At 43.0% G+C, this 72,089-nt stretch overlaps 1 protein-coding gene and 1 long non-coding RNA gene across 3 annotated transcripts; one reads left to right on the forward strand and one right to left on the reverse strand.

Moving 5' to 3' along the window:
• Positions 1–33,736: 33,736 nt before the first annotated feature.
• LOC141980787 (uncharacterized) lies at positions 33,737–43,303 on the reverse strand. 2 transcript variants are annotated; one of them, XR_012637609.1, is made up of 3 exons: positions 41,934–43,303; positions 35,006–35,978; positions 33,737–34,340 (listed from the first exon to the last, which is right to left on the reverse strand). It is a non-coding gene; the product is annotated as an uncharacterized LOC141980787 (long non-coding RNA). The 2 variants fall into 2 exon arrangements; XR_012637608.1 differs by lacking the exon at positions 41,934–43,303 and adding an exon at positions 40,858–41,426.
• On the forward strand, positions 41,942–46,694 carry PIM3 (Pim-3 proto-oncogene, serine/threonine kinase). Its single transcript, XM_074942383.1, has 6 exons — positions 41,942–42,725; positions 43,162–43,271; positions 43,452–43,502; positions 43,909–44,272; positions 45,553–45,729; positions 45,845–46,694. The coding sequence occupies exons 1-6, from the start codon at positions 42,641–42,643 to the stop codon at positions 46,027–46,029; spliced, it is 972 nt and encodes a 323-aa protein (XP_074798484.1). The 5' UTR covers positions 41,942–42,640; the 3' UTR covers positions 46,030–46,694.
• Positions 46,695–72,089: the final 25,395 nt, after the last annotated feature.

A 72,089-nucleotide genomic window follows, 5' to 3' on the forward strand; every position in this document is an offset into this window, starting at 1 on the left:
CTCATGGGGTAAATCACTTGGTTGCCACCCCTTACCACCATCAAACAAATGGCATGGTGGAGAAGTTTAATGGGACTTTGGGGGCCATGATACGTAAATTTGTAAATGAGCACTCCAATGATTGGGACCTAGTGTTGCAGCAGTTGCTCTTTGCCTACAGAGCTGTACCCCATCCCAGTTTAGGGTTTTCACCATTTGAACTTGTATATGACCGCGAAGTTATGGGGTCATTACAGTTGGTGAAGCAGCAATGGAAGGGGTTTACACCTTCTCCAGGAACTAATATTCTGGACTTTGTAACCAACCTACAAACCATCCTCCGAACCTCTTTAGCCCTTGCTAAAGAAAACCTAAAAGATGCTCAAAAATAGCAAAAAGCTTGGTATGATAAAGATGCCAGAGAGCAGTCCTTCAAAGAAGGGGGCCATGTCATGGTCTTAAAGGCACTCCAGGCCCATAAAATGGAAGCGTCGTGGGAAGGGCCATTCACGGTCCAAGAGCTCCTGGGAGCTGTTAATTATCTCATAGCATTCCCCACCTCCAACCATATTAATTCTCTAAAGCCCTTTTATTCCAGAGAATTAAAGGTTTGTCAGTTTACAGCCCAGGGAGGAAATGACGCTGAGTGGCCTGAAGGTGTCTACTACGAAGGGAAAAGTGCTGGTGGCGTGGAAGAGGTGAACCTCTCCATGACCCTTGGGCGTATGCAGCGACAGCAGATCCAGGAGCTGTGCACTAGCTATGCGCCAATGTTCTCAGCCACCCCAGGATTGACTGAACGGGCATACCACTCCCTTGACACAGGTAATGCTCACCCAATTAGAGCCCAACCTTACCGGGTGTCTCCTCAAGCTAAAATTGCTATAGAACAGGAGATCCAGGATATGTTACAGATGGGTGTAATCCACCCCTCTGGCAGTGCATGGGCATCTCCAGTGGTTCTAGTTCCCAAACCAGATGGGGAGATATGTTTTTGCGTGGACTACAGTAAGCTAAATGCTGTAACTCGCCCAGACAACTATCCAATGCCACACACAGATGAACTATTGGAGAAACTGGGACAGGCCCAGTTCATCTCTACCTTGGACTTAACCAAGGGGTACTGGCAGGTACCGCTAGATGAATCTGCCAAGGAAAGGTCAGCCTTCATCACACATGTCGGGCTGTATGAATTTAATGTACTCCCTTTCGGGCTGCGGAATGCACCTGCCACCTTCCAAAGACTTGTAGATGGTCTCCTAGAGGGATTAGGAGAATATGCAGTCACCTACCTTGACGATGTGGCCATATTTTCGGATTCCTAGGCAGAACATCTACAAAAAGTCTTCAAGCGCATAAAGGAGGCAGGACAAACTGTTAAGGCAAAGAAGTGTCAAATAGGCCTAAACAGAGTGACTTACCTTGGACACCAGATGGGTCAAGGAACTATCAGCCCCCTACAGGCCAAAGTGGATGCTATCCAAAAGTGGCCTGTCCCAAAGTCAAAGAAACAGGTCCAATCCTTCTTAGACTTGGCCGGATATTACAGGCGATTTGTACCGCAATACAGACAAATCGCCGCCCCACTGACAGACCTAACCAAAAAGAAACAGCCAAATGCAGTTTAGTGGACTGAAGAGTGGCAGAAGGCCTTTAACCAGCTTAAAGCGACACTCATGTCTGACCCTGTGCTAAGGGCCCCAGACTTTGACAAACCGTTCCTAGTAATCACAGATGCGTCCGAGCGTGGTGTGGGAGCAGTCTTAATGCAGGAAGGACCGAATCAAGAGTTCCATCCTGTCGTGTTTCTCAGCAAGAAGCTGTCTGAGAGGGAAAGCCACTGGCCAATCAGTGAAAAGGAATGTTACACCATTGTCTATGCTCTGGAAAAGCTACGCCCATATGTTTGGGCATGGGGCTTCCACTTGCAACCCGACCATTCTGCACTACAGTGGCTTCATACCGCCAAGGGAAATAACAAAAAACTTATTCGGTGGAGTTTAGCTCTCCAAGATTTTGATTTCGACATACAACACATTTCAGGAGCTTCTAACAAAATGGCTGATGCACTCTCCCGTGAAAGTTTCCCAGAATCAACTGGTCCAAACCTTAAGATGTGGGAAATATTATTAGTCTTTATACAGTTAGTAGTATATTTAGAGATGCATGTGTCTTATTCACTCTGTTTTATCCTAGAGCTCCAGGAAGAAATCCCAGCCAGTGTTTCACCCTATCTGTGGTTTGAGGGGCGTGTCATAAATATAAAGGGAAGGGTAACGACCTTTCTGTATACAGTGCTATAAAATCCCTCCTGGCCAGAGGCAACATCCTGTTACCTGTAAAGGGTTAAGAAGCTCAGCTAACCTGTCTGGCACCTGACCCAAAGGACTAATAAGGGAACAAGATACTTTCAAATCTTGGAGGGGTGAAGGCTTTTGTTTGTGCTCTTTGTTTACGTTCTTGTTCTCTCTTGGGACTGAGAGAGGCCAGACAGAAATCCATCTTCTCCGACCCATCCTAATCCAAGTCTCCAATATTGCAACCAGTATAGGTAAGCCAGGCAAGGCGGATTAGTTTATCTTTTGTTTGATGTGAATTTTCCCTGTGTTAAGAGGGAGGTTTACTCCTATTTTCTGTAACTTTTAAGGTTTTGCCCAGAGGGGGATCTTCTGTGTTTTGAATCTGAATACCCTGTAAAGTATTTTCCATCCTGATTTTACAGTGGTGATTCTTTTACCTTTTCTTTAATTAAAATTCTTCTTTTAAGAACCTGATTGATTTTTCATTGTTCTTAAGATCCAAGGGTTTGGGTCTGTGTTCACCTGTACAAATTGGTGAGGATTATTATCAAGCCTTCTCCAGGAAAGGGGGTGTAGGGCTTGGGGGATATTTTGGGGGAAGACTTCTCCAAGTGGTCTGTTTCCCTGTTCTTTGTTTAAAATGCTTGGTGGTGGCAGTATACTGTTCAAGGACAAGGCAAAGTTTGTACCTTGTGGAAGTTTTTAACCTAAACTGGTAAGAATAAGCTTAGGGGGTCTTTCACGCAGGTCCCCACATCTGTACCCTAGAGTTCAGAGTTGGGAAGGAATCTTGACACACCTATATTTAGGGTTGACCAGATGTCCCATTTTTAAAGGGACAGTCCCGTTTTTTGGGACTTTTTCTTATACAGGCGCATATGACCTGCCCCCTCCCGTCCCATTTTTTCACAGTTGCTATCTGGTCACTCTACCTATATTGGCATTTTGGTATTGCAAGGGTTAAAATGATCTAATTAGAAAAGTTGTAATACCTAGTGCATTTTACTTCTTTTGCCTCAAAATTTTTTTAAAATTTGCTTTGGTTTGAGTCTTTTTATTCAGTTTTTCAAGACTGTGGTTCTGCTTCATACTGAGGTGTTTTCTACAGAGTCAATGGGGTATAATTTTTAAGCAGAGCACATATGCAGCTATTTATCAGTTCCGAAAAATTTTGTAGCCAAGAGCTTATTGTGTGTCACTGGAACTTTGTGCAATTCTCAGAAGGTAGCTCTGACTAGGTTTCAGACCTGCGGCTGAAATGAAGGATTCTTATTAAGATAATGCTAAACCTCTGAATTTACTACAGGTATTTTTGTTTGCTTTAAAATCATCCTCTTACATTATACATTTAACTAATACAACACAATAGTTAATCAAATGGGGAAGTTTTAATTTTGGGATTAACTAGAAAATTCTGTTCCAAGAGTTCAGAATGCTGGTCATTTTGAAACCTAAGCAACATCCATTCAAATCTATGGAAAGACTCCCGTATTAAGTTCAATGGGTTTCAGATCAGTCTCTTTATGTTTTCAGTCAACGCTAATTTTGAAACAACTATTGGAAAATGTTGGCAACGTATTCTGCAAAGTTAGGTGTCTCAAAATAGGCATCTAAATAAGTGTCCTGTGCATCACAACTCACACTAAATCTATACGATGATATTAAAAAGAATTGCTTTACCAAGATGAGCATATGACTTTGATAAACAACCATGTAATCTGGCTGCAAACAAACCCTGTCCTTCCTGTTCCCTCACCCCCTGCAATGTTTTGTGGCTTCCCCACCCCTTTTGTTGTGTCATATTTGAGACTGGATTGTCAGATCATCAGGACATGAATCTTGTTATCATATCTGCACTGGAAGACTTCCATCAAGCATTTTGAGCATTACGAAATAAAATAAATACTAATAGTTGAAAAATCAGGCCTCTAATTTCTGTGCCCAGATTCAGGCACCAAGCCTGAAAATGTTCTCTATGTTTTTAATCTGTTTTTAAAATTGAAGAGTAGAATCAATTTACGGCATATCTGTCACATAACTCGAATTATGACATAGTGTAAGAAATAGACAAGACAGGCTGACTTCTTCCCCAGTTATACCTGGGCAACCTCACAGAGTGCAAGAGCTAAAAGGAATTTGTTGCACATTGCTTCTGTGAACTCCATGGGCTGACTTCAGCTTCAGCTAGTTTAGACTGACAAAAGCCCATGGCAGCACAAGGTCCACCAGATGGAAGTTTTGATGGTGCAAAGAGGCCATAGCTTCCTACCACCCCCAGGAAGCCAGTGCAACCCAAGAAGTGGGCAGCAAAGGGTGGGGAGCGGTCACATAACAGGTTACCCTGAGCAGTTTTTAAAACTGCCTTCCCTTTGTGGAACCTTGCAATACCACCTGGCCTGTCTCCTGGTGAACTGCAGCCCCAGAGCACAGGAGGACCACGGAACTGCAGTTTATCTCACTCTACCAGGAAGAGTGAGTCTGTGCTTTTATATAAGAAACCCTGACTGAAGTTGAGGTAACTACTGAAAAACCTTTGTCCTGTGGGTTGACAGTAGGACAGATTCTCAGAATTAATTCATATTTTGACAGTCACTTTTCAGCCTAGCAAACAGTAGATTTTTTCCTTTTAATTCTAAGGCTGAAGTCTAAAGCAATAATAGAAATTAACTATTTCTATTATTGCAAAGTCAGCAGGAAATAATGGTCATTATTTTGGAGCAATAACAATATACCTCCATGAACAATACTGTTATAATTCCACAGTAACCCAAGCTAATGTGACTGGGTTCTATCCTGACAGCTGTGCCATGAATCTGTCACCTCTGTATATTGACTGGGTCAGATTCTGCCCTTATTTACATATGTGCAAACCCACTGATTTCAGAGATGTAAATGAAGGCATGATTTGGCCCAGTATTTTTATTATATTCACTTCCTTGCATATCAAGATGCCATCTCTATTTGCCATTTCTTCTATTGTGCTCTGAATTCCTGTTAGAAGTGACCAGTGATTCTGAGTGCCTCCAATTTTGAGTGTCCAAACTGAAATGTCTTAAAGTGGCCTGATTTTCAGAGAGCAGGTGCTTAGCACTTTCACAAACTAGGACCTTTAAAAGGTGACTCAGATTGCACATCCAAAAACTGAGGCATTCCGAAATCACTAGATACTTTTGAAAATGTTGGTCTCAGAGTTTAAAACAGCTAGTGCTGTAGGTGCAATTCAAATCAAGATGGAAGAGAAACATTCCATAGCATCAATCGATTCAAATGAAAGTCACCAGTTGCACTGCTGTTATCCCGTCTAACCCTCCAATCTCATGTCAAATATAGAAAAGTCTGAACAGTGTGTCCTCCAAAAGAGAAAAACGTGACAAATGGGAGGATTTAAAGTTTACAGTGTGGCCAAAATTCCAGACTAATAGCACGTCTCGTCATGAAACCCTTGAGATTTAGCAGGCAAACATCAAAAGGTTACAGTGTTTTCTTCTGAATCTGTAGCACTTCACCCTGTTTAGTTTGTGTAACAAAAAGTGGAAGTTAAAAGTGGCCAGGGCTGGCTAGCAATTAATAAACACAGTTATCAACTATAGCTAAGTCACTCTGGTGTGCCTTGACATTGCAGCCTGCTATTGTGTATGATCTTCGAGCAGGAGACTTAAAATAATGATTAATCCTGTGCCTGTGAAAAGCTGAAAGAATAATTTGTAAGGAAAAATCTACTCAATTATTTCAGCCACAGTTTTCTGCTTCCAAGAAAAACCACAAGTAGATCATAACTTCATTAAATGTATTCTCTATTCAAATTTATTCTAAAAATACCTTTTAAAATATCTTGTGTGACAGGGTCAGCCCAGATGGCTACAGAAGAGTGATCCTATTGGGATCCAGGAAGTGGACAGGCAGAAGCCCGCCCACTGTTAAAGGACCCCCCCTCAGCCTAAGGGGAGGGTCCACAGGACCTGGAAGCCAAGTGATTTTGTGGGACAACTAATGAAATAACAGGGACAGGACTGCAGTCAAAGGGTCAGACGAAGGGAACCTGACGGGGACACCGAGCAGAGAACCCCGGACAGCACCCACTGCTCCTCGAAGGTGTCAAAGGAGCCAGTGGACACCGCCCAGAGGAATTCTGCCCGGATGCATGAACGGACGGAGGATCGGAAATAGGCCCCACAGTCACAGAAGACCCCGTCTGCCAACCTCCTCTCCCTGGTTTTATAGATGACCTCTTTAGCCAGGGCCAGGAGGGCATTGACCAGGAGATCCCGTGACTTTGTGGGGCCACGGATAGGGAGTGCATAAATAAAAAGGTGAGGGGGAAAGTGCAACCAAAATCTTAATAAGATGTCTAAGTATGAATACAAGCTGTGATACAATGGTACCTGTGGATGAAAACCATTTTCAAACATGCTGCTCAGGTCTAGTACAGAAAGGGCCTCTGATCAGCAGTACCCAAACCTGTCCCAAGCTTACTGACATAAATGTGCTTTGAATTGGACCATTTATGAACCACAGAGCTTGTTACGGACAAACTAACAGTGTTCTCTGAAAGTCCTTGCACTTGTGGCTTTATGTCAGACCTTTACATTTAACTGATAGGGTTTTGGTATATAACTGTGTGTCTTTCAGTGTCCAAATACATGTTCTTTTCCATTTGAGAACAATACAGCAATCTTTCCATTTAATTATAGGTTAAAGTCTAACATATTGCACCAAATTCTGCCTTGAGCTACATCATGATTTCAAACTACTGCCTGGTCTCAGAACTCCTTTTACTAACCAAAATCATTTGGAAAAAATGCTGTCACTCAAACTTCAACATCACCCCCTCCACTAGTACACAGGATCCTTCACAATTAGTAGGGCCCTACCAAATTCACAGTCCATTTTGGTCAATTTTATGGTCACAGGATTTTTAAAATTGTAAAAATGTATTCCATGAGTTCAGCTATTTAAATCTGAAATTTCATGGTGTTGTAATTGTAGGGGGTCCTGACCCAAAAAAGAATTGGAGGAGAGTCACAAGATTATTGTAGGGGGGGCTGTCGTACAGCTACCCTTACTTCTGGGCCCTCAGTCAGCAGCTGCCACAATCCGACCACCCAGCTCTGAAGGCAGCAGTGCAGAAATAAGGGTGTCAATACCATTCCATGCCATCCTTACTTCTGCACTGCTGCTCCCAGCTGGGCTCCCAGCCCGCAGCCACCGCTCTCTGGATGCCCAACTCTGAAGTCAGAGCAGAAGTAAGGGTGGCAATACCACAACCTCCCTAAAATAACCTTGTGACCCTCCTTCAACTCCCTTTTGGGTGAGGACCCCCAATTTGAGAAATGCTGGTCTCCACCGTGAAATCTCTATAGTATATGGTAAAAGCACACAAAAGATTAAATAGGGGGACAATATTTCACAGTCCATGATGTGTTTTTCATGGCCATGAATTTGGTAGGGCCCTCACAGTTAGGCTTCAGGACAATAGCACAGCAAGAAGGTCTGACCTGATTGTTCAAACATGAGGAATCCTCTGCTTGATTTTAATGTCAAAATGTTAAAAGGGATATGTGACAGGTTGGATCACAGAAACCCCCTGGGAGCTGCCACTTGATGTGCCCAGACTACTTCTGCTCCTACTTTCCTGCCCAGTCAGCTTAGGACTTCAGTGCCTTGCCTGGTTTGAGCCAGACCCGCTAGCCTGCTGCAAACCCAGACCCAGGTCTGAACCACGTCCCCTAACAGCTGTAGGCTTAACTGAAAGCAGCTTACAGAAATGTGCCTGTCTTTGGATGCCCAATTCCCAATGGAGTCCAAACCCTACATAAATCCATTTTACCCTGTGTAAAGCTTATACAGGGTAAACTCATAAATTGTTCGCCCTCTATAACACAGATAGATATGCACAGCTGTTTGCCCCCCTACCCCCCTCAAGTATTAATACATACTCTGGGTTAATTAATAAGTAAACAGTGATTTTATTAAATACAGAAAGTAGGATTTAAGTGGTTCCAAGTAGTAGCAGACAGAACAAAGTGAATTACCAAACAAAATAAAATAAAACCCCCAAGTCTATGTCTAATAAAACTGAATACGGACAAAACCTCACCAGTTCCCATAAGTGTCCTTTTATGGACAAATCTCCTTCTAATCCAGGTCCAGCAATCACTCACCCCCCCTGTAGTTATTGTCTTTTGTTCCAGTTTCTTTCAGGTATCCTTGGGGGTGGAAAGGCCATCTCCTAGGCCAGCTGAAGACAAAATGGAGGGGTCTCCCACGGGCTTAAATAGACTTTCTTTTGTGGGTGGAGATCCCCTCCTTTCTCCTATGCAAAGTCCAGCTCCAAGATGGAGTTCTGGAGTCACCTGGGCAAGTCACATGTCCATGCATGACTCACAGTTTTTACAGGCGGAAGCCGTTGCCCACATGGTATCTTGACTGTCTCCAGGAAGACTTCTTATGTGGATTGGAGCATTCCAAGATACATTGTTCCTTAAGCGCTTCTTGATTGGGCACTTAACTTTGCGAATTCCTTTTTCCAGGAACCGACCAAATGCTCTACTAAGGTTATTTAGAAATCAAGCCAGTATACGGCCAATATTCATAACTTCAAATACAAAAATTATACATGCATACAAATAGGATTAATAGATTCAGTAGATCATAACCTTTGCATAAATATGTTACATGGCATATGTAGCATAGAACATATTCCAGTTATGTCATATATATTCATAAGCATATTTCCATAAAGCCTTATGGGGGGCACCATCACAGGATATTTGCAGGGTTAGACGACACAGTGGTAAAGACACCTGTGCTTGATATACACCAGAGTTTATATAATTGACAGTATGGGTGCAGTTGATAGCTCTATTTCCTAGTGTAGATAAAGCCTCAGTATCTTGGCCTCTTGTTTGTTTTCACCATCAAGCCACAAAACATTCACTCTTTAGATCCCTCACGCATAGAATCGTAAAATAATTCTGAGGGTTTTCCAATAGTTTTCAGTGTTTTTATCATACAATTAAGCTACTGAAATACAGCCTCAGTATCTTAGATTTTAATAGCACATATATTAATGACTTTGCTCATCTCTGGAATAAAAAAGCAGTTCAACATTGCACATTGTAGGATAAGAAAAGCAGTATAATGTTCATTTAAATTACGGGACAAATTTAAACAGAATATACTTATTTTAGCTGGAATATGGCTAAAACACTGGGATTAGCCCCACTATGCTTTCAAAAACAGACATCTGTTTAACAAGTGTTCAGGACCACTCATTTTACATCAGTAGTGCCACAACACCATAATGGGATACTGATTCACTCCTGAAATAACTAATTACACTGTTTGTGAATTGTAGTTCTTGACTAGGCAGTAGTAAGATGCCTCTGAAGTCTTCTCTCCACTACATATTTTTCTGCGCGGATGCAACTCCAACATAGATGGGGCACAGGGGTTTTGGGGGGGGGGGGGGTTAAAAAAGTGTTGTTTTCTTGCACCTTGCTAATGTAACCCACACACCTCCTGGGTGTGGTGTTCTGTCCCATCTAGTGGCACTGAGATCACTTAGAAAGAGAGAGTTAAAATCAGTCTGCTCTACAGTCTTAGCTAACAGCTAGTTGGCTTTTAGCTCATGCAGTCGCGGCTTATGCACTAAGCTCCAGAGGTCCCCGGTTCAATCCGGCCAGCTGTCAGCGTTACACTAACGCTGCAACTTCCACCATTAATAGCACTAGTGGAGCTTGCATCCAAGCAGAAAAGTATTTACAAGCCTTCCCAGCACAGATGAGCTCTACATTTATATAGTCTTCTGTAATTTAGTAGGGATGGTCTTTGATACAAACCAAGGCTATAAAGGCAGCATGAGGTGTCTTTACAAGTAGAATAATTAATCATTTCTTCTAGCTGCACCAAAGAGGCATGCACTTTTCCTTTCCAGCTAGCATTGTCTTCTCTTTATCACCAGTTTCCATACTGGATAGGAAACTGCACCAGATTCTGATCGAAATAACACTGTTGTCAATTAGGAATAATTTTGGTAGAATCAACGGAGATGCACAAGAATAAATCCAGAATAACTCAGATCATAATCTGGCTCCAGTTGTTGAGTAACTCCCATATTTTCAAGATGAAATCATTTGCAAACCACTGAAACTGCGAGCCAAAACTTGCCATACTGGCTCATCCGCAGAAGAGCTGTTGTGGGAAACTGCTTGGGGAACTGAAAACTGTCAATCCATCCTTTTACCTGTAGTAAACGACATTTCTGTCAGTAGCCCTAATATTAAATGTTGTTGCAATAATGCAAATTAAAAGGGTATTATTGCATAAAAGGGCTGAATTCATGTAAAAATGAATGTCCTCCCAAACGACATATTCAGAGGCACATGTTTCTATTACAAATCTCAATGTCTTGTAAAAGTCATTCATTCCATTGAGAAATCCTTTCATGGCAGAATAGTAAACAGAGCAGAAATTCCATATAGCATATTTTACATAATTTATTATAATTGCACCAACGGTTTTTAGAAAATTCTTCTACATCTTGGCAGTGTACAGATTGTGCTCTATTGCTTTAACATTCTAGTTTACTAAAATTCCACTTTGATTAGTTTTATACCCCAGAGTCAGCTTAAAACTGTAAAGAAGCTTTCATCAAAGTTGGCTTCAATGGTGTTTTAAGTTCTATTTTTTAAAAAAGCTTCACTCTCACCCATATTATTTTAATATTTTACACACACACACACACATACCTATACCTATGCCTGAGGTGATTCTTTGTAAGAACTGATGTTAATGATTAATTTGAGTAATTAAAAATATGCCTTCATCTTTGATAATTTTCCTAGTTACCCACTACTCCTGCTCCTTTAAAAGATTAACTGTTTTGAAATTGAATTGTAGTATTAATTAGGGCAATTAAACTGCATATGGAAATCCCAATTAGTGTATTTTAAAATAAAAAATAGCTTTTATTTTCTTACTGGTTGCCCACCTACATTTATTTAACACTACTGACATAAGCTAAAGGCAAAATTCAGGACACAGTAATGATCTGTTTAAGCATTATCTAAAAACCCAAACAAAACTTTTTGGTTCCATTTATAAGATAAAGATATTCAGACGATGGTTCATTAAACAATGTTCCTTAATTATAGATTATTGCCCTGAAGGTAATCACCATACAATGTGTGAAGATTTCCGTGTGCCTACAATTCAACATTACATTTTAAATATAAATGCAATAGAGTAGTATCATGTAGGATAAATTAACCCGTGATAAATATGGAACAGTCATGCATGGTACAAAAGTATTTTATAATGTGTTGTTATATAACATAAAATAGCTTTTTTTAAAAACAGTTTCATGCAACCCTTAGGACTTTTAATCATACACACACTACAACATTATTAGTAGTGATTGAGGGGAACATTTTGCCTAATTTCAAACCTGCTTGAATGCTATGGGTTCCAAAGCACACTGCTAAGCACAATGGGACCCTGATTCTGATTTGCACCTTTATCTACCTAGAGATTTTGAAAAAAGAAGAAGAATGGGAAAAAACCCAAAATACCATAGCTATGTCGAACACTGAAAAGGACATAAGTCAAATATGGACATACTGAGAACAAAAAAGTTAACAGGGAGAGAAGTTGTATTACAGGCAACTAACTTGTGCCAGCCTAACTTTTGGAGTTTGTTCTTTTAACCTTAATACATACAGAAGCAGAGACTTCTCTTTAGGTGGAAAAAGAATAATCTATGAAAATAATATTATAGGGGGAAAAAAAACATTTGCTGATGCAAACTAGTTTTGCAAACCCTGCGAACCTGAAACTACAGTTCACAAGGTTCACAAAACCTCCAACAGCACAAGGTTTGCCCATCCCTACCTATATTAGTCATCTAAAAGAAATGTTCCTCCCTGACCTTTCTGGGAAATCCTCTCCCCTTTGTAATTGTACCTTTTGCTTTCAGATTATATTGTGCTCAGCACAAAGGTGCTGCACAAACTTATTTTGAGGGATCTTGGTTCTGTGGTCTATTAAGTGAAACTGGGAATAATAGTTTGTTGAAGGGACCCTGAAAAACTGTCATCAGAAAACAGAAAGATGGCTGGAGCTATCAACCAGCTGACAAAGGATGATGGTTATATTTAGAGGAACTGAAAATTCCTAATACAGCTCACAAACAGTAGCTTAAGTTTATCAAGGTACGGTATCACAGCCAGTCTCCTTCCTGGACTCCAGCTATGATAGCTCCATGGAACAAATCCTGACCTCTGTTACTCTCAAGCAGCCCTGCTGAAATAGGAATTAGCCAAGTATTTTAAAAACTCTTTTCCATTGAGTTTTGATGTCTATAAAAGTGAGAAACAAATTACTGTTGGCTTGAGACAGACATTTGAGCAGATGCTGTGGAAGAAACCGGGTTCTGCCAATTTACCTCAGTCCTACTCAGCAACACCCCTGCTATTCTATTGCTAAGCCCCTTGAGAAGAGCCTGCCAAAAAGTGCCTCCCAGGGACCTGAATGACACCATCTAATTCATTGGAACTTGTGGCCCAGAAATTTCATATGAAAGCATTTGAACAGATTTGTTTTTAATGTAAAGCTACTCAACAGGAATGACGTTAATTTTTCACATGCAATATAAGAAATTTGCTAAGGGCTACACCATGGCTTTTAGCCACAGCCCTGCAATAGAGGCAGCATAGAGCTGCACCACCCCTGGGGAGCGCGCCAAAGGATTCTGCCTCAAGGAAGAGCAATGCCTCCTGGAGCGTCTCATTTGTGCAGGGGGTGGGTTCAGTTCATAACACCCCTTTATAGGATGCAATGTCCTCCCTCCCATGTGGTCAGCAAGCTCTGCTAGCTAGTACATGAAGGAGGCAGAGCCACTGTTGTGCATACTCCCCCCTTTCCATGAAATAATCCCGAGACACCATCTGGGTAGCAAAACCCTGAGCTCTGTCAAACACAGGGACTGCAGTTCTGGGCTCCCCAAATTCAGACCACACAAAAAGGTGGGGTAAGCTCCTTATTCCCTCTTTCATGATGCGGGGCACTATCTAGCCCCAAATAAATAATGGGCACTTCAGTGTCCAGATTTCTTTAAGCTTTGTGGACTTTTTTTTTTGCAACCTCAGATATATCTACATTCTAACACTTCTCTACAAAGCTTTGGTCGTAAAAGCATTGTGAAATGATCTGATACCTGGCTTCATTAGCCCTACCATAGAAACTCTTTTAAACAGCCTTATGCCCTTTCTTAGTAATAAATGAAAGAGGGTGGAGTCGTACATTATTTGAACAACAAAGCAAACTGTACACCATGATAAATAGATGCCTGGAAGAAAACACCCTGACTCCACCTTTACCTGGTTCAAGTGAAAAAATGCCAGTTTCAACCAAACTATGAGAGAGTTTACACCCACACACACACGGGTTTTACTTAACTCAGCAAAGAGCAACATAAAGCATTTATACACCATATGACTTGATGAGTGGAGCATCTTAAACAGGAAAATTAAATGCATTAACAAAAACTGTCCATGCCTAAGAAAAAATTCCAGGTTGTACTTTTTCAGCCATTCATTCACTAATACGGTGACCATATTTCTAGACCTTAAAATCAGGACACCCTGCAGTTTCCTCCTGTCATTTAGTCATTCCACCTTTTATTTAGTGTTTGTCTCTTTCAGCCATTATAATTTCCCTGCCATCTAGACTATTTTGTGTATTTTTACCATACCCCTATATTCCTCTGCTTGATGTACACAATATTCCTCAACCCACTTAGCAACATGTCCTTCCTTAGTTATGGCTCCTTTTCTCCTCCGATGTTTTCGTTCTTACATTTTCTCTTTCACCATCAAGATCTACTCCTTCTCCACCCTACTTCCTGGCATACTCTGCCTTTGTTCCCCCTTGCCTCCGCTATTTTGTAGTGCAGAGTTCCCTATACATATTTTTATTCATGCTTACTTATGCTTGTTTCACTATTCACATTTGAATTTATTGTATTTGTATTAAAATAATTAGTTATAAGGCATTTTGGACAATGGAATCCATCATTTAAAATGGAGTCCAATTTTGGTTGTTTACAACTCACTTTTGCATCTTTTCATTTAGCGGGAAACAGGGTTTGCCCCAGAAACTGCCTCTGAGGAGACTGGATCAAACGTGTCTGGACTAGAACTTGCGCGACATAGAAGGCATAAAAGGGCTGCACACCCTGTCAGTGGGACTGTCCGTCTGAGAGGCAGCCAGTGACTGTCATGTTTGGGCATCGAGGACTTCCTTCACCATCTTACCTGATCTATCCCACCAATCCGGGTATCTTCCACCTGAATCTACTTACTTTGTTCCTGGTTCCAGTGATTACCAACAGCAGCAGTCTCCTGGTTGCTGGTTCCAAAGCAGTGAAGGTCCTGAGCTCCTCCTGTTCCTGGTAACCACTGCAGATCCAGGTCCCTGCGAACCCAAGCAATGAAGAGACTGTCACTTAACACCCGCAGCTGATCCCACTTAAGATCCATCATTCGAGATACAGTACAGTTCTGGGGTACCTTGGTTTAGTTAGTTTGGTTAGAAGTATAAATTGACAAGGGTTGTACTGGGGACCGGGCTTCATCTTTGGGCCACATTGCTGTTTTATGGTTTTAAACTGTTTTATTCCCCCCTCCCCCTCCACCACACACACACACTTCTCCCTGTCATTGTTAGTAACTCTTTTAATACATTTTCTGTTTGTTTTCGAAGAATTTCCCTCTCTAGTCTTTTGTTACCTACCTGGTGGGCCATGGGAAGATTTTAGTTAACTTACTTCCCAGGTGATTAGATACTGGTATTGCCAGTCAAAGAACCTGGCCCTGTTACCTAAGACCATGTAACAATTTTGCAGGTCTTCTCTGTCCTGTCCTCTTCATTTTTCCACACTTCCATGTCTCTGTTGTTCTCCCTCCCGCAATACAAATAAAAAGTGACCTGTTCACCCCTCTCAATCCCCTTGAAAGTTCCCTGTCCTCTTCTTTTCTCCTCTCACCGGGGCATGGGCAGAAGTTTGAAAAGCCTGCTTAGTGAACCTTGGCCTGGAAACCACTGCAGCATGTCAAATCCTTCCTGGGGATAGCAGCATATTATCTATGTAATTAATACCTTACCTTTTGCGCAGTAAAACACCCTGGAAGGTACATACATTGGTTCTCCACTTGTGCAGAAGCTTTTTGGAAGAGCATATGGCTCCTCTGCAGAGACCCAGTGCTGCACGAAGAAATTCGTCTTGCAGACAGATGCCATTCTCTAGCAGGATCTAAAGGATGGGTAGCACACAACATTAGGTGATATAGACAAGTATTAATGTCATTGTGCAAGGCATGGGTAAGACCACATTTGGAATGCTGTGTATAATTCTCATCACCCATGCTCAAGAAAGATTAAACTGGAACAGGTGCAGAGAAGAGCTACTGCGATGATCAGGAGAATGGAGGGACTATCTCATGAGAGGACTCTGTAAGAGCTTGTCTTGTTTAGCCTCACAAAAAGAAGGCTGAGAACAGCTATGATTGCTCGTTATGTATACCAGGGAGAGTAAAGAGCTACTTAAGCAAAAGGGCAATGTTGGCACAAGAGCAAATAGATATAAACTGGCCGTGAACAAATTCAGGCTGAAAATTAGAAGGTTTCTAACCATCAGGAGGTGAGATTCTGGAACAACCTCCTAACAGGAGTTGTGGGGGCAAACAACTTATTAGTTTTAAGAAAACACTTGACAAATTTCTCAGTACAAGTGTTTGATGGGGTTGCTTTTAATGGAGAGGAAGGCTCAACAGCCTTGGGGCTCATTTCCAGTTTATGTCTTATGTTTCTAAAAGCTCATGCTTCAGGGTTTCAGCTTGCCACCCACAGGGGTCAGGAAAGCATTTTCCCCCACCAATGTATTCTGGGACCATGTCTTTTTTTAATCTCTTTCCTGAAACATCAAGGATGGCCACAACTGGAGATAGGACATTGGATGGGGTGGGCTGGTGCCCTGATGTAGCACTGAGTATTCTCTCTCTCAGTGGCGTGGTTGGCTGGTTCTTGCTCACATGCTCAGGGTCTAACTGATCACCATATATAGGGTTGGAAAGGAATTTTACCCTAGCTCAGATTGGCAGTGACCTGGAGGTTTTCCATCTTCCTCTGCAGCATGTGTGGGGGTCACTTTCCAAGATTATCTGGGTATATTGCACTTCATTGCCATTGTGGGAGCCTTGGCCTCTGGTGCACCGTGGTCCCTCCTATTCTCTGCCTGTGGCACATAAAGGTTTACTTTGTAATACTTTGGTCTAAGTTTGGTTGTAGGGTTTAGCGAGTGAATGTTGGGTGGTGTTGGTTGCCTGGAATATACAGGAGTTCAAACTAGATGATCTGGTGGTTCATTCTGGCCTTAACTCTCCACCTCAGTAGAGAACTCCTTCCTAGAGAGAGAAGCAGATTAGTAGTCAAGGAGAGCTTAGTGATAAAATGGGCCACCAAGGCCTAGAGACACTACCTGCTTGGGGCCATCTTTTACTCTGGCTGATGACCATAATCGTCTGACATGGCTGCAATCTATGGAGACCAACCCCTGACTGACATGCTGGAATATGGTTCTGCAGTCCTACACTTTCATTGTACACCACAAACCTGGTGTGACGGAGGTGAATGCAAATTTATTTTCCCAGGAAAGGGGACAGGCTTGTTGGACAAAGAGTGTTCTTGACCCCATTCTTGGTGGGTGAAGGGATGTGAGAGGGTCAGAGAGACAGGAAAGGGTTAAAGGCTGTCACATGATTCAGCAGAAATTTTAAGGAAGAGATGTGTCCTCTTTCCGGGGTGGAGGACTGTGATAGGCAAGGGAAAAGGCCTCTGAGAAATGCAGCCTGGTTTGTTCAGAGGAATCACTTTTTGTATTACCTCATGAGTTGCGTGCTTTGAATAACAAAACTTGTGCCCTCAGACAAGGGCCTGAAATAGAGTCAGATGTGCGCTGATTCTTTCCTGGGCTGTTAAGAGAGCTCGCCATCTTACTGGAGGTTATACGAAAAAACAGACAAAAAAACAGCCAGCTGTGACACTACCGGATCATTCCTCAAAACTGAAAATCTTTCGTTAAATTAAGACATTAAGTCAGCCTCTTTGCTAATAACCTGTATTTAAGACTTTGATCATTTGGATGGAACTGCAGTTGAGACGATTTACAAACTAGTGTGTAAGCAGGCTCTGAATGAGCTCTCCCCTGATAGCTAGCTGGGGAGAGGAAAAGTCTTCAGGATCAGACTGTATTTACATGAACGCACCCACTCTGCCTAGGTATCCAGCAGACAGAGCTGTGTGGCTAAAGTGATCAACTTTGGCTGGTGTTGGGTTACAAATCACTGAATGCAAGGCTAATGAAATGTTATCCTTATTGTATGAGTAAAGGGCAGCAGAACTATGCTTTTAGCCTTTCCTGACTGAGGGGGTCACCCTCAATTGAAATGAAGTCACTAAGCAGGAGTATTGAATGCCAGACCAGACCCCTGTGAAGGCTAAGAGGGGATGGGGATAAGTGTCACTGCTAGGAGGTGTGGACTCCAGCTGAGAGTCCTAGGCATGGTTTAACCTGCCCCGCCCCACTGTTCAAAGAAAGAAATAATGAAGGCTCCATTGGGAGTCTTTTGTTTTATTAAGAGATCACTAGAGCTGAAATCACTTGTTGTGGGACAGCATTTCCGTCCAGCCTGCTTCAGCAATGAAGTTCCCCCACTAGGAGCTAACAATTACTGAGAGCTGGGTGGAACCTCAAGAGACTGACCTGCAGAGGTCACAACAGAAAAGCAGGTAGCAGCAGAAGGTGACGGTGTGCAGCACAGTGGCTGGCAGGGTGGCCAGCAGAGCGGAGCAGTAGCTGGCCGGCAGGGTGGTGACACCAGAGCAAGAGTTTGGATGAGAGAGCAAGCAAGGTGCCTTCTCCCCCGCCCCCTGTGTGGGAGGTGAACTCACACAGATGCACAGCTGAACTCTGGGTCTTCACTGACCAAGGACAACCACTGTTAGTGAGGTATGGTGAAAGAGCAGAGAGGGGCATGTTAACGGAACTTCTGGTTGTAAAACTCAAATACTTGCATCAAAAGACACTGCCCAACGTACTCTGGGGTGAGTGTTTTGCTCATGGTTGAATCCTGCTTGCAGCATTTTCTCTCATTAATGTTGGGTGACTTCCCTCCTTTCATGAAAAATCTCTTTTTTACACTCAAACTCTGTTCTTGCGAGTGGGAAAGCATCGCCTGTTAGAGGCGCATGGGGTGGTGTGTAACTTTCCCAGGTTACTGGGTGGGGGCTCGAGCCGGTGCTGTGCTATATTGTTAAAAAGGAACCCCTAGATATTGAACCCGGTCCTGGTTGCGGCCGACTTCACTTGGCAGAAGGGTTACAAGTGTAATACTAAAAAAAAAAAAAAAAATTTTTTTAAAGGAACAGTGAACAACCAAAGACGTAGAGTCTGATTTTTAGAGATGCTGAATATCTGCAACTCCCATTTATTTCAAGTAGTTGTGGGTTCTGAAAAGCAGGTCCCTATTTATTTTGTGTGTTTTTCAGCCCCAGAAGGAATAACAGGGGCTCTCAGCTGGCTAGCCCTTTTCTCAATTGTGTTACAACTTCTGATGTTTCATCTGAATGCAGAATAGTATAGTATATGTATCACCTGTGCTGGTACATCACTGAAAAGAGTCAAAACCTAAAATGCAGGATTAGTGGATAGATTGCTGTCCTTGAGGTGCGTGCGTCATTTCTGTTTGTGTTAACAGAACATGCATGTTGAGAGGAGAATATATCCCTTCAGTCTTTGTGTGAAACACAGAACAATATGTACTTTGCTTTCAAAGGGACACTGACAAGGCTGGCAAACCTAAAATTAGATCTACCAGCTGTGTTTTGGTTTGCAGGCACACAAATGGATTCTTGTACATTTTAGTAATTTGCCTGCTTCAAAGAACAGAACTGAGTAGACAGGAAGTGTAGGTGAAAGTATGTGGCACATTAAGTTTAGGTGCTTATACAGGTCCTACATGTGCAAGGCGCTGTGGATCTACTGTGATCTAGTCAGTGTCCGCAACTCCCAATGAAATCAATGAGAAATTCATATTTCCTAACTATCATAGAGCGTCCATTTCACAAATCTCCCAGCTCTGCCTCTTACAGACTAGGACCCCATTCTGTCTAGGCCTGAGCAGAGTTCCCCATTCATGGCGGGTCTAAACAGCAGCTGGGAGATGTAATTTCTAACACAGGTAGATACACTAGCTCTGCTTGAGCTATTGCCTAAAAACTGCAGTGTGGCCATGGTGGCATGGACAGTGGCTCAGGCTAGCCTCCCAAGAATGGGATCAGGAAGGATTATACTCAGGCTCAAGGCATTCAGGCTGTATAGACTTCCAAGCTTGGGCTGGAGCCTTAGCTCTGGGACCCTCCCACACAGCAGGGTCCTATAGCCTGGGCTCCAGCCTGAACCCAGAAGTCTACACAGCAATGAAACAGCCCTTTAGGCTGAGCCCCGTGAGCCTGAGACAGCTGGCATAGGCCAGCCAGGGGTTTTTCTTTGATGTGTAGACATACCCGGTGTAGCCACATTGCTATTTTTTTGGCACTAGCCTGAGCAGAGCTGTTGTGCATATATCTACCCAAGCTAGGATTTACATCTCCTAGCCTCTGTGTACGTGCGCCCTTGGTTAGGTAAACTAGGGAGTGCTAAGTAAATAGGTCTGCTGGTGTGGAAGATGCTGAGTGCATGAAAGAGAATATACCCAAGTGAGTCTTAACCCTATCACTGCCAACGGAAGGGAGAAAGGGAGAGAGAAAGCCAGGAATACATTTCCTCCCCATCTCACTCACCATTTTAGAGAAAAAACATGTTATCGTTTTCTTCTCTAAGAAAAAATGAAAGAGAAATTTGGGAAGAAAAACAAATTAAAAAACTCTAATCCCACCCTCTTAGCTTCCAAATCCTTGGGTTCTCTGTCTAGCTGTGTATATGATCCTCATAGAATCATAGAAGTGTAGGACTGAAAGGGACCCCGAGAGATCATCTAGTCGAGTCCCCTGCAGTCAAGGCAGGACTATGGCATAACTAGACCATTCCTGACAGTGTTTGTCTAACCTATTCTTAAAAACCTCATCATAGGTTCTGAGTAGCTCTCATTCACACCCAAAGTTCTTCACCCAGGTGAGGTGCTTGCTGTCAAAAATTGAATTGTCATATGAATTTAAATGAATACAGTTCATGAAAAGAGAAACTGTGTTCTGCCCACAGCAAAAAAAGGTGTCCCATGTTTTCGATATTTTCTTATGCCTAGCAAAGATTTGTGACCTGAGTCTGATCTTGCATGCACTGGTATAAATACACTGAATTCAAATCAACTTATTCCTGATCTACACCATTGTAAGGGGAATTAAAGTCAGGCCATTTGAGACTTAGGTATGCTAGATCCATGTGCACCCCTTCATCCATTATCATTGAAAGAATCAGTGCCTATGAACTGGCATTATAAAACTGCTCTACAGAGTAAGTGTAATTAAGTTCCACAAAACTAGAATAGAATGTAATAGAAATATGCTGAAATGTAAATAGGAAACATATTTTTGGGCCTAAATTTAGGCTTGACAATAATGAAGTCTGGTACACTGTGGATGAAATAAAATGAGACAGCTCAGAGGCAAGTTAAAGATAAGTGAGGACATAACCCCAGGTCATGTTGTAAACATGTTTGGTTCTACCTGATTTTAACAAGAGTTTTTGGATGTAATGTGAATGTTTTGGAAGAATGCTACCTATGCTGATAGTTACTGGAATGGCATTTACACAGATATTAATTAAAGGTGATGTTTTATATTAAATAGCCAATGAGGGAGTAGAAAGTATTTTAATTATGGTAGTGGAAATATAGATATGGTAAAAGGCAGGCTTAATGCTGATTAATTAAGGGGTGGTATTGTAAATTATTATAAAAATAATTTACAATATTAAACTAAATCTATAAAAATTTTAGATTAGCACACTCACCCACCATCAAGGCAGCATTAGAGGAAGGATTATATACCCACTCTGTTCATCCAGGGACTGATTGCCCCTGGATGCAACTTTCATAGATTCATAGATGCTGAGGTCAGAAGGGACAACTATTATGATCACCAAGTCTGACTTCCTGTATAACACAGCCCATAATATGTCCCCAAAATAATTTCTAGGGCATATCTTTTAGAAAAACAGCCAATCATAATTTTAAATTGTCAATGATGGAGAATCCACTATGATGCTTTGTAAGTTGTTTGAATAATTAATTACCCTCACCGTTAAAAATGTAGGCCTTATTCCCAGTCTGAATTTAAAATACAGCATATGGTTATATTGTAATGCCTGTTTGCTTTAACTAATTATTTCATTTTAAATAAAGACTAAATCTATCACTTGTATCATTACAATCCTCCACCAAATAAAATTTATCTGTAACCAGCCTGGTGACTCAAACCTAGAGGCTTTAAGTTGATCACTAGTATTATTATTTATATTTAAAATTCCAAGTGAAAATATTTAAATCAAAGGTTACAGACAACACAACAACTTCTTAGTATCTGGTAGATGTCTCCCTCCTGTGAAATACATGCTTTGTTTAATTTTTAATTGCATTCTTTGAATTATATTGAACTTCTCATGCATACTTTTTTATACTGGTTCATGATTATTCACATTTCTACATTTTGAAAGGACATAATGGACTACTGAAAGAGTTAATTTAGGAATAAAATTTTGGATGAATGAACTTTGGTTGTCTGTTCTGATTTTAGAATTACATGTTATAGACAACAGTGTATCAACACATTGTGGTCTGCTGCAGATCATTACATATACAGGCATAATATGATTTAAGAGTGAGATATGCACTGAATGCACTGGAAGTGAATGGGAAAGCTTTTTTCTTAGATTAGTTGTCAATTTAATGAACAAGTGTCCAATTTTAATTTCAACCTACTAAATGTCATAACAGTAATTTCACTAACGATGGATACAGACTCAGGTGCAAGAGCAAAACAGCTTTGATCACAGACACCATGAGGGAGGACAAATGGAATCCTCACTGGAAAAGAAATGTCTCCAGTGAACTTGTGTAGCGAATACTGAGTGGGGGAAACAGGAAGTAAAACGTGCCTGGCCGCTGCCCTTCTACGCAGCTTTGTCTCCATGTGGATCTGTTCTGCACCAATGTTCACATTCCCCCACATCACAAACACTGAGCTACCATGAACAGTAGTATTCTCTGATATACATAGGTTTGCAGAGTCCTCCTGCATATAGAATTCAATACTATTAGCCCCTTGTGCAGAACCCAAGCAGCTCTCAAACAACGTTTGATCCCTATGTATCAGAATAAGGATGAGATAGGAGTGTTCTGCACCTCTGTCCTGCACCTCTAAAAACTCATAGCACAGGGGGAGAGGGACTAAGGTGACTTTAAACCACCTGCTTTCCCAATTCTGGCCTGCTCCAGGGCCAGAGCAGCATCCAGCATACCTTAAACAGCTCCCCGGAGTATGCCTACCTTATGGAAGCCTGTCCCTATGGCCATCCAGCATTGCCTAGAACAGGGATCGGCAACCTTTGACACGCAGCCCATCAGGGAAATCCGCTGGCGGGCTGGGATGGTCCTATAGAGGGTCCTGGCAGGGCAGGAGGGACATGTCGAGGGTGGGTCAACATGTGCTGCTGCAGATATTCTAGGCCAGGGATCGGCAACCTTTGGCATGTGGCCCATCAGGGAAATCTGCTGACAGGCCAGGCCAGTTTGTTTACCTGCAGCGTCCGCAGGTTCAGCCGATTGCTGCTCCCACTGGCTGCGGTTCACCGTTACAGGCCAATGGGGGCTGCGGGAAGCAGTGGCCGGCACATCCCTCGGCCCACGCTGCAGGTAAACAAACCGGCCCAGCCCGCCAGCAGATTTCCATGACTGGCCACGTGCCAAAGGTTGCCGATCCCTGGCCTAGAATATCTGCAGCAGCACATGTTGACCCACCCTTGACATGTCCCTCCTGCCCCGCCAGGACCCTCTATGCCAGGATTTGCAAGGAAGCCCTCTGAAGACAACCCTGTGGATGTCTTCCTCAGTTTCTGCAACAAGGAAGTTCTCCCTGGCCAGATTTGGGGCTTTTAGAGCCTCTTTACGGTGCTTTGACTCTTTAACCCATACAGGAGCCAAAGCAACAGTTAGAATTTCATTCAAAGCACTGGAGAATTGTGTCCAAATATCTGGATAATGACCATGAGATTTATTCTTCTATGAACATAGATTCAGGGTCAGACTTTTAAAATGGGCATTTTAAAGAAACATACAGATTCCAGAGTTAAACATTCAAATACTTAAAACTGGCATTTTGGTACCTAAATGTCGATTTGAGCATCCACATGCAGGATCTAGATATCCTATTTACATGCTCACACTTAAAAATTTTGTTCACAAATGTATTTAATATAGCATTGAACCTCCCTCTACAGTTTTGACTCCAGGTCAGATTAAATCCAATTCCTTGCCATTTCTAAAGTACAAGATAGAGATGAGAATTCCATCTTTACCTCATCTATTCCCCACATTTCTAAAATGTAGGAATTTGCTACTAAGGTTCACATTCATTTTTCTGAAATACTAATAACATTAATTATGAATATGTTCAACTTCCCTTTAGGTAGATGGAAAGGAGGTAAATTGAATTAAGGAATATAAATTAGGTGATAAATGCAGAGAATTAATAAGACACACTAAATGTATCAATGAAAAAATTATGGTATGCTGGGCTAAGGCAATAAATATGTTTTATAATATATCAAAAACAAAAAAATCCTAAGACTGTTATACATGTTACTGGATGGAGATGGTAAAATTGTCAATTATGCAGAAAAGACAGAAGTATTCAATAAGTATTTATGTTCAGTATTTGGAACAAAGCTAGATGATGTAGCCACACCTTGATAATGAAATACTTTTTCCAACGATAAGGATGATAAACAACATCAGTTAAAGTTAAACATTTTTAAATCAGCAGGTTTGAATAACTTGCACCCAAAGGTTTATAAAGAGTTGCCAAAGAGATACCTAGCCCACTGATGTTAGTTTTAATATAATCTTGCTAACCAAGGAAGATCCAAAGAACTGGAAGAAAAGCCAATGCTGTGCTAATGTTTAATCTAGTCTGGCAGCAATCCAAGTACCAAGGAAGGTATCACATGAGAGGTGTATGCCTAGGACTGTTCCCTATGGAGCCAGAAACAGTGACTAGACTCTATCCAAATCCAGTTAACTTGGAAGCACACAGGACCAAGCGACTGGATCCACTCATAACAAACTGGTGAATGTGCAGAGTGGTACTGGACCAGGCTATAAGACCTATCGACACTGGTTTGCTTATAGAGTCAGTGAGAGTTGAGAGTGCTTAGTACATCTCCAAAAGTGCTCAGCTCCTCACAGGATAACACCCTACCTGCTGGGAGACTGGGGTCATAGAGGGAACAAAGGGGGATTCCGCACTAGCTCTGCCTTCTTTCAATGTGTCTGCTCATGTGTTATGGTCCATCTCCAGCAGAATTAGCAAAGTGACTCCAACCCCTGTTTCCATTAAAGAGGAGGAGGCAGGGGCAGGGTTTTGGTAAATATGATTCCAAATTTAAACCTTTTATTTAAACTTTAAAAGAAAACGGCACAAAGTGGAAACTTATCCAAGGAAATGTGAGTACTTAGTACTACTGTCTAGATTAGAAAGACTGAAAGAAAAGATAGGTGAGGTAATATCTTAGAAGAGCTTTGTGTTAGCTCGAAAGCCTGTCTCTCTCTGACCAACAGAAGTTGGTCCAATAAAAGATATTACCTCCCCCGCTTTGTCTCTAACATCCTGCAACCAGCATGTCTACAGCAACTTTGCATAGAAAGACCAAAGTTTAGAAAGCTGTTTAATATCTTTTCTGATCTGTCATAAGTACAGTAGGGTACTTGAATGCCCCTCTGGGTTCCTCAAAAATGTAGAAAAGAAAGTACTGAACATACCTACCTTCACTCAATAAAGAGATGTGAACAGGGAGAGGCATTAAGCTGCTTCCTACTCCATTCTAAAAGACTCTTTTAGGAAAGATTAGTCTGCTGGGAAAGAATTCCCTTCTAGTGCCCACTGCAGACCCAGGAGGGCAGAAGAACGGGGGAAAGGGATAGGCCACTGAGTCCAATGAAGACATAAATAAGGAAAAGAGAAGTTGTTTGTGCTTGTTGGAGGGAGAGTGCCACGGCTAGACTAAGGAAAAGAAGCTGGCTGTCTGAAATGGGAAACTATGCACAACTGAACATGTGCCTTGGCTTAACATATTTAAAGCGTGGTCCACAGAACACTGAACTGCCTCTCATCCCTTCTGAAAATCAGGCCCCTTTGAAGTGTTTCAGTTGGGCCCCGAAACCTGAGGTACACAAAATAACTCGTCCCTTTTGACTAGCTGGTCACATTGTCTTATTAATTTGCTGTGTATACTAGTTTGTGGGACGGGAGAGTGAGACTTATTAGCTGTGAATATAAACATAAACAAAGTCATCTAGTTAACAAAGAGAATGCAACGGAAAGCTTAGTTAGGGAGAGTATAGCAGTATAACATTTGTTATTGGCTTTTAATATTTAGGAAATAATTTTAAAAGCCCTATAGATAGATACATTAATATAATATACACAAGGACAATACTAACGAAGTTTGTGAAAAAAATGCAGAAGTTATGATCACAAAGTTAATATAAGCTCCAAAAAACTTCTGATAAGATAGACAAGAACATTTTCTTTTGATTGTATAGTCACATGGTGTTTAGGACACATACCTTCGCTATCTGTGAATGAAACATTGAGCAAGGACAGTTACGTATTCATACTTTCTAGTTGTAGCTTAAGGTTGCAGTACAATTGGCTGAACCTTGATCAAAGATTAGTAAACAATATTAAGCAATTCTTACCCATGATTTTTAAATTTTACAAATACATTAAACAAACAAGCTCTCAGCAAAATGGAACTGTTTTTAAAACAGACTTGATCTTTAATTTAAATATCCATCTAAAAAATGGACCACAAAAAGAACTACATAAAATGTTTGTCCTCATGCTAGCCTTACAGAATAGCATACATAGCCAGAAACTCTCTGACTTTGGAGAAAAATGTGAAACTTCTGTTGTAGGTTATATATTTTAGTATAGTTTGGAGGGCCTTTTATATGATAAGATGATATTAAAATGTGTAGCACACATAACAATCTAGTTAGCTTGTGATCTGTACTAAGGCCCAAACCTGCAATGGACTCCGCGCAAGCGGCAAAGTCTACTGCGGGTTTGGGGCCCTAACCAGTTAATAATTATATTGCAACATTTGCAAGGATTGATGCAGATAATTATAGGCTGGCAGCATCCCAAATTAGACAAGAGGTCAAAATGCAGGTGTGTGCCCTTTAGACCTAAAGCATAGTAGTCTGTCATGGGAACCCTGGATCACAGTTCAAAGTAATTTGGTGGCTCCTTCCTCTACTTGGCTCAAAGGGATACATTTTATTCAGCCAGTTACTGGAAATCTGAAGTGTGAAACTCTAACTTAATTCTCATTATGTGAATGCATGTAGAGGGATTGACCTGTGGTTCAAAAATGGAATTGGAGTCTGGCACATATAAAAAGAGATGGTGTTGTAAAGGGATGTAGGAGAAATATGAACCCTCTTATGTCAATCATTTTGGATTGTTTCACCCAACCCTAATTATGAGCCCCTCTACCGGTAAAAGTGCTTGGAAAATCCTAACCATGGTCCTGAAAATGTATCCTTCTATCACACCTACAACTGTGAATTAGTTCACCATGTCTGCATGACAACAAATGCATCCTTTTAACAGTTCCTGATAAAAACAGCTCTCATCCTACTTAAGGTGACCCACTGTGCCTTTAAATTTGGAAACATAGCCCTATGCAGGCCAAAATGGAAAGTAATAACATAGTACCAAGGTACCAGCTACACCAGCTCGTGCTGTATTCTGAATGTGGAATATTGTGGGGTTGACTAAATTGCAGTCTCAAGGTTCAGTCGGGAGCGGGCACAGATCTTTGTATGGTAGGCCCTCATCTGTGGAACTCTCTCTCGATTTCTGTGACAGCCTTCATTGTTTGTTTTGTACAGCCTATTAATTTCTATTTCCTTCTGTCCTTTGCTGAAAGTAGAGGTAATGAGGGTTTGTAGTGTGGCTTTTGGAACCAGCTTATGATTAGTAACTTATTGAATTATTTAATGGAGAACATATCCAAATACTTTTGGCTATTGGTAATCAATAAGTTATATAAATAAACTGGACTGATGTAAGTAATATGGGAATAAAGTCCACAGTTCAGGTAAAATTTGACTTTCACAGTTCACGGTGTTCTAATATTTGAAAAATGTACAAAATGAAGATGGAACAGAATCAGATTTCGAGCCTTATTTTAGCATCTTTGGATCAGCTCTGAATGCAAAGACAGTCTTTTACCCCTCGTACCTCGTATGTTAGACACAATCTCTTTGGACTAAAGATTCTGGGTTGAGTCTCCACTTCATTACACCACTTTTGGTATAATTCCATTGAAGTCAAGGGAGTTACACTGGCTAATACAGGAACCTAGGAACTTTCATACTGGATCAGACCTGAGATCAATCTAGGTATTCTGTCTCTGACAGTGGCCAATAGTAGATGCTTCAGAGAAACATATAAGAACCCCACAGTAGGCAGATACGGGATAATCTGCAGCCACATTCGGTCTCAATCTGTTTTCTAATAGTTAGAGATTGGCTTAAACCCTCAAAAGTGAGGTTTAATAGACCTTCCAAAAATTGCCATTAATTATGACAACTCTGGATATTTTATGCATCTCGCTAAGTTCTTAGCCTCAATGACTTCCAATGGCAATGAGCTCCACAGTCTTATTCAGTGGTGGGCAACCTATGGCCCACGGGCCGCACGTGGCCCATCAGGGTAATCCACTGGTGGGGCCACCAGGCAGTTTGTTTATATTTGCACGGCTGCCCACAGCTCTCAGTGGCTGTGGTTCACCGTTCCTGGCCAATGGGAGCTGCGGGAAGTGACAGCCAGCACATCCCTGTGGCCCACGCCGCTTCCCGCAGCTTCCATTGTAAATGTAAACAAACTGTCTCGCGGCTCGCCAGCAGATTACCCTGACGGGCTGCGTATGGCCCGAAGGCCGCAGGTTTCCACCACTGGTCTAATTCATCGTCCTCAGTGCTCCCTCAATTCGAGGATGATCTCCACCACAGATTTACATACGGGTCCTGAGATGACTCAGGAGTCATCCTGGAACCACAGAACTGCCTGCAGTAGGTACGGACATTTCCTGGCAGGTCAGCTGCCTGCTGGGAGAAAGTTCTAATCTAATTACATGTGTGAAAAAATTATATCCCTTTATTAGCTTCAAATCTGCCAACTTTTAACTTCACTCAATGTCTCCTTGCTCATGTGTTATGGGACAAAGAACAGAATTTCCTGATCTATCTTCTTTAGAACATTGATTATTTTATTTATACTTTTCCCATTTCCCCTCTTAGTCTTCTTCTTTTTAAGATAAAGCAATCTCTTTTTATATGAGAGATTTTTCCATGTCCCTAATCATTCTCATCACCCTTTTCTGAGCCCCCTATAGTTCTGCAATAATCTTTTTGGATTGGGTAACAAATACTGCACACATTATTCCAGCACGGGTATTACACTAACACAGATGTAAAACAGTGGAGAATTAGGCCATAGGACTTGATCAGTTTTATAAATGGACATGCTCATAGACATTAATACCAAAAGGGACCATTATGTTCATCCAACCTGACCTCCTGCATATGATATGCCATCGAACCTCACCCATTACATTTCTGCATCACACCCATAACTTCTGTTTGAGCTGTATCTTTGAGCGTATCTTTTGGAAAGACATCCGCTCTTGATTTAAGACTTCAAATGATAGAGAATCCACCCATCCCTAGGTAAATTGTTCCAATGGTTAATTACTCTCACCATTAAAAAAAAAAAAGTGCCTTATTTCTAGTGTGAGTTTGTCTGGGTTCAGCTTCCAACCAGTGAATCTTGATGCACTTTGTTCTGCTAAATTAAAATGCTGCCTAATATCAGAAAACTCTTCCCCATACAGCTATTTATAGATATCAGTTAAGTCACCCCTTAACCTTCTCTTGGATAAACTAAATAGACTGATCTTAAGACTGTCACCATAAGGTATGATTTCCAAACCCTGAATCATTCTTGTATCTCTTTTTTGAATATTTTCCAATTTTTCAACATCCGTTTTGAACACATTATTCCAGCAATGGTCTCACTAATGCTGTATACCAGAGGTTGGCAACCTCTGGCACGCAGCCCACCAGGGAAAGCCCCTGGCCAGCTGGGCCGGTTTGTTTACCTGCCGCATCCAGAGGTTTGGCCGATCGCAGCTCCCACTGGCCACGGTTCGCCTCTCCAGGCCAATGGGGGCTGCGGGAAGGGCGGCCAGCACATCCCTCGGCCTGCACCGCTTCCCGCAGCCCCCATTGGCTTGGAGCGATGAACTGCGGCCAGTGTGAGCTGCGATCAGCTGAACCTGCGGACCTGCGGACCTGAACCTGCGGCAGGTAAATAAACTGGCTTGGCCCACCAGGGCTTTCCCTGGAGGGCCGCATGCCAAAGGTTGCCGACCCCTGCTGTATACAGAGGTAATACCACTTCCCTACTCCTGCTTGATATCCCCCTGCTTGTACGTCCAAGGATCATGTTCTCCCTCTTAGCTATATCATCACATTGGGAGCTTATGTTCAGTTGGTTATATACCATGACCCCCAAGTTCTTTGCATTGTCACTGCATTTCAGGACACTAACTTCCATATTTTAAGACTAATCTACGTTCTTTGTTCTTAGATATATGATTTTGCATTTGGTAGTGTTAAAATGTATGTTGTTCAAATACGACCACCTTATCAAGAGATCCTGTTGGTCCATATAACTCACCCAAATCCCATCATTATTTATCACTCCACTGATATTTGTGTCACCTACAAATTTTACTAGCGAGCAAGGATGTTATATTGTCTTCCATATCATTGGTGAAGGTATTGAATAGCACTGGACCAAGAACAGAACCCCATGGAACCCTGCTAGAAACACCCTCACAGGATAATGATTCCTTATTTACAATTATTTTCATCGTCTGTCACTATGCAAGTGACAATTAATAACAATTGTGTGACCATAAAGAATATCATCTTAAAAGTCTGATTCTTGACTTCACATGCTACTCCCTAGGATTTAATTCTTGAGGGGACAGAGGCTAGGTGTGATGAAGACAATGTACTGGGGTTACTGTCTCCTCTGCCCACACCTCTCTGGTCATGCACTGAACATAACTCTGCCTGAACAGAGAATGTAGACTGATAGATTCATCTTGATATTAAACACTCCATGTAAAAGTGTATTTGTGCTCCCCACTACCCACACTGTAAATGATGACATTTGTATATATCAGCTTGTTTTGTAGAATCATTGATTGGTGTACTAAGATATCTCCCAAAGATCCAGCTTCTGCTAAAACATACATCTTTTGCAATCAGGTCATATAATTCTGAAAACTTTATTTGCTGATTAGGCAGACTACTAATTATTGTCAGTCTCAAAGGAGAGTTGCTTCTATAGCATTCAAATTATGATTGTATTCATGAAGCCCTTGTCTCAAACAGCTAATTAGATTACTGACATTAACATTTCTCTGAATATTGTGTACATAACAACATCGTAAAAGCAGCAGTTAGAATATCAAATAAAGCAAATTAAACATTTAGTCAGATTTCTATTTGCATGTGGGGAATCCAATAACATGCACGTATGTACAAAGGTGGATATACTGTCAATAATATATAAATATAACTATCATAAGTTTGGTTTTGCTTTGTTTTGTTTTCCAAGCAGGAATATTCCACCTGGTTAAATATGCACCAGGAAAATAGTGTTCCTCTGTAGCATGGGGCACGGGTCACTTGCTGGCGGATTCTCTGCTCCTTGAAGTCTTTAAATCACGATTTGAGGACTTCAATAGCTCAGACATAGGTGAGAGGTTTTTCGCAGGAGTGGGTGGGTGAAATTCTGTGGCCTGCATTGTGCAGAAGGTCAGACTAGATGATCATAATGGTCCCTTCTGACCTTAGTATCTATGAATCTATGAATCAATGTGAAATGTGATTCAAAGAAGAGACTGAGGGTATGTCTACACTACGAAATTAGGTCGAATTTATAGAAGTTGATTTTTTAGAAAGCGATTTTATACCGTCAATTGTGTGTGTCCCCACTAAGCACATTAAGTCGGCGGAGTGCATCCACAGTACCGAGGCTAGCGTCGACTTTCAGAGCGTTGCACTGTGGGTAGCTATCCCACAGTTCCCGCAGTCTCCGCCGCCCATTGGAATTCTGGGTTAAGCTCCCAGTGCCTGATGGGGCAAAAATATCGTCGCGGGTGGTTTTGGGTACATGTCGTCAGTCGCCCCTCCCTCCGTGAAAGCAACGGCAGACAATCATTTTGCACCTTTTTTCCATGCAGGCGCCATACTGCTTTCAGCAGATGATGCAGTTGGACTGCAAACCATCATCATCGAACAACCACTTCTGCTGCCACTCTGCTCTCCTGATGCTATGAATCCACCTTGCAGGTCCTCTATATGACCTTTGTTATCCACTGCTTCCACTGCCACTCTGCTGTCCTGGTGGTCTCGCAGGGCCACTTCCGCTGCAACTCTGCTCAGCTGCTCTTGTCTCGCCATACCCCGGCAAGAGTGCAGCCTGCTCAGCTGTTGTGTCCTGGCAGCAGACGGTGCAGTAGGTCTGCAAAACTGGTCATTCAACCACCGCTTCCCCTGCAACTCTGCTCTCTTGCTCTCCTGCAGATGCCATACCACAGCAAGCATGGAGCCCACTCAGATCACCACGACAGTTATGAGCATTGTAAACACCTCACACGTTATCATGCAGTATATGCAGAACCAGAACCTGCAAAAGCAGGCAATGGCAGCGCGGTGATGAGAGTGATGAAGACATGGACACAGACTTCTCTCAAAGCACGGGCCCCAGCAATTTGGCCATCCTGGGGGCAATGGGGCAGGCTCATGCTGTGGAACGCCAATTCTGGGGCCACGAAACAAGCACAGACTGGTAGGACCGCATAGTGTTGCGGGTCTGGGATGATTCCCAGTGGCTCCGAAACTTTCGCATGCGTAAGGGCACTTTCATGGAACTTTGTGACTTGCTTTCCCCTGCCCTGAAGCTCAAGAATACCAAGATGAGAGCAGCCCTCACAGTTCACAAGTGAGTGGTAATAGCCCTCTGGAAGCTTGCAACACCAGACAGCTACTGGTCAGTCAGGAATCAATTTGGAGTGGGCAAATCTACTGTGGGGGCTGCTGTGATCCAAGCAGCCAACGCAATCACTGAGCTGCTGCTATCAAGGGTAGTGACTCTGGGAAATGTGCAGGTCATAGTGGATGGCTCTGCTGCAATGGGATTCCCTAACTGTGGTGAGGCAATAGATGGAACGCATATCCCTATCTTGGGACCGGATCACCTTGCCAACCAGTACATAAACCAAAAGGGGTACTTTTCAATGGTGCTGCAAGCACTGGTGAATCACATGGGACCTTTTACCAACATCAACGTGGGATGGCTGGGAAAGGTACATGACGCTCACATCTTCAGGAACTCTGGTATGTATGAACAGCTGCAGCAAGGGATTCACTTTCCAAACCAGAAAATAACCGTTGGGGATGTTGAAATGCCTATAGTTATCCTTGGGGACCCAGCCTACCCCTTAATGCTATGGCTCATGAAGCCATACACAGGCACCCTGGACAGTAGTCAGGAGCTGTTCAACTATAGGCTGAGCAAGTGCAGAATGGTGGTAGAATGTGCATTTGGACGTTTAAAAGCATGCTGGTGCAGTTTACTGACTCGGTTAGACCTCAGCGAAACCAATATTCCCATTGTTATTACTGCTTGCTGTGTGCTCCACAATATCTGTGAGAGTAAGGGGGAGACATTTATGGCAGGGTGGGAAGTTGAGGCAAATCACCTGGCCACTGATTATGCACAGCCAGACACCAGGGCGGTTAGAAGAGCACAGCAGAGCGCCTTGTGCATCAGAGAAGCTTTGAAAACCAGTTTCATGGCTGACCAGGCTATGGTGTGAGAGTTCTGTTTGTTTCTCCTTGATGAAAACCCACCCCCTTGGTTCACTCTACTTCCCTGTAAGCCAGCCACCCTCCCGTCCCCCCTTCAATCAGCGCTTGCAGAGGCAATGAAGTCATTGTTGTTTCAAATTCATGCATTCTTTATTAATTTGTCGCACAAATAGGGGGATAACTGCCAAGGTAGCCCGAGAGGGGTGCAGGAGGACGGGAGGAGGGAAGGACAAGGCCACACTGCACTTCAAAACTTACTGAATGCCAGCCTTCTGTTGCTTGGGCAGTCCTCTGGGGTGGAGTGGTTGGGTGCCTAGGGGCGCCCGCTCCCGCATTCTTGGGCGTGTGGGTGAGGAGGCTATGGAACTTGGGGAGGAGGGCAGTTGGTTACACAGGGGCTGCAGTGGCGGTCTGTGCCTTTCCTGCACCTCAACCATACACCGAAGCATATCAGTTTGATCCTCCAGTAGCCTCAGCATTGCATCCTGCCTCCTTTCATCATGCTGCCGCCACCTTTTCTCTTGATCCCACCACCTCGACTGTTTCTCCAGCCATCTATCCTCTTGCGCGTCCCTCCTGTCCTTGCATTCATTTTGTGCTTTCCTGGACTCTGCCGTTGTCTGCCTCCACGCATTCTGCTGGGCTCTTTCAGTTTGGGTGGACTGCATGAGCTCAGGGAACATTTAATTTTGAGTGCATTTATTTCGCCTTCTTATCTGCGCTAGCCTTTGGGACAGAGATGCTAGTCGCAAGGTTGAAACATTTGCAGCTGTGGGAGGAAAAAAAAGGGAGATTAAAATTGAAAAAGACACATTGGCCATTTAAAAGGAGGGGCTGATGTTTTCGGGTTAACGTGCAGCACAAACCCCACTCACACCCCCCCGCCCCACACATACCCAATTCTCTGGGATGATCGCTTCACCTCTCCCCCCACCGCGTGGCTAACAGTGGGGATGATTTCTTTTCAGCCACAGGCAAACAGCCCAGCAGGAACGGCCACCTCTGATGTCCCCTTAATAAAATTCCCCTATTTCAACCAGGTGACCATGAATGATATCACTCTCCTGAGGATACCAAAGAGAGATAAAGAACAGATGTTGCTTGAATGCCAGCAAACACCTGGACCACACGTTGCCATGCTTTCTTATGCAATGATTCCAGACTACGTGCTACTGGCCTGCTGTGGTAGTGTCCTACCATGGAGGACGCAATAAGGCTGCCCTCCCCAGAAACCTTTTGCAAAGGCTTTGGGAGTACCCCCAGGACAGCTTCATTGAGATATCCTTGGAGGAATTCTGCCCCATCCCCAGACATGTTAACAGACTTTTCCAGTAGCTGCACTGGCCATGAATGCATTCCAAGTCTTCAGGGCAAAATAATCGTTAAACACGCTTGCTTTTAAACTGTATATTATATTTACAAAGGTACACTCACCAGAGATGCCTTCTCTGCCTTCAAGGTGCGGGAGCCTGGGTTGGGATGGTTGGGAGGGTTTTGGCTCCAGGGTGATAAACAGTTCCTGGCTGTCGAGGAGAACGGTTTCTCCGCTTGCCTGGTGTGTGCGATCTTCAACCTCCTTCTCCTCATCATCTTCCTCGTCCAGCAAATCCTCATCCCTGTTGCGTGAGTCCACGTACAGGTGTGGGGTAGTTGTAGGGGCACCCCCTAGAATTAAATGTAGCTCATCATAGAAGTGGCATGTCTGGGGCTCTGACCCCGAGCGGGCGTTTGCCTCTTGGGTTTTTTGGTAGGCTTGCCTGAGCTCCTAAAGTTTCACGTGGCACTGCTGGGGGTCCCTTTGATAGCCTCTATCCTTCATGCCCTTGGAGATTTTTTTCAAATATTTTGACATTTTGTCTTTTGGAATGGAGTTCTGATAGCACGGATTCATCTCCCCATACAGCGATCAGATCCAGTACCTCCCGTTCAGTCCATGCTGGAGCTCTTTTGCGATTCTGGGACTCCATGGTCATCTCTGCTGATGAGCTCTGCGTGGTCACGCCATGGTGGCCAAACAGGAAATGAAATTCAAAAGTTTGCGGGGCTTTTCCTGTGTACCTGGCTAGTGTATCCGTGTTGAGAGTGCTGTCCAGAGAGGTCACAATGGAGCACTGTGGGATTGCTCCCGGAGACCAATACTGTCGAATTGCGTCCACACTAACCCAAATTCAACCCGGCAATGTCGATTTCAGCGCTAATCCCCTCATCGGGAAGGAGTACAGAAATAGATTTTAAGAGCCCATTAAGTCGACAAAAATGGCTTCGTTGTGTGGACGGGTGCAGGGTTAAATCGATCTAACATTGCTAAATTCGACCTAAACTCATAGTGTAGACCAGGGCTGAGACTCATGTTGTGGAAGAGGTGCCTTCTTCACTAGTAGTTTCAGCTGTTTCATTCAGAGAGGCTCTGGATGAACAGAGGAAAGAAGGGTTACAACCGGCAAGACTCTCTCATAGTTGGGAAAAAACTATGTGGAGGTTTAAGCACCGTTATGAATGGAGTTAATGTGTCTATCTGGACAGACGTGATTCCAATAACTCTTAAAAAAATTGAGCAGGCCCTTTAGACTCACTTCTCAGAAAGGAAATAATGACATTACTGAAGAACAGTCCCATCCACGTCTGCCAGATCTTGCAGGCAGATCAGTCAACAGTATCAGAGGCTAATAAGATTAATCAAAGGGACATGGACCTCTGACCTTTGTCCATTGCCAAAAGATAACTTACCAAGGTAGCTAATGCAGTGTCTGTACTATGTCCAGGCCTAAAAGTAGACTGATAGGAAACCAAAAGAATCTGGAGCTGCCCTACTACAACCTTCTTAATAACCTCCCAAAAGGTCACGGTTGTTAAAGCCAAGTGATGGCTTCTTGATCAGTAACTGACAAGGTCATTCAGGTGAAAAAGTTATTTCTTTGTCAATCACTGAGCTTCCTCAAACTTATCATTTTTAGAGACGATTATTGGGAAGACTGTAATATGGCAATTCTGATGTCATCTTCCTTCCCAGATTCCCATAAAAGTATTCTCAGTGACTTTCAGTGAATTCTATAGGCAGACCTTGACATCATCAACTACAAAGTATTGGTGACCTGCCAGATCTCACAGACAGAGATGGAAAGTGTTATTCTCCCATAAGACCATGTTTTTCCTTTCTGAGAAATCTCAAATGGCAGGTTTGAGAGGTTGTTCATCTACCATAAAGGCCCTATCATGCACGATTCTGCAAGATTTCATTGACACTTTTCTTGCTAAATGTGTATCTGAGGTCACATGGAGAGATTGTGAGGCATCACTACCTTGCTGACATCAGTCTACTGCTAATGGTACTCTGCTCCATATATCCTTTTCACCTGAAAGGTGGTGGGTTTTATTTTATTTTGCCATGTGCATGATGAGGATATGGACCTAGGCAACAATTAAATGACTGAAGTTCAGTCTAAATAAGATGGAAGCAATGATGGTCAAGAGAAGGAAGACACTGGAAGAATTATCAGAGGTTATGACTGCGCCATCAGTCCATCTAAATACACAATGCAACTGCCAAAAAGGTTTGTAACCCAGAACACATTTTGGCTGCCCTACGGCTGTTGGAGTCCGATTGACAGCTATTATGGGATTTGTGATGAAGATTTCATTTGAAGACAAAATATAAATTATATTTTCCTTTTCAGCTTAAATTATTATATGGGGTGGGAGTAACCATAAAGAACAAAGTAATCTGTACTGGTCAGCTATAGCAGTAACACTGTGGAAATTGAAAGACAACATTTTTTGGGAGTGAGCTCAAAAAAGAGGCATAACGAGCGTTTCCGTATTTTTTCCTGTTACATTCTTATTTGCTATGTACGCACTCGTTTTTATGCAGTTGTTTGTCCTTTCTAAAAAACACACAGGAGTTATGTACGGTCTAGCAGCCTGAACTACACAGAGTTGACAGCAAGGGCAGGGCCAGGTAAAGTGCTGGAGAAATTACAATTGCAAAGGTTAGGAGCAGGCATAACGCTTCTAAGGGACATTGGGGGGAAGCTCACTCTCTAGCACCTGTAAACAAGTATAGCCTGCATTGCCTCATGCACAGTCCCATAACCACTTGTTGGCGTGCAAGTTAGAGCACAGGCCCTACATCTCTGGAGAAATTGGGTCCTGTTTTTCAGAGGTACTGAACACTCCTAGCTCTCATCAACTTCAGTTGGAGCTTTTCACACTAGAAGCCCATTTTCCCCACCATTCCTTGTAGTCAGGCTACATAACATCCACCTATTGGCTATCTCACACAGGAACTCTCTACACCAACTACCCTACCTACACTGGAGCACTATAGTTAGACCAATACAATTTTATTAGACATACCTGATGCTGTGGCACAGCAAATTGAACCTAGATACCCTGTAATAACTAAGAACAAAGTTCGAGTCAGTTATTGTTCCTAGGCAGCAGGCAGAACCTTGCATGGTATTCCCATATTACTGTATACCACAACTGACGCTTGTCCGGGACCCTTGTGCACAAAAAATTATTTGTAAACCAAAGAACAGATTAGCATAATACCATTGAATTGCTTCCAATTTACAGTTGAAAAACAACATTCAAATAAGGCAAAAATAGTTTATATAGGTTTCCTACAGTTGCAATTGTTCAGGGCTATAGAAATGAACTTTCTGAGGCAGACGAAAAGGAGCAGCACAAACAATATGGAAGGTTTATAGAGTCCTGCACAGATACAGAAATGTGTATTCGCATCAGACTGCGATCCGCAAAAACTATCTGCAGATATCCACATCCACTGTCTGCAGATATCCGTGGATTTGCAGGGCTCTACTTACCTGGTGGGGCTGAGGCTCCGAGGCACCCCCCGCCAGAGCCTCATCGGGGGGATCTGCACGAGGAGGTGTGAGGAGCCCGCGCGGCATCGCAGACCCTCCACGTCCCCTCGGCCGGGCAAGGAGCCTGCAGGTTGGGGACATGGACGAGGGGTGTTCTAAGTCCCACCTGCCCCTGCACTGCAGGCAGGTGGAGGGTCCACCGTGGTTCCCCACAACTGCCCACCCGGGTCTTATTGTGGCCGGGCTGTGGCTCTAAGCCACCCCTCCCCCGTACCACCTCCCCCCCATCTCTCCAATGGCTCGCAACGGCCAACAGCGCCTCCCCCTCCCTCCCTGCACCTCCCGCCCATCACAATTTGCTGTTTTGCAGCGTGCAGGAGGCTGGGAGGGAGGGGGAGGAGAGAGGATGCAGCATGCTCGGGGGAAGGGGTGAAACCGGGGGGGGAAGAAGTTGGGGGGAGTGGGGTGTTGGGTAAAGGGGTGGAGTGGGGGTGGGGGCAGGGCCCAGGGTGGGGGCAGAGCCAGGCGTCAAGCACCCCCTGGCACTTCGGAAAGTTGGCACCTGTGGTCTTCACAACATCCCAGGCAACGAGTTCCACAGGTTGACTGTGCATTGTGTGAAGAAGTGCTTCCTTATGTCTGTTTTAAACCTGCTGCCTATTAATTTCATTGGGTGACCCCCAGTTCTTGTGTTATGTGAAGGGATACATAACAGTTCCTTATACACTTTCTCCACACCATTCATGATTATATAGACCTCTAACCAGACATGCCAAACCTGCAGGAAAAAACACAGAAATTGGGCTTTTTTTTTTTGGCTTAATTGGCTTGTGAGTTGCTTGTTTTGTAGTTTTTGCCTTGTAGCTTGTTGCTTCATTTTTTTGATTGGCTCCTGGAAAGCAGTGGCGGGGGGAGGGGAAGCAGGGGCAAGTGGCAAGCAGGGGCAAGGGGGGAAGAGAGTCAGGGGTGCACAGTGGGCCAACCACAGTTTCAGACTGCATGCCGAGGGGATCTAGTTACATAGAGTGTTGAGGTTCTTAGGGATTGGCTTGTTTTGAAATGGGATTAGCTTAGTTTTTGGCTTATTGTGAAAGTCGGGGTGCTTATTTAGCATATGAAAGTTGGCAACTGTGCCTCTAACATATCCCCCCTTAATCATCCCTTTCCTAAAATGAACAGTCCCTGTCTTTTTAATCTCTCCTCGTATGGAAGCTTTTCCAGACTCCTAATCATTTTTGTTTCTCTTCTCTGTACTTCTTCAGTAGTAGCAGGGAGGACTTGAACCGGGGACTCCCACATCCCAGTTGAGCCTCCTATCCACTAGGCTAAAAGTCATAAGGGAGGGCAATCTTCCCCCCTCATCGTTTTGTTTCAGGCCCCACACTCAATTTAGGCATTCAGACACTTATCTTCCCCAGGTTCATGAATCACAAGCAGTTTCAGTGAAGACACTACCTACGCCGACAGGAGAAGCCCTCACTTCGGCATAGGTAATCCACCTCTCCAAGAGACAGTAGTTAGGTCAACGGGAGAATTCTCCCATTTACCTAGTACTGTCTACACTAGGGGATAAGTCGGTTTAACTGCATCGTTCAGGGGTGTGAATTTTCCTGTTGAGGGTGGGGAACTGGGGGCTTTGAAATTTGAGTGATGCTGATGCTTAAGCTAGGGCTTGTCTACACTTGAAATGCTACAGTGGCACAGCTATAGCACTGCATTGTAGTACTTCAGTGTGACACAACCTACACCGACTGCGTAGTTAGTCCACCTCCCTAAAAAGGGGTAGCTAGCTCAACAGAAGAATTTTTTGTTCGTGCTATCTACAACAGGGCTTAGGTCCTATGCTGCTCTGGGTGGATTTTTCACACCCCTGAATGATGGAGCTGGGTCAACCTAACTTTTTAGTATAGACAAGGCCCTAGTAATGCTGAGGGGAAGCAGCAGCTTGGGTTAAAACTGCTCATCAACTAATCCAATCATTCTGCTAATCCAATCACTCTGTGCTGCTAATCAAATCACTGTGTGCGTAATTCCAGTGTTGTTTTGAAGTGCAGTAACTCAATTGTACTAACTCTAACGAACTGTTGCAGTGATGTCAGTGAAGACAAGCCCTTAGACTACAGCTGCTGCAACTCTAGCCCAGTTACCAGTAACTGGAAAGCAGAGTTTAAGTAGTCCCTAAAACTGCTATCCAACTGTCTCTACCCACCAAATGCAATAAGGACTGGTCTCTAGACTGAACTGGCGAACAAGCCCTAAACCAGCCTGAGCCTGTAGGCAGGGCCCAGCTCAAGCTGTTCCAGTTTCGGTGGAAATGGCAGAAACTCAGTGAAGTTAGTTCTCACTGAATAAGCTGTAAATTCCTTCTTCACGAGAGAGGTGTTTCTAAAAACTGCCTTAAAATTGGTCTAGATTTGCCTCCCAGCTGAGTGAGACTTGGCAGCAGCTCTGAGCGCCTACCCCGCCTGAGGACGCCATGCGGCTTTCCCTCGGATGATTCCTCGTTGCCTCAGCGCCCTCTGTGGACTCTGATGGGAAAGGAGCTGCCTTTCAATCTCAGCCCGCGCCAGACGTCAAGAGGTGCCTGAGACACACGCACGGGATCCAGCGTGTGACATTGCAGCGTCTGTGCGGATTTCCAGCCCTGCGAACCGGGGCGGGGGGAGCACATGCGCTTCTCGCAATTCTTAACCGACGCCTAGCTAGGAAGGAGCTCGTCGCCGTTCAAGGGCAGGCTCGGGTCTAACATACTGAAGTCTCCCAGCGTGTATCAGGGAATCCCATTAGCTCCCCCTAACGCACGTGGGCTTTCACACGGCAGATGCGGCCATACAAAGACCCCCTGCAGCCGAGACCCAGGGGCGCAAGCTGAAGGGCTCGGACCCAGGCTCTGTGGAGCAAACTCCACCGCCAAGCGCGGTGCAGCTCAGCCGGCCCGGGAGAGAGAGGAGTAAGAAATCACAGCAGAAAGAGGGCGGGCACAAATGAAGCTAGACTAGGCAAGGGAGCAGGATGTGTTATGCCGGTGAACACTGCGCTATAAATAAGCAGGTTTCTAAACGGTGTTTGGGCGGCTTCATCAAAGGAGCAGCATGGATACAGCCCTCCCCTTCCCGGTGTCCCCACAACGGGGATCATGGCGGCGGCTGCTGTTGCTGCTGCTCTTTCCCCTTATCTCCCTCCCACCCCAGCGCCAGACGCAGTGTCTCAGCTCGGCGCAGAGTGACCTTTCCCCAGCGCAGCCGGGAGAAAGGAGAAATGAGGCGAAAGGCGCGCCTAGGAATTCCCGCCCTGCGCGCCTGGCCTCACTTAAGCATATGCAAATAAACTCTCTTCCTGATTGGCCACTGCCCGATACCCCCTTTGAAAAGGTGGCCCTTCATTGGCTGACTGATAAAGTTAATGCAAATTACAGAATCTTGCTCTGCCCCCCCCCTTTTTTTTTGGTAGCGTGTGATGAGAATTTCAGACAGTGTAACTGTGCGCGTCTATTACTACAAATAAGTAGTTCCAGTCCCCCCGTCCCTTGTATTTACTGTGGGCTGGGACTCTGCAGTCCCCGCCAGAGCCGGAGACCGCACGAAGACATCCCAGCGCGCTGTGCTCTAGGGGAGGGGAAGAACTCCGGAAGGCACAACGAGGTGTTTTCCCACTCCCCCGCGGAGGGATATTTGTATCTCTCTTCCCCGCACCAAAACATTGAGAGTTAAGAGGCAGCTCCTGCTGTAATTGAGCTCAGAAGTGAGCAGGCACCGAGGAGGCTGCGCTGCTGCTGCACCAGGGGTACGGCTTCACTGCGGCGCTGGATTGAATTCGCAGTCACCCAGCGGCCCCGAGCAAGCGTCCTTCTCGCCGGGGCGGATTTTACCCACTTTCTCTGCAGCCCTGCTGGCATCTGGGGTTGCGTTTCAGGTGCGCTGGGCGGTGGGAGAAGCAGAGCATCGCCCTCGTTATTGATTGCTTTTTGTCGACGGGCTCCACGCCGCTTCAGCTTGGATTCTTTGTGGCTGTTTATTTCTGGAGGCGTCTGCCACCCTCTGCTACAACATCAACTGCTGCTGGTGGACTGGGGAGAGCAGAGCAGGAGCCCAGGCAGCCGCTTCGCAGCTCCCCTCCCGGGTCGGGAAGGAGATCGCGCCGCTCCTTCCCAGCAGATCGTTAATTGAATAATTAGCCCGGAGGACACTCTCTACGTTTCGCTGTAGGATCTCTTTCTTCCCCCTTCCCCCGGCTCCTCTGGAAGATGTTGCTCTCCAAGTTTGGCTCCCTCGCTCACATTTGCAACCCCACCAGCATGGATCACTTGCCGGTGAAAATCCTCCAACCAGGTACGCAGTTAGCGACTCGCTGGTTGTGACCCAGCCACGGTGCAGTGCCCGCCGCTTTTTAATGGGGAGTTTGCAAGCTCCGAGGATTTCTCGGCTGTCACATTCCCTGCTAGCGTATCGCCGCGTAGGGATGGGCACAGCTCCCCTGTTAGCTGGGTTGTTATGGGAGAGTGCGCGGCGTCCGCGTCCCTCCCAGTGGGGCGTGTTGGAGATTTTGGCTCTGGGTGGCTGCTTGTCGGATCGCTGCTGTCGTGTCGCACCAAAACCCGCCTGGTTTCCCCTTGCTCGCTAGGTTTAGGATGAAGAGCTGCATGTGCCGGTGTGAACAGCCATGCGGCTCCCCTGGCGGGGCTTCCTCTCGCCTGCCTCGTGTCCTGCCTTCTTAATAATAGAGCGACTCCAACCCTCCACTCTTAATTTGTCTTCCCGTTTCTAGCGAAATCGGAGAAGGAGCCCTTCGATAAACTCTACCAAGTGGGCTCCGTGCTGGGCAGCGGGGGCTTCGGCACCGTCTACGCGGGGACCCGGATAGCAGACGGCTTGCCGGTAAGGAGAAGGGGGGGGGCTATTCATGGCCGCGTAGTTGTGTCTTGCTGTCTGCTCGGGGCGGCGTGTGCGTGGCTGCAGGGTCGCGCGTCGCAGCCGCCCCAGCCCTCTCTGCCGTTGCAGAGCGGGGAAGGCTTTCCCCCACCCCGCTCTGACGGCGCCTGGTCTCTCTCCCCCCAGGTGGCCGTGAAGCATGTGGTGAAGGAGCGAGTCACCGAGTGGGGCACCATCGTAAGTATTCGCCGGGGAGGGGGTGTAACCGCGCGGTGGGTGCGAGAGAAGCTGGGAGCCGCCCGCCCGGCAGTCACCCTGGGTGGCTATTGTTTGGGTGGCGAGAGGGCTGGGTCCCCCGCCCGCCCCTGTGTTATTGTTTACAGCTGAGGGGGATTTTGGCGGGGTTTCTTCCCCCGGCTCCTCCCCCTCTGACTGCGGCAGCCGCGGAGCCCCCCAGCGGAGCGGCGCTGGACTTCCCCAGCCCCCGCGCTGCTGCGGGAGACTCCGTGCCCAGCGCGCGGGCTGTGTGTGTGCGCCTCCACCCGGCGGAGTGCGCGTGTGGGGACGGGCGGGAGGCTGGCTGGCTTCCCCGCCTGGGCTGCCCGGTGAGTGACCGCGGCCCTTGCCTCTTTGCGCTGCCCAGAGCGGAGCGATGGTGCCCTTGGAAATCGTCCTGCTGAAGAAGGTGGGCTCCGGCTTCAGAGGGGTCATCAAGCTGCTGGACTGGTACGAGCGGCCCGACGGCTACCTCATCATCATGGAGCGGCCGGAGCTGGTGAAGGATCTCTTCGACTTCATCACCGAGAAGGGGGCCCTGGACGAGGAGACGGCCCGGGGCTTCTTCCGGCAGGTCCTGGAGGCGGTGCGCCACTGCTACACCTGCGGCGTGGTGCACAGGGACATCAAGGACGAGAACCTGCTGGTGGATCTCAGGACGGGCGAGCTCAAGCTGATCGACTTCGGCTCCGGAGCCATCCTTAAGGACACTGTCTACACAGACTTTGATGGTATGTGCCCCTCCCATCCCCAAAATGCCTCCGTGCGGGTGAGACAGCAAAGCAAATCCTAGGCCGGAGCTTACCCGATGCGCTCTCCCGGCGCGGTTGTTAGTCATTTTCTTAGCTCCTGACAACAACAAAAGGTGGCTCTGCAGCTGCCGTAGCTGGTAATGGATCTGCGGGTAATTTACACCTGTGCCCCGGAGGCGCTTGGGGGTGATCTGTTGAGTAGGAAAGAAGCGATTCCAGGCAGTGACGCAGCAGTTTATATTTCCCTGCCTTGGAAAAGGCTTTTTTCCTAGAGGGCGATCTGTTTACATTGAGGCTTCACCAGCGCCAGGCGTTCCCCTCTGTTATATGCAATGCATGTATTTGATTTGTAATCTGAACGAATTACTCACAACCCAGCTGATGCCTGCATTGGAGGTTTAAAATCCTGGGGTAAATTATATATGCCCCTTAAATGACTTAAATTCTGGGTTTTTTTGATATAGGAAAACTGGAATGTTTCTTGCATATAGATGGAAGAGCTGGGGGGGTTTTGTGGGTTTTTTTGTTTGTTTTTTGTTTTTTTTTCCCTTGCTGTGAGTGTGCTTGATATAGATGAGGGACTTCCCCCTCCCCTTCTCTGTTGTCAGCTGCTGCACTTAACATCTGTTTTGTTGTGAAACCCGAACCTCCTGGCCATGTGACCGTCAGCATCACAAATTCCAGTTTTTGTTTGGTATCCAAGGAACAGCCTAGTGCCAAGGGAGGGCGGTTTCTAAAAGCCTTTTCAGAGCGGCGGAATAGCCTTTTTTGATTATTCTGAAAAATTTGTTTGTGAGCAAGTCTGTATTTTGTTCACACTGTCTTGGAATTGGATAAAGCCGATTAGCTGTATGTAATAAGGTAGACCTGAGTTTCACCTTTTGTTTCTCTTCTCCTCGTTCTCCTCCCCCACCCCATTCCCTTTGTCCTTTTGTGTCTATTTTTGGTGTGATGCTGTAGACACCACATGGTCAGTGAAAGGGAGCCATGCTTTAGTAAACAGTCAGCTGATGGAAGCCTTGTTATTCATCACAACAGAACAGCACAAGCTAATGGTCTGAATGTATTCATGGTGTAACTGTAGCTAGCCTCTCTGGACTTTCGCTGGGGATGAATTTGGCCCACTATGATTTTTGAATATTTAGAATTTTTTAGTCTTGTGTGGTTTGATATGAATGTGCAGCTCAACTAAAATGTTAGGGGAGAAAATAAAACTTAGTTTGCTGATGTTGGGGGGATGTTGTGTTTTTCATTTGTAGGAACAAGAGTGTACAGTCCTCCAGAATGGATCCGATACCACAGATACCATGGGAGGTCAGCAACAGTGTGGTCCTTGGGAGTGCTCCTGTTTGATATGGTTTGTGGAGACATCCCTTTTGAACAAGATGAAGAGATCTTGAGAGGACGGTTATACTTCAGGAGAAGAATATCACCTGGTGAGCTCAAACACTAAAAAATTACTAACACTTAATTCATGATACTGGGTGATTTTCTTGTTTGTGGTTCTTTTTGCTTTCTAGTTTTAATGTCTGTTTACCTCATCTGTTTCAGAATGTCAGCAGCTGATCAAATGGTGCCTTTCACTGAGGCCTTCAGACAGACCAACACTTGAACAAATTTTTGACCACGCATGGATGCACAAATCTGAAGTAGTGAAGTCTGAGGACTGTGACATAAGGCTACGGACCCTTGATACTGATGTATCTAGCACAAGTTCAAGCAATGAGAGTCTGTGAAACACTAAGGACCTCGCAATGGGAGGGGAGCTACAAGCAGAAAGACCACAGTGCTGCTGCCAATACGTAGGAGGGGCTAGAAAAATGCATTCATTATTCTGTAGTTCAATCTTTGTCTGAGGGACTTGATTTTATTTTCCCCTTTTGCTGGTTTCTGCTTTGGAATGAGAAATTTCCTTTGGAAACGCTGTTGTTTGGGAGTTGCAGGCCAGTACTTAGTCAAAAGACTGACCTTATTAAGAAAGCAGTGACCTCTTGAATACATGGTAAACTTTTTTGCTCTCATAGAGCCTGGACTAGATTTTTATTTGCTTTTGAGTGCCTTTTTGAAAGCTGCTTCAGTGGGACTTTCTTTTTTGAGCTGTGTATGTCCAAAGAAGATCCAGTTCATTATAGGATTTTGCTCCCTTTAGACTGAGTGCTGGAGGAAGCAGCTCCTATGATGCATTGGAGAACATGTTCGGTGATTGAATGAAGTAGTCCCATCCACTGGTGATGGAATACTTGAACACAGACATTTCACTCCTTCCAGTCCCTGTCCCGCCCCCAAACACACCTCTGCTGCTCCAAAATATTTCCTGTAGCCTGCATACAAATATGAACAGGTATATCAGCTTTTTTTATCAGGAACATTCACTCTTTTTTTTTTTTTTTTTTTTTTTTAATCATCTCTACCACTGGGCATGCAAAGCCCCTTTCTCAATCCTGCCCTCCCTCCGCCCCCTCCTTTTGTCAACCTGCGAGTCTTAAAGTATGTATGGGCATGTTTAAATGCACAATCAATGCAATATTCAAGGACTTTACTTTTTTCCATACCTGTATAATGTGTTTATGTAAATTTGGTTTTCCCATGTATTATACAGTTTTTTATTTATTTGTTTGAAGTTTTAGAAGACCTCCCACAGTTTCAACTGTGGCTATTTATTTGCTTAATTTATTTGGTTAGAGTTATATTCAACACTGCTTTCCCCCTCCCCCATGGGAATTCTAGTGGTTTGCCCATGACACTCTTTTCTGCATTCCTGTTAACTTTTGTTCAAAAAACAAAACAATTTTTTTTTCTGACCTTACCAGTTTCTGTTGGAAGATGGAAAATTGTTGTTGTACAAAGTCTAATTTAAGGGAAATAGAATGACTTTTTAAAGTTTAGTATGCCTTCATCTGGTATTGTACCAGAAATGTAAAGTAATGCTATTTGGAAGGGTTTTAAATTATTGACATTGTACAGTCTTTGTGTATTGGCTCTGGAAGGTAGGGTGGCAGAGTCATAAACCTTAATTTATTTTAATAGCTGTGTTTCTGTGATCTGGTTGCATTTGTGCAGCTTGGATTTGGATTTTTTTCCTTCTGTTTAACAGTGTGAAATGTATGGAGATCATATTTTTTATACAGGTATTTCAATTAAACTTTTTTTGTATATAACAGTACTGTGTTGTGTATTCATTTGTACTCAGAATTACATTTCAGACCACACAGGGAAGAAAGCGGTTATATTATAAATATTTGAAGAACATAACTTTAAGGGGCTCCAGCAGCTGAGCCAGAGAATTAATAGGCTCTAGCCAATCTTCTTTTCAAACTGTTCCTATTTGTTCAGACACACTCACTTTGACTACATCTATGTGAATTTCCTTCAAAAAACAAAAATGATGCTGCTATATAGAACTTCATCACAAAAGAAATTAACCACTACTTATGGATTTTGAATATGCCGGTACTTCAACTATTGTTAACACCCTTCTAAACCATAACAAAGAAGCCTTTTCCCACTTAATTATGGGTTACTATTTCACAACTGGATGTAGTGGAAAGTAAATTTACCCCCATTTTGGGAGAGAAAAAATTCCTGTGCATCAATCTGTACAATGAGTCCAAGAAAGGATGGCAATTTCAACTAATGCACTTTTGAGAACATGAACACTTTTGATTCAGAGAAGTTAGCCAGCAAACTATTCACAATATTCCCCCTACTATTTCAAATTTTATGTTTGGAAGCAAATGTGACAGCCCAGTTTCACAATATATGGGTCAATAATGAAATCAAGCCTAGGGTTGTGATTGCCATGGAAACAAGTGAATATCGAATTCAGCCTTCTTGTTTTATTGAATAATCAGTTAATTAGGGGTGAAGAGAAGCAGAAATGCCCACTTTTTTGAAGCTTGTGAAGTTTGACTGCAAGATTCCACTATTATAAAAAGCCACGTTATAGGTTACTATGTTGCAGCGCTACTACGCAATACCTATGATAATAGTGAAAGTCAGGACTTTAAAACTTTTTTTCTTCTCCCCTTCCCCCCCCCCCCCCCCCCCCCGCTCCCACCCCACAACAAGCTTTATTTTCCCTTCCTGGGAGCCCTGTCTTCTGCCAGGTCATTCACTGATATTTAGGTTTCCTGTGGGCAATCATCCTCTCTGACATAAGGTCAAACTCTTGAGGCTAATAAGGTTAGACTGTAAATGCCACTGACTAGCAGGAGGTAAAGCAAAAGTGGGAAGGACACATATATTTTCTTGCAGTTTTGTGATGGAAATAGATATGAAAGGAGTTCAGGTCTTTCTCTTCATAAAGTGGTATTCTAATTATTTCAGGTTTCAGAGTAGCAGCCGTGTTAGTCTGTATTCGCAAAAAGAATGGGAGTACTTGTGACACCTTAGAGACTGACACATTTATTTGAGCATAAGCTTTCGTGAGCTACAGCTCATTCAATGAAGTGAGCTGTAGCTCACGAAAGCTTATGCTCAAATAAATGTGTCAGTCTCTAAGGTGTCACAAGTACTCCTGTTCTTTTTTTCCAGATAGAGACTAACATGGCTGCTACTCTGAAACCAACATTATTTAAATAACTTACATCCAGGAAAACTGAGAGACTTTACAAATCATACACTAGGAAAAGTGCATTAAGGATAGAACCTGAGGGTTTTCTCTTCTGCAATCATTCAGACAACTGTTTTTGGTTGTAAGATGTGTTCCAAAAGCCTATTGAAGTTCCTTAGAGAAGCACATGTCCGGCCACAAGTAGTCCCTAGAGAAATTCCAGTAGCTGATGATGATTAACATTTCCACTCCAGTAGCTTCATACATACCAGCAGCTGTTGAGAGTGGTGTCAGTGAGGCCTACCATTATGAGTAAGTTTCAAAGGGATACCAAAAAAGCAACCCTAAAAGCATAGCTGTAAATCTATCATTAAGTGTCAAATGAATGTCTGAATTGGGGACTGTCTACATTTTCCACATGTACATTTTACAGGCCATGCCTTACATTTGTAGAAAACCACTGATGAAATGATCTGTTTTGCAATTGAAAAACACATTCTCACCTTTTGCTACTGAGGCGAAATATATTAAAAGGAAAAAGGTCAAAAGGACACCAGAGTTAGTGCTGACTCCCCACTGGGATTAGTTCAACATAAAAGGTATATTCTCAAAATGATGCACAAGGCTTTAGCTGTGCAGCTCCCCTATGTTATAATGGGAGCTGAATGGCTAGAGTACCATATCCTGAGTGGATAATAATTATTTGCAAAACCAGGTTTATACTACAGCTGTAGGTTTGCAAATGACCTTAGTTTGTACAATTCTATTAACTGGCTTTGTGTGCTAATACATCTGTGGCTGCTCTTGGTTTTAGCAGGACTGCTGCCAGTTAAGCATTGATTTTTAAAATTTAATTGTTCAGGGACTCTTTTCCTTATTGCCTCCTCTCTGCATACTAGGCTGGATCTTGACATTGCAAAATGTGGAAAGTAGCATTAATTAGATCATGGAAGATTCTAGTTGTTAAACATCAGAACCCTGTTTGAGTTTTACACTCTGATTTAGCTGGCAAGCAGGCCTGTTTATGTACACCATTAGCTCAGCTCTGATTTCAAACTTTTTCAGGTACTAAATGTACTTTTATAAATCAATGTTATCTTTTCTGCGATACAGCTGATAATCATCTTCTTAACAACCCTTTGTATTCTATACGCATAATCATGCTATTGTATTGTTTTTTCCAGTTACTTAACCAAAATGATTTTTATTTAAGTGTGCAAATTAGAGCTCTTTTAAAAATGTAGTAGACTGTCATCAGAAAACTTGTTCAGGGTGTGTTCTCCCAAAATGCTGAAAGAAAACCATTAAACATGTGGTGGTTTAGTGACCTCTGTTGGTGAAACTAAAGTATATCTTCTGAAAAATATGATGTCTGAGTCCTGCAGAGTGGTTTTTAACATACTGTCCATTGACTCGTAGCTTTAGGAGCAGAAAGAGGGGTGCAGAATTGGATTTAAATATTTCATAAGATTTGAAAGGCTTCCATTATAAAGAATTCATAGTAGACAAATTAAGAGCATATACAGAACCAGGTTTTCACCTCTAGAACCTCTTAAGGCAATGCAGGATAGACAATAAGCTTAGCTGTTGCAGTGCAGTCCTTGGGAGAAACACACAACATACCTTTTTACCCCATTTTGGAAGTTAACAATCTGATTAAATGAGTTGAAAAAGGGACAAGTGTGGAGAATGAATTTAAAAATAGTCAACTCTGCATGGCTATGTCTACACTGTACGTTTAATGCAGGTGATTGGCCCCCACATCTGTGCACCCAGGTTAGCCTAGCATGGGTGTGAGCATCCCTGCAAAGACATACTCATGTTACTGTGAGTTCACTGTTTCTGCACTTGGTGATGTGTGTCTGGTGGCATATGCCATGTTTTTTTGTGTTGAGACGCTCTAGGATTCATCCCAGTCAATTGTGTCAACTGCAGGAGAATTTGTCTGTCCTTCAGGGGGAATTGTGCAAAGGGTAGTCAACACTGGAGTGTTTTAGCATGTGTCCTCGCTGTATAGTGGGTGGGTTCGAGCCTGAGTTAAAGCTAACCCATGCCCACACTCTGGTAAATTTGTGAAATATAAACAGCTGTTTAAAGCAACTCCAAACCTGGGTTAGAGATTTTTGTGTGTGGAGGATGGTGGGAGGGGTTGGTCTAAAATGAAGGTAAGAGTCCAGGTTAACTAGGAATCACCAAATGAAATTAATATGCAACAGGTTTAAAACAAACACAAGGAAGTATTTTTTCACACAACGCAGTCAACCTGTGGAACTCCTTGCCAGAGGATGTTGTGAAGGCCAAGACTATAACAGGGTTCAGAAAAAGAACTAGATAAATTCATGGAGGATAGGTCCATCAGTGGCTATTAGCCAGGATGGGCACGGATGGTGTCTCTTGCCTCTGTTTGACAAAAGCTGGGAATGGGCGACGGGATGGATCACTTGATGATTACCTGTTCTGTTCATTCCATCTGGGGTACCTGGCATTGGCCGCTGTCAGAAGACAGGACATTGGGCAAGATAGACCTTTGGTCTGGTCCAGTATGGCTGTTCTTAGGTTCTTAACTGTGCAATTTAGCCATACGCTATATTAAATTTGAGATTGTTGCTGGAATAATATATCTATCCAGGTTCTTAGATGGCTTCCATCATCACAGTATCTGGGCACATGTTTCAGAGTCTGTACTGGCTTTTGCTCCAAGAAGACTGCAGCTTCAATCACCATGAGAGAAACTTGTCCTCTAGCACACAAACGTACAAATAATAATAGTATTTTAAATGGGATAACAGTGTGCCAGAGCTTTATGGCCATTTCACCCTGTTGTTAGTTTCATTTTCCTATGAGTAGAATGACAAAACTACTAAAGAAATATGAGCTCATGGCCATCAGTTGCCTATGGGGCAGCTGGAGGTTTAGCAGCTTAATTTCTCACAGTTGACATCAGCATCTCTGTACAAGTAAAAAGAGGTTCCTGTAATGTTACTGTATCCAAGCAGATATGTAGCTCACTGTGGTTCTAAATTACTGACTGGTTAGCTGCAAGGTTACTAGTGCTTTAAACCACTAATATACTTGCCTGAGGCTTTCCCTTAGGTAATGGTGGCTTACCAAATACACACTGAACTTTGGTCAGACTGCTTTATTAGAGCTGCAGAGCAGTTGAACTAAGCAAAAAGAGAGACCCAAAATCATGCAATTAAAACAAAGACCTAAAGGCAAGGTGCCCACACTTTGGGGGCACCAAGTGTTATATTGGCACCTGATCAGGAGCAGAGGCTTGTACCCAATTTGCATATATCTGCTTGTACTCTCTTCCTTGACACAGGAGTAAGAATTGCATGTTGTTTGAGTTCAGTAAAAAAAATCTGGGGCCACATATTTTTAAGCAGAAAAAAACAAAAAAGATACCCAAACAGTTTGTACCCCCAAAAAGTGCACAATGCCAGAGACTGAGAGGTCCAACTAGAACATTCACTAGTCTTCCTGATTTTACATGGAAAGCACTCAGGCTAGAGCCACAAATGGACAGAGGCATGGCAATGCTCAGCATTCCCACACCCAACTTTTAGTTGCCCTGTTGCCCAGTGGACTGCTCAGCCTCAAGTTAGGCATCCAGATTCCTGATACAATGCCTGGGGAGGATTAGATGCTTAAGAAAGGGTATCATAGAACCCAAAAAGCTGAGTGTGGAGTTGCCTAAACTAGCAAGTAGGATATACTCAGAAGAGAAGAAGGTCTTAGGCCCTGCCTTCAAAGACAGAAGGGCACCTAATTCCAGGTTGGGGGGTGGGGGGGGGGCAAAGGAGGGAGGATTATCTCCACTTGGGATTCACAAGAATGGACCCTCTCATGGAGTAAGGCACCGAAACCAGGCCATCCCTTTATCGTGAAAAACCAGTGGGAAAGAGTGAGTGAGCATTCACTGCATTATAGCCAATAACCCAGTGGGTAGGACAGTCACCTGGGATGTCGGAGACCTGTTTTCAAATCCTTCCTCTGCCAGGATGTATGGTGTGTGGCCCAATGAATATTTAAGTACTTACACAAAGTAAAAAGCTTCAACAGGAAAGAGTGAAGGAGCCTTGCCTCCAAATACCCAATAAACCAGTGGTTAAGGCACTCACTGCATTCAAGGCCTGCATTCAAGTCCCTGCTCCAAATCAGGCCAAGCAGGGATTTGAAAACAGACCTCCCACATCCCAGCTATGTACTCCAGTCCCTGGCATGCTGGAATACACACTGCCAGTCAGCTGATCTGATCTGGCTTGTGTGGGGCCTGAACTGGTGCTCTTGAGACTGCCTGCCGGAGTGGCCACCACAGGAGACAGAGGTGTGGGGAAACAGCTACTGTGAGAATCCTACTGAGGTTTAGTGAGGACGCTGAGCAGCTTGTCAGTAACAGGACTTATGTGTTCTTGTGCACACCCACCCACAGAAACATAGTGCTTAGGGAATTTAGGTACCTACAGGGTTAGGCAGCAGCTGAGTGGGGGGTTGAGACTCTGCATTATGCCTAAACCTTGGACTGAAGCGCCTAAAGTTGCAGTTAGGCACTTAAGTCCCTTTGCTGATGGGCATGTTCATAGGCAGATGGCACTGAGGTGAAGGAAACTGGAACCTATATTCTCCATTGGTTGCAACTCTAACAGTGGCAGAAACAGAGCAGGTTTAGACAATATGGAGGTAAAAATGCCTGAGTCTTGTCTACATTAGACAAAACGCTCTGACAAATCTACTCCGCTAGCAAATTATTGGCCCCAGTTTTCCTAATGTAGACAAGGCCTGCATGGCTTCTATAGATCAGCAGATTTGTGCACGTGCTGAAGTTACAAGGAACTACACTTGCCATCTGTTTTTAGGCAGAAGTCTTAATTAATTTCAAGACAGACTTGGTTTAAAACTGGTAAAGCCATATGATCCAGGGGAAAGGTGAGCATAAAGCATCACCTTATTGCATATGGCTCATGGGTTTTGCTTTGGGTAAGGTAAGTGGCCCAGGAAAGCTCTAGAACTAGGATTACAAGGGTGCTGCACAGATGGAATGAGGTGCAATAATAGAGCCAAAGGATGATTTGTGCATAACTTTTCTTAGCTACCAGTCCCTCCATATTAACTGAATGCAGAATTAATGCAATGCTTTTGGATCCATTGTTGTTATTTATTTATTTGTATTGCAATCTGGCGTGGTTGCATCTGAATGTCCAAAGAAATTTAAGTGACTTCCAGGTATTTGTTAAAACTATTGCATACTTTATATCTCAGATTTTGGAATTCACATTTTCTTAAAACACATTGTAAAGAAAATTACAGTAGATCCTCAGAATTATGAAAACCAGAGTTACAAACTGACCAGTCAACCGCACCACTCATTTAGAACTGGAAGTACACAATCAGGCAGCAGCAGAAACAAACAAACAAACAAAAAAGGCAAATACAGTAGAGTACTGCATTAAATATAAACTACTAAAAAAAAGGAAAAGAAGCACTTTTCTTTTACATAGTAAAGTTTCAAAGCTGTAGTAAATCAATGTTCAGTTTTAAACTTTTGAAAGAACAACTATAACATTTTGTTCAGCGTTCCGAAAAGTTTGGAGTTACGAACAACCTCCATTCCCAAGGTGTTCGTAACTCTGAAGGTCTACTGTATCAAAGTTGGCCTACAGAGGTATAATGCCTGTGTAATAATATAAATTCAATATTGGCATCAGATGAACTGTGATTAAGTTTCATAAGTATGGACTTAATAAGAATTCTATCTATTATAGCTAATACTCTGCTAATTGACTACATAAACCATTATTTAAAAAACTGCTTATAGCATAGCAATAGCGGAATTAGTGGGACATGTTCTTATCTTGCACTTCTTTTTTTTTTAAGGTGAGTCAGTGTTAAACCTTCAATTTGAGATTAAGCCATAAGCAAAACCCAGTGTGTGGTGGCTGAGTACACTTCTTGGTTTACTCTAAATGATTCATAACAGCAGTTATTTTCAATCTGTGAGTAGGGGCAGGGATAAATTACAGAAAATGCTTCTAAAAAACTGAAGGGGGTTTTGCCCATTTTTGTGCACCACTGTACGAATTGTTTGAGTATTCGAATTGGTACCCTCACTGAGGAGGAGAGGTTAAGGCATAGACCCTGATGTGGGAACAGTGCTGCAGTGGTAGACAAGGCAGAGACTGCACTACCAGTGGGGTTCCCCACTACACAGTGAAATCACGAAGAGCTGAAATCACTAGCGACTTGGTTAAGTGGCGGAACCTCAGAGTGCTGCATTGTAGAGGTGGCCGTGAGCAGCAGCAATTATAACAGTGGTAGAGCTGAGTGGCGGCAGAAATGGCGGGGGCAGCAAGCGGTGGCAAAGACAGCAGCAGCAGCAGCAAGCAGCCAGCTGCAGGAAGCAGTGGCAGAGATAGCAGCTGCAGTGAGCCAACTGCAGAGGGGTCGGCAGTAGCAGCAGAGGTATTACTCTCCCCCCATCCCTTTCAAGGGTGGTAGAGGAACCCATGTGAACATGCCTCTGAACTCTGGGTCTTTGCTGACCAAGGATAACCAACTGTGAGTGGGGTGCAGTGGCATGTTAAAGGGACAGTCAGTCATTGGACTTTCACACAGCAAGGTGGGAAACTGAGGCAAAAGACACTGCCCAACGTACTGTGGGATGGGTGTTTACTTATGGTTACATGCTTTTGAGTGGTGGGTGTGGTGTTTTTGCAAGGTAATGCTGGACTCCTTTCCCCTTTTAATATCATTTTTCTTTTGTTATACACAGGCACAGTGCTTGCGAGTGGGGAAGTATTGCCTCTTAGAGGTGCCCAAGGATGATGTTTAATTTTCCAGATTACCTCATGGAGGCTTGAGCTGGTTCTGTTTTGCATTGTTAAGCGGAATCCCTGGATAGTGAATTTCCCTGGATAAAGAATTTCCCAAGAATGTTGGCAGATTCTACTGAGATTTTTCATTCCTCATTTATCTTATTCTAGGTGGGTTTTTTCATCAAAGATGCTGAGCACCATCTTGGCAGGTACTGAGGACCCCACCTGATACGAGAGTTGGGTTGCTCAGCACCTACCAAAAAGTCAGGCCCTAAATCATTCATATTATCACAAGTTTGAAAGGATGCCCTACTTCTTAATCAATCTCACAGGTACACTTTCAAATGAGAGAATGTATGAAACATTGTAGAACTGCTAATAAATAATGTCACTTTTCCAGCTGTGTACACAGAAGAAATGTTACAATGATGTAACATCATTATACAGAAAAGCAGGAGATTCAAGATCAAATTTGCATTTAAGGTTCTTTTCCGAAGGCCTGTGATTTCCCAGGTTCCCGTGTCACTGAGTCTCCAGGAAATATAGCTCCCTCTCCCCCCCACACACAATATCCTCTACTGAGCACCTTTTACAGTAACTGCCGCCATTAAAAAAATAAATAAAGGAAAACTGCAGCAATTAGTCCTCAGAGTAGGTTCATTATACATTTATTAACTAGGATCATCTAAATAAAAAGCTGAATGTCAAGACCACTTTAAAGAAACACATTTCACTGACTTACTATTTCAATTGTTGGGAACCATTTGAATGTCTCTAAACGAGTGTGATTATTTTCATGACAATTCCCGGTCAAAGTGCTTGTGCTGACATAGGGCCTGATTCTGCAGTTCTTAGGCAAAACTCCCACTGACTTCAAAGGAAGTTTTGCCTGAGTAATGACTGCAGGATTATCCCTTGGTTTGTGACAAAAGAAGTGCTGTTCAGCTGAAAAATGAATAAGAAAGGCTGAAATTGTAATGAAAACCCCCTATTGTAGTGCTGGAGTTCTATAGAGAAAGGGGAGCCCTTCTATTTTCTTTAAAAATTCCAGAGCAGTAATCTCTATAAAAAATGACTGAATTATTGTGTTTGAATATAACGTAACTTTTTAAATATTCTAACATAATAAAACTTACCATATAAATTGCAGCGCAGTTTGGGAACCCGTTTCTCTCACTGGACTTACTGACTTCAGTAGGTAACTGCTTGAGTAAGTAACTGCTCACCAGTGTGAGCTAAGGATTCATAATCTGGCCCTCCATTCATCTCCTCAGCTGTATTTCCTTTGTCACAGATTAAGGGCACTATCCTGCTTCCGATTAACATAAATGACAAAGCATCTACTGATTTCAGTGGGAGAAGGAGTCCGCTCAGAAAACATGGTAGATTTGGTTTCATGTTTTTCAAGTTTACATTTATGTTATTTAATAACAATTTTTAAAAGTGATTTATGTTTTTTTACAATGACAACCAACTTACATGTATATAGCATCTTTCTTCCAGATGTATTGCAAAGCACCTTAGCCCTAGTCTACACTACAGAGTTAGGTTGACGTAAACCAGCTTACATCAACCTAACTATGGAGGGGTCTACACTACAATGCTCCTCCTGGCAGTTTAACTCACCTACTACGGCAACCTAATAAAACCACCTCAGTGAGAGATATAATGCTCAGGTCGACATTGTTGGGGCGATGCAGTCTCAGTGTAGACACTGCGTTGCTTATGGCAACCTTAATGGCCTCCAAGAGATGTCCCACAAAGTCCACCGTGACCGCACTGGTCACCATTTTGAACTACACTGTCCTGCAGCCAGGTACACAGGTATAGGCCCCTCTCCTTTTAAAGCCCCAGGAACTTGTGAAATTGCTCTTCCTGTTTACTAGGTATGGAGAGCTAAAATAGCAACTGCCCAGCTGACCATGGTGGTGCCACACAGCACACGCGCTCCTGATTGAAGTACTCCAGAGGTGGTGGATCTCTTGGGTCTGTGGGGAGAGGAGGCTGTGCAAGCATAGCTCTGCTCCATTCAGCCACAGGAGCTTTGACATCTTCGGCCAGATCAGTTGGGGCATGGAGGAGAAGGGCTAAAATAGGGACGCAGCAAAAAGCAAGAGAGGCAAATAGTCACTTTGGTGCGAAGCCGCCCACGTGCCACTTCTACAAGGAGTTGCATGCCATCCTTGGTGGCAACCCCACTTCCACCACTAAGAGCCCCATGGGTACTTCGGGGAGTGGGAGGGGGACTGAAGTCACTGGCCACCATAGTGAACCCTGAGGATGACGTGCTGGACAAGGAAGAGGAGGATGAGGATGAAGGACTGGTGAGAGGGAGATCTGGTGATGTGGCAAGCCAGGACCTCCTTTTGACTCCTGAGCAGTCTAGCCATTCCCAGCAGTCCAGCTCTGGTGAGCCTGAGGGAAGCTCTGATAAGTTCTCATTCTGCTTCAATACTGCAGGGACACATCTGAGCACCATAGCTATGCTGGCCTAAATTTTTAAGTGTAGACCAGCCCTAGGGTGTTTCTTTCTGTTGGAACTCAAATTAATGCTCAGTGGTTTGAGCACTGGCCTGCTAAACCCAGGGTTGTGAGTTCAATCCTTGAGGGGGCCATTTAGGGATCTGGGGCAAAAATTGGGGATTGGTCCTGCTTTGAGCAGGGGGTTGGACTAGATGACCTCCTGAGGTCCCTTCCAACCCTGATATTCTATGACTATGACTAATTGACTGCCAATTGGCAGAGACCTAGGCTTCGTCTACACTTAAAAGTTATCTTGGCATAGCTACATCAGACGGTGTGTGAAAAATCACTCCACTGAACAAAATAGCTATGCTGACAAAAACCCCTACACAGCTCTGTTGATGGTAGAGTGCTTCTGTCAATGTAACTAATGTTGCTTGGGTAGGTGATGTTCCTATGCTGACAGAAAAACTCCTTCTTTTGGCATAGGTTGCTTCTAGACCAGGGAGCTATGCTGGCATTGCTGTGCCAGTATTGGGTCTGTAGTGTAGACATATTCCTAGAATAAATGACCAATGGTTATGTTCAATTGGTTGTGAAGTGTCTAGATACTGCTCATAAAGCTATTAGATAAAAAATTAGCTGGCAATTAATTAACTGTAAAACAGGAACAAAAACTCTAGACATAACCAGACAGACTTCAGATAAATGTTTTTTTCTCAGTTGCCTTCCTTCAGAGTACTGCCTTTTAAAGTTTCCCATCTTACCTTTGAAGTTAACACCTCTTTGAGGTGAAAGGAGTATATATAGTAATTTCCACTTTTGCTGTTCCTATTATTTGTCAGAGTTTTCTGCAAAACCGAGTTAGGGCTTGCCTACATGAGAAAAATGAACCAGTATAATTTTACTTTGAAAAGACACTAAGGCCTAGTCTACACTTAAAACTTAGGTCGACTTAGCTACATCACTCAAGGCTGTGAAAAACGTCATGCCCTGTACGACGTAGGTAGGTCAACCTAACCCATACTGTAGATACCGGTAGGTCAATGACTTTATTCTTCTGTCAACCTATGCCTGGTCTACGCTAGAAAATTAGATCAGTTTAACTATGTTGGTTACAGGTATGAAAAATCCATGCTCCTTAGCAACACAGTTAAGCTGACCTAAGTCCCCACGTAGACAGCACTAGGTCAACAGAAAAATTCTTACATTGACCTAGCTACTGCCTCTCGTGGCAGTATACTATCTATGCCAGCATAACAATCTCTCCCGTCAGCATGGGCATTGTATACACTGAAGTGCTACAGCGGCACAGCTGCAGTGGTGTAGCTGTGCCACTGTAGTGTTTTAAGTGTAGGCAAGCCCTTAGCTACCACCTCTCAGAGAGGGTTGTCTGCATTCATGGAAAACCCCCTTCTGTTAATGTAGGAAGCATCTACACTACAGTGGCACAGTTGCAGTGCTGTCGCAGTACTGCTATAGCTGCTGTAATGTAGACATAGCCTTATTTCAGAATTAGGCATGTCTACACTAGGGACACTACAGTGGAACAGCGACAATGCCATAGCTATGCCCAAGTAATGTAGATGCTTCCTTCTGCAACAGAAGGGGCTTTCCCATCACTGTAGGGACTTCATCTTCCTAAGCTATGGTAGCTAGCTCAAAGGAAGCATTGTGTCCACAAAAGGAGTTAGGTCCGCTTAACGACAATGCTCAGGGGTGTGAATTTCACATCTCTGAGTGCAACAGCTATTTCAACAATAGCTATGTTAAATGTAGGCCAAGCCTAAGTGTTTCCACATGGGGAGTTATAATGGCATAATTATAGTGGTATAATTATGCCAACAAATTTCCCTATGTAGAAAAGGCTTTAGCTGAATATTTTATTTATTTGAAAAGCAATTTGCAGCATAAAGGGTTTATTTTAAGTGACTGATCAAGCATGCACTATTCCACTGGCCACTGTAATAACTAAATTCAGCCAGAACTATGATAAAATAATGAAAAAATCAGATTGGTTTGCTGCTATTCTGATGATAGATTACCACTGGCTAGTTTTAATCATAGTGCAGGGGAGTTTAAGATAGGTATGTTTTCTCCCTTGCAATGTAAACAATTTCAAAAATAACCATGGCCTCTTGTGCATATTCTGACCACAGTCAAGGCTGCGTGTACCACTGTAATTTATACAGTTGATTACCTTCCACTTTCTCACATATATTAACTGGCATGAACACTCCCCCCCCCCACCCCCGCCCTTTCGTTTCCAGTAATTAATTCCCTGTAGAGAGTGACTGAAAACACTAAACAAAAACATTTAAACAGAAATTATTAGAGTTGGCTTGTTGGTAGTCTGTTAATCACCATTAATTTTTGTACAAGGAGTGAGAAATGTATTAAAACTGTACTCTTAATTAAAACATATTGTTTCCATGGCAGACTGGAAAGTACTGTCATCTGTTTATACTTGTATCATTAGATTCATTAAGAATTCATGTTTCCTGCAACATGCAGACGTTAAGAAATTCATTCTGTTGGGGTTTATATTACGGTACAAAGGGTGACAGTTGTAACAGTCAAGTACTATTTTAATAAATGTCTTCCAAAAATCATCATGCAGATTGAGAAAAACAGAGATGGAATAACAATGAAACTGAATGGGTTTAAAATCAGTGTGGCGGAAAATGGAGGAGAAAAAAAAATCACAGTCACAGATTTTAAGGGCAGAAGGTATTATTATGATCATCTAGTCTGACCTCCTGCATGATACAGACCATAGAGTTTCACACCATAATTTCTGCATCAAGTCCACCACCAGGAAATTTCCTGTACCGATATTTGTACGAGTGGAAGTGTTGATAAAACTTGTTCAGAGTTAATTTAGCCAGGTTGCTGTGTTGTAGCTCTTGCAAAGAGTCAATAAAAAAAAAACAAATCAGGAAAACTGCAGTGATTCCTGTGTTATTGCAGCAAGATGCAAAGACCTGTAATGTACTGGGTATTGTGTATGGCTCTGTTTACACCCCAAATTTTCCATTGTATTAGTGTTAGCAATGTTGGGAAATTTAAGGGCACATATGTTCCACAGCAGACTCCTGGGCAGAATGTCAGACCTTCTCAACTATTTGTGATTTTGTCACTTTCTTGTGGTTGGCCTACAGAGAAAGAGGTAGCTATAAAGAATAATAAAAGCTTTATCATTTTTAAACAACTAGAAAAATCACCCAAAGCACAGGACTTGGTGGTGATGGGTGACTTCAACTACCCAGACATCAGTTAGAAAAATAATACAACAGGGCACAGATATCCAACAAGTTCTTTGAATGCACTGGAGACATTTCTTTCATTTTAGAAGGTAGAGAAAGCTAGGGGAGAGCCTGTTCTAGATTTGATTTTGAAAAACAGGGAGGAACCGGCTGAAAATCTGAAAGTGGAAGGCAGTTTGCAGGAAAATGATCATGAAATGATAAAGATAAATGATTATAAGGAATGGTAGGAGGGAAAACAGCAGAATAAAGTTAATGGATTTCAAGAAGGCAGACTTTAGCAAACTCAGGGAGTTGGTAGGTAAAACCCCACGGGAAGCAAGTCTAAGGTAAAAAACAATTCAAGAGAGTTGGCAGTTTTTCAAAGAAATATTATTAAGGGCACAAGAGCACACTATCCCACTGTATAGGAAAGATAGAAAGTAGAGCAAGAGACTACCCTGATTTAACCGGGAGATCTTAAATTAGCAGCAAGCAGAAGGGGGCCTCAGGGTGGAGAGTGGGCGGGGCCACACAGTGCTGTTTGGGGAGGCACAGCCCTCCTCTCCCTATGCTACTCACCACTCATGTCTGAGACATTAGCGATTCTCTTTGAAAACTCATGGAAGATGGGAGAGATACTAGAAGACTAGAAGAGGGTAAACATAGTGCTAATCTATAAAAAGGGGAATAAGGACAACCCTGGGGATTACAGACTAGTCAGTTTAACTTCAGTACCTGGAAAGATAATGGCTTCCAGAGAAGGGCTTAAAAAGAAGAGCCCTGCTCAGGCCATGTCCATACTACCAACCATGGTCAACGCAAGTTACGTTGGTGTATAGCCACCACAATTGGTACATCACTTAGGTGCACGCATACTTGGCTGCTTTCGTCGATGTAAAGTGCACCACAAGTAGGTAGTTGCAAATATAGGACAAATTGCAAATACAGGAAGTATCTTCGAGGACACTTTGCTGATGGATATAGTCAAAAACAATTCAAGGTTGTTGGTAACATTCATGGAGAAGCTGCGGACAGTGGAGTGCCACTTCTGGGCCCAAGAAAAATACTGATATCAACCTAGCTAATGTTGTTTGGGAAGCTGGCATTCCTACACCAACAGAGAATCTCCTTCCGCCAGTGTAGGCCACATCTGCACTATGGGACTATGTCAGTGCTATGCTGGTATAATGTCCGTAGCATAGGCATGCCGTGAATACCTCAGAAGGGTAGACCTCTAAGTGACCGAGCAGAAAGACTAAGTCTTTGCAACCCATCAAACACTGGAAGGTTGGTGGAGCAGTAGAAGGCCCACTGGGAAGCTGAGGCTGAGCAGCGGCTGTGACACACAACTTTGCCAGGGGTGGCTCTGATAAGGAAATGCTGTAAAGGAGCAGCTCTAGATTATGCAATGGTTAAAACGCCATTGGCTTCTGGTAGCTTGTCCACACAAGTGCTGCCACCAGTGGAGCTGCAGAAGCTACCGTTTTTTAAATAGTGCTAAACAATTTGTTCAGGTGTACGCTTGCAGCTACACTGTGTTCAGATGTGCCCCATGCCGGACACCTGTCTTTGGCAATAGGTAAGTATAAATAACCCTTATGCCTGCAGAATTTAATATTTTCATCTGTGAACCTTCATCTGTACATTTTAGTAATTTAGGGTTGTTTTGCTGTACAGAACATGAACACTAAATTAGTGCATTACCTTGCTTTAACAAGGTGATTTGAATACTACTATCTCAAAGCTGGGTTGATTTTCATTACATTTAAGATCTTAAATTTACACAAGTCGTTTAATCCAGATTCTTTTTTCTCTTCCTACCATAAAACATTCATTCTGCAGTAGAGAAAGTATTATTGCCCCACCATACTTGTTTTTAATTTTCATGTTATTCTTGTTTGATCTGTGGTAAGGTCCTCTGTCTCATGCATAAAAGCCTCATTTTAAGACAGCTTACTTTCTTCAGTTATTTGTGCCATTTGGTTGCTTATTTTCCCCCCTAAAAGAGTTGTGCCACTTTCAGGTAAGCTGTTGTGGAAAGTTTATGTCCCATTAGTGCCTTTGCTTAATTAAGCTTGGTGCAGGGAGCCTGACATGTGCCTCGGACTCACTCACTTATAAGTATTATTGTTATTTCAGATTCAGTGGATAGGAATGCTCTCCAGCTCTTTCACCTGTATTAAAGGTTTTCAAGGTAAATCCCAGACTAAAAATCAGGTACTTATTAAAGGCCTAAGCAAAATGTTCAATGACTCGGTCTGATAAATCAAAATTTAAAACCAGGAAAAATTACCAGTTAATCTATGTTTTTAATGCAAAAAAACCCGGCCAATCCGTACAATAATTGTAGACCTTTAAAAAATCAATTAGTTCCCAGCCAATGTCACATGGAACACATCAGTTACACTATTTTAGGTACAATTATGCTGAAGAACCCAGACTATTTAGAAAGATTCCAGGGTCAAGGTTTTTGAATGGCAGCAGTATTACCACACACAGCTTCCTTCATGAGAAGCGACTCCCTTCTTACCAGAAGAGCTTCGTATAGACAGTGGCAGCACATAAGCAGGAAAAGAGAGAGCAATAGCTAAGTCAGGTCACGCTGCTTGATCAGCAAAACAATTAAAAAAAAAAAAAAAGATGAATTCCCATCATTTTAGGTGTGTTTTTTTTCCCAAAGTGTCAGAATCCAAAAAAAAAAATAAAATAAAATAAAATAAAAATCAATAATATATTTTGATAGGATTACTGGTTTTATATAAAACCAGGTTTTTTTCTAATAATAATTTATGGTTTTTCTCAAAGACTAGATTTACTTTAAATAATCCATAATTCTGCCCTAAAGCTAACTGTGGTCTGTACCGAGACCAACAAAAAATATTTAAAAGGTAAATTAAATCACATGGCATTCTTCGGGCATAGAAATCCTTATTTAAAAATACAGCCTGCTCAGTTTAACTTTGTCTAAGTGGGACATAATAAATTCCATATATTTCTCTTGCTTTTCTGTTAGAGCAGCATTATTGTAAAGAGACTGAAACAAAATCCAAATAAGACATTTTAAAAAGAAAGAATAGAGGTCTGAATATAGCCAGCCAACTGACCTATTCAATACTTGTACCTGCAATGTTAAAACTGAAAAAGCTGGACATTAATTAAGATGGTCAAGTTAAACATTTTAGATGAATACAGCTGACTTTTCTAGAACAGTCAAAGTATTAAAAGGAAATTTGGGGTCTATATACTTCTTAGTATACAGTATGTTTGTTCATTTGGCCCCACATTTCTGTGATCTGAATAACTTGACATTAGGCCAACCCAAATATTCTGACCTTTATTACTGATTTTGCTTTATCTCTGCTTAGTTACTCTTTGCCTTAGCAAAAAGATGCTATTTAAAGGTGACATTGAGTAGGGTTGCCAGGTGTCCAGTTTTCAACCGGTCGAAAGGGGACCAGTGCAGTGGCCGGTCAGTACTGCTGACCGGCACAAAAATCCAATTACTGCAGTAATTGGCCTCCGCTGCTAAGAGGGCGGGAAGAGCAGCTGCTGCTGGAGGAGCTCAGCTGATGAACTGGAGAGAAGCTTAGGAACTGACTCCTGGCTCTGACAGAAGGAGGTAGGTACTGCCTTTTCAGCCTCCTAGGGCCCTGGCTTTCTGGCCCCTTACTCTGAGAACCGACACACCCGCACTGCCCTGCTGTGCCTCTGACCCTGGGAACTGACATCCCCCTGCCCTGCCATGCCGCAGTTGCCCCTGGACCCTTGCTCTGGGGACCACCCTCCACCATGCCCTGGTTGAGCAGGCAGACTCCATGTCACCTCCTCCCAGACTGGCTCTGCAGGCAGCAGGTGAGTCCTGGGGAAGGGGGAGTGAGTGATGGGGAAGAGGGGGAAGCTGGGGGTCCTGTAGTGTCTGGTTTTGAAAAACTGGAAAGTTGGCAACCCTAGATGTAAACATTTTGTTAGTGCCCTTAGCTACTCCTTCATAATGCATGTTAAAAGTGTCCCTCAGAAAGCTTATCATATTTTATAAATGAGAAATATCAAGTCTTTGCTTCCCTCTCTTTGCTGGTGGTCACTGGCAAGATCTTTGGAGGACTTGATCGGTGATGGCACATGAAACCTTCCCTCAAATGGAAAAATCTAGAAAGTAGTAAAGCTTTTTCCTAGGGGTGGGGCTGGGGGACAACAACGATAAGGCAATATTTATCAATCAACGACACAAAGATATTTTGTTTGCTTTACCTTTAAAAAAAGTATTAAGATGAAATCCCATGAATGCTATTAGCACATTTTTGCTCAAAATACAAGCAGCTACAGCTACCACTAAAATAAATGACACCAAAGGCAGTTTGGCATAAAAAGTAACCTGCCAAGGTTTTTTATATTTTTTCCCAAATCGGGCTTGTGTCATTTTTTTTTTCTTATTTAATTTGTATAAAAAAGGCCTGAGACGATTTTAAAAAAAATGTTTGGCCTGCTTTTATACAGATTTAAAAAACAACAACAATTTAAGGTAAATCTAAATACGTCATTCTTCATCTGAAATAAAAGCATTCACACACAAATTTTCAGCAACGCAACAAAAGTATGTATTCAAACTGAACCGATTTTATTTTGCACTGATTTTATTTTGCAAGTTTGGTGCAACCCCAAGACAAAAGATTCTTTCTACTTTATGACTCCTGCGTGTGAGTCTTTTTCCTGGGCAAAGCCGCTGAGCATCACATATCCACAAGATTGTGATGACTGAAGTACCCACACAGCATTGCAGTCTGCTGTACAATTGCAATAACAAACATGGCCAAATTTTCATGCACCAATTGCTTTGAGTTGCCCATCAGGAAAAGGAACTTCATTTCTAACTCCTTTAATTCTTTTGAAATTTGGCAAGCAGAGAAAATATACTGCTTTGAAATGTGAATCAATAGTTCTAAATAATTTAGAGGGCCATTTTTCCCCCTGAGTAATTAAGTTAGGAAAAGTACCGTGACTGTGCTTTTTTCCCCCCACCACAGAATCAGCATGGCTTATTGTTCGATCTTTCCAAATCTGATGAGGCACAGAATCTAGTCATCCTCCCATACAAAATTTACTCCAGCCATCTTTATCTCCTTGTATTCTGAAGACAATGTCAGTCATATGACAGAGAATAGTCCTGCTCCATTCTGCCAGAAGAAGAAATTAACCCTATTTTCTCAAAGAGTCATCTTAAATGTCTTCTTTTCCAGAGCCATGTCTAAAGTTATTGTCAGTCATGGAAGTTTCTCTATTCTCACTGCAGCTGATCATTTAAACAAAGTAGATATTTTGAGCCAAGATCATCTGGACAATAATAATGTGGAAAGTTTGTTACTTGTCTGCACTATGCAGAGGCTTTCCTACATGGAGGGGAGAAACAGCGATCACCTTGGACATTCCCACCCTGCCCTGGATCCCATGGGACCCCTTGGGCAGCTGGGGATTTGTGGCAGGGAGGCAGGAAGCGGAAGGCCAGGTGGAAAGAGTGGTTGTTCTCTACTCAAACTACCTAGATGGATCAGATTGGCAGAGACCCTGGAGGGGTTTCACCTTCCTCTGCAGCATGGGGCATGGGTCCCTTGCAAGTTTTAATTAGTGTAAATGGTGGATTTTCTGTAGCTTGAAGTCTTTAAACCATGATTTGAGGACTTTAGTAACTCAGCCAGTGTCTATTACAGGAGTGGGCGGGTGAGGTTCTGTGGCCTGCAATGTGTAGGAGGTCAGACTAGATGATCAAGATGGTTCCTTCTGACCTATGAGTCTACAAGAAATTTCAACTAAAGAGAGAATTCTGAGTACTATCAATGTCTGTGGACTTCTGTGCTGTGATGCCCTTCTGAGATATTAAGAAACACTAGTAAATTTATGAATCCATAAAGATTAAATAATTATTAATCTACAGGACTACTTTTCTCGAAGTGGTCTCAACCTAGCATATCTTCATGCACATGCAACTTTACTCATGTAATTAGAAGCTGGGTAGGGATAGCTCAGTGGTTTGCGCATTAGCCTGCTGAACCCAGTGTTGTGAGTTCAATCCTTGAGGGGGCCATTTAGGGATCTGGGGCAAAAATTGGGGATTGGCCCTGCTTTGAGCAGGGGGTTGGACTAGATGATCCCCTGAGATTCTGTGACAGATATAAACAGAGCAAGAAATAATTTGTGTGCTCAATTTTCATGTGCTATTCCTCAGGCAAACAAATTTATAATATGCATCATAATTTCATGCTGAAAAGCTGTTATGCATGAAACCTATCACTTAGGCATACACATTAGAGTGTACAAAAATGTACATGTCAGTGACTGTGCATGCAAAGTTGTATGTTAACAAATAGAAGCAACATTTTGAAATTCTAGCTTTTTCAGTTAGTACATAGATAGAGCAGAGTAATTGTTCAAGTGGCAGGCTTATCTTTGGGCACTGACTCATACTACCTTTGCTTTTTAATCGGCTTAAAAATGGATGCCCAAAATTCAGTACTTGTGCCTGCGACGTTAAAACTGAAAAACCTGGCCATTAATTAAGATGGTCAAGTTCAACATTTTAGATTAATACAGATGACTTTTCTAGAACAGTGAAAGTATTAAAAGGAAATTTGGGGTCTATATACTTCTTAGTATGAACTCAAACCCTCTAAAAATGATATTTTCAAGTTTTTTAATTTAAAGTTGCAATAAAATCCCTCTAAAGTGAGTGATGCCATTATCTGTAACAACAGAGCTTGGTCTGTTAGCCCCATTTAGCTTCATTTCAAGCCACTAATGTTCCATTTTTCATATATTGTCAAAAACAATGCCCACATCATAATGTTATTGCTTACATGTCTTTGCATTATATATAGCAATGAAAGACTTAATTGCATCTATTCCTCCAAAATGTGATCAATAGAGCTAAATGCAGTCTGTTACTAAGTAACCAGTTCCAAAAATCATGATAGAAAACTAATGAAAGAGGCAAATACATGTTTCCTTATTTAGGCAGCAGTATCATTTTCTTTTTATATCTTCTGTATTTCAGAACTCCTCAGCCCTATTGTTTCCATTTGTCTGCATCTGCTTGGCCTAGCTACAATAAAATAAGTTTTCTCCCTAAACAGTTGTCAAGAGGATCATAACAAACGTCTTCATCGGCATAGAAGAACATTAGTCCAAGCAAAAACAAGTGAGATCTCAGTGTATTCTTTGTAGCCTTGAATGTCCAGTCGAGATTTAAATTCATGGAAGCAGGCAGCATGTGGTAATGCTTCACTACAAGAGAACATGCTCTTATTTAGTCTGTTAGGCCCTAATAACTTTTGAAAAGCCCAAAATATCCTTCAAAGAAAAACATACATAATCTCTTTTACAAAGAGTGAAGAATGGAGAGTTTTCATTCCCAAGATTCTTAGTCTGTAGTGACACTAAGGTTTTTATATTTTGTGTCGGTAGATCCCAGTCTTACTGCCTAGCAGGAAATGAAGCAGCTCTGACACTTGTACAGTACTTGTCAGAAGCACAGGCAACCCATGTAATCACACATCCAGAGTACAAACTGAGACAAACAACAGATATTTTCAGTGATGATATAGACAGAGCTGCAAATTAGATTCAGCTACAGAATTTAATCAGTCAGTGCTTTGTGCTGTACCATTATAGCAACCACACTCCTTTGCAAGAGGTTCTGTGTAAGCATTATAACAGTTTTCAAAACATAGTGCAATGGGGATAAAAAAATCAAAGTTGTAAATGTTTGGAGTGGGGAGAGAAAATGTTGAACAGTTTCTGTGTTGCACCTTTCAGAGGTGCAGCACAGAACTCAGAGGGAGGCAAGAGTTAGGGCAGCATTAAGCCACTTTTGCTTAGCTGCTCCAGAGGATGGAAACGTCCCCAGCATCATCTAGGTAGCCCAAGGGGCCTGTCTAAGTTATGTCAGCCTTTCAAGCCTGCCCTATGGGCTGCAATGCTGCTCAGAATCCCTATAGTGCTGTGGCACAGCTGTTGACAGGCAAATCCCACCCTAGCTCTGCCCTGGCATGGCCCCTAAACCAGGATTCATGGAGTCCTCAAAAGACAGCTGTAAGGCTATCTTCTTCTGTGCCTACACCAAAGGAATGAATTCTCCCTGGTCTGAAACTCTGGCTTTTAAAGGCTCATTTATGCCATTATGACCCTTTCAGTCAGTGTAAAGGAATCTCACCTCAGTTTTGATCGTCACCCCTACTCTGAAATGGACATATACACCATTAGGTGAAATAGTGAAATGTTTTGGCCAGTAGAGTCATCAACAGAGCTATGTGAATAATGGAAAACCCTTATGTGCATGTTGAACTAGAAACATTTCACTTCTACTGTGTTTACACCCTTTTTGTCTTTGTTTGTCAAGACTATTCAAGGGGTCAAACTTTATAAGATTGAACACTTGCAAAAAATGGATTTTAAAGCTCAGATAGTCACAGAATGCATAGTTAGCATTTATATTCAATTATAATCTTTTAAATTTGATGGTTAGATATATAAATCAGTCAATCAGGGAACAGACAGTACCACAAGACTTGTGTAACTAATAAATACAATGCAAATGTTGATATTTCAATATTCACAGAAGTGTTAGTGAACTATTTTATGAGGAAAAGAAATTCCCAAAGAAATTCCCAATAATTTCAAATAAATTAGTTTCTCACTATCTGCTTATGAACATTTTATAATCAGAAAAGTCAAAATTCAATTATTTGTTCAATTCGAGTCATCAGTGTGGGGATGATTCATTCAGATTCACATCTCCCTCTCACGGAACACAACTACAGGTTCTGTACTTTAATAGAATGTACAGAAGCTTTAATATGGATGAAAGAAAAATGGCTTAGGGTCATCCCAAGTACGACAGACGTGATGCTGCTGCTGTCTACAGGGGAAAATATCTGGAGGAAGCGCTGTGGCTATTAGGGTCTTTCTTAAATACAAACTTTCACTGTTTAATTAAATCAGTTTAGATTATTACACTGTGTGCTAATCACTCAAGTAAGCATCTGAGTAGAGTGCTTGAAATTTGGAAGCATCATATGAATTCTTGCTGGGAAGAAGCACAATTGATGTGCTCATGGAGAAGTTCCGGGAAGAGAGTTGGCTACTGGGTACATACAGTCTTTGTGGACATGGAAAAGACATACAACAGTGTACCAAGAGAACTAGTCTGAAATGGGGAGGTGTGCTAGAAGGATAAGTCCATTTTATTCAAGATTTGTATGATGGAGTGACTGTCAAAACCAAATGGGGCTACAATATATAATTTCCAGTAAATGTTAACCTGCATCAGGGGTTGGCAGTTGTCATGGATGTGATAAGTGAGAATATATGAAGGGAACTGCCTTGGAACATGCTGTTTGCTGATGACCTAGTGATATGTGAGGAAGATTGTGATACTCCGCAAACCAACTTTGAACAGTGACAACATAGTTTGGAGAAGGCTGGACTTAGAGTGAATGTTGATAAAACTGAGCCTATGATAACTGCTGGAGGAGGATTCACCATTAAGAATATCACAAGAGAGCTTAGAACAGTGAAATAATTTAAATACCTAGGATCAGTGGTTGTTGATAATGGTGCCTTCTTGAGTGGAATTAAGTTGCTAGGTGCAAATGGCAGGAGCTGACCCCAGTTGTCTGTGACAAAAAGGTGCCAATAAAGTTAATAGGCAGAGTGTATAAAACTGTAATTCAACCCATCTTACTGTTTGGAACAAAGACTTGGCCAGCCACAGGACAGGAAATCAGTATGCTCTCCACCATGGAAGTGAAGATGTTGAGATGGTCAAATGGTTGGACACCCTCTCATAGGAAACAAAAATGAAGTTGTAAAGAGCCTAATGTGGGTCACTCCAACTGAAGACAAGTTGTTTCAGGCTAGACTGCGTCGATATGGGCATATCCAGCAGACGCTGGAGAGCTGTATCAGTAGGACAGCTCTTGCAATGATTGTGAACAGAAGATGACCAAAGGAGAGACCAAAGACTCGGTATACAGATTGAATATCAATGGACTACAGAGAGATGAATCTGCAAGACAGCCTGGTGTATGATCATGAGTTGTGAAAGAAGCCTGTAAAAGTCTCCAATCCCAAATAGAGAAGTGGCAAGAAAAAAGACGAGAAGTTTAGTTAGACCAGTGAAAACTTTTGTGTAGACACCCTTAGTTTATTTTCGTTTAATTTAAATGTGTTCCCAATTGACGTATACTAATAAATAAATAAATTAAATAAATTGCACTCTTATACCAGAATAAGTGCCCACTGAGAGATTTGCCTCGTTTAGCACTCATGATGGGAATACAGGTATTGAAAGGTTTGTGCTGTTTAGGAGAGATCAGAATAAAGGTAAAGGTGGCGTGGTAGCGTTGTACATCAGTGAAGCAGCAAAGAGATACAAAGTGGTAATATGGACAACACAGTCTGGGTCAAAATCACTTTGGGAGGGGATTGTAAAAGAGATTCTATTGGGATAGTGTTAAGAGTCTGCTATAGACTGCCAAGATTAGACTCGGGTATGGATAGTGACCTCTTCAATATTATTAGATAGATGAGCACTTTGCAGAATTATGTCATAATGGGAGACTAACTTCCCGGATATAGATTGGAGAATAAATGCTACTAATACTGGTAGAAACCTGTTTTTCCTGGATATGATAGATGACAGTTTTCTTCATCAAATCATCACTGAACCA

This window comes from Natator depressus, chromosome 1 (assembly GCF_965152275.1).
Source record: "Natator depressus isolate rNatDep1 chromosome 1, rNatDep2.hap1, whole genome shotgun sequence".
NCBI lineage: Eukaryota > Metazoa > Chordata > Testudines > Cheloniidae > Natator > Natator depressus.

What these genes read in the sequence shown, in the direction of transcription:
- PIM3 (XM_074942383.1), top strand. Translation starts at nt 42,641, where the DNA reads ATGTTGCTCTCCAAGTTTGGCTCCCTCGCTCACATTTGCAACCCCACC. An exon ending in GGTGAAAATCCTCCAACCAG is followed by an intron (nt 42,726 to 43,161) that starts GTACGCAGTTAG and finishes TCCCGTTTCTAG; the next exon opens with CGAAATCGGAGAAGGAGCCC. An exon ending in GGATAGCAGACGGCTTGCCG is followed by an intron (nt 43,272 to 43,451) that starts GTAAGGAGAAGG and finishes CTCTCCCCCCAG; the next exon opens with GTGGCCGTGAAGCATGTGGT.